This window comes from Teleopsis dalmanni, chromosome X (assembly GCF_002237135.1).
Source record: "Teleopsis dalmanni isolate 2A chromosome X, ASM223713v2, whole genome shotgun sequence".
NCBI classification, from domain to species: Eukaryota; Metazoa; Arthropoda; class Insecta; order Diptera; family Diopsidae; genus Teleopsis; species Teleopsis dalmanni.
The window spans coordinates 18,243,410-18,315,498 of NC_051848.1; the positions used below are offsets into that span (position 1 = coordinate 18,243,410).

The window sequence follows — 72,089 nt, forward strand, 5'->3', positions numbered from 1 at the left end:
ATATTAAAAGTAAATAAAAACGTAAATAATATGAAAAAAATGCGAATAGAATGAAATGAAAGTAAATGCGAGAATGCGAGTAAGAAGGAGAAGAAAAGAATTAAAGATTAAGGAGAAATAAAAGAAAATAAAAATTCTTAAAGGTTTAAAATGTACCTACGGCTTCATATATTATTGATTCCGACAGAAGTGGCAAAGTGAAATTCTTTTATAGGCTTCTCACACAAACAAACCAATAGAAATTAGTTGCTTAGCCTTCTTACTTTGAGTTTAAGTATATTATTTTGACATAATTTATTTGACAACTATACGGATATATGAAATTACATTACTACCAATAATACACCCATCATACCATTCATCCAACTGAAGAACAAGTCCTGGAAGAGATGCAGTACAAAATACAAAGAACTTAAATGCCTAAAAGTTGACGTGGAATAATTACAACGAAATAATGTTTTAGTACAAACATTCTTAACTAGTAACGCCCACAGCAACTGTCCAATTATTCATAGAGTTACACATAAAGTGACATAAAGTTGAAGCTAAAGTTACATTAAGTTACATTGCTAGAAGAATGTATAATATTATTAAGTCTCACGCAGTGAAGAATGACATCAGTATTTTAACACGAAATAGAATATGATTGAAAACTATTCTCGAGACCATATACTCCACAGGAAGTTAATAAACGAAATAGAAAAGAAAAGAGAAGGAAGAAAATGAGAACGCAAACACTACTCGAGACCATATACTCCACAGGAAGTTAATAAACGAAATAGAAAAGAAAAGAGAAGGAAGAAAATGAGAACGGAAACACTAGCTTGGAGCTTGCCCCAGCGTGTCTCTATAAACTAAAGAACAAACTAAGCGGACTAATTAGACGAAGAAATAAAACAAAATAACGTGAATTCTGATACCATCCAGGCTGGACTAGAGGGCGTTACCTGTGTTTAACGATATTTTTTCTATACGCATTACTCTTCTCTTTATTTCGTAGGACATTTCTATAACAAATTTAAAAAATAAAATCTCATTGTAAAACATTTTGAGATATTTTGGATTGAATAACCAAAATTAATTTTGTTAAAGTTTCTGTAAATTGAGGAACAGACAACGAAGAGTAAAAGTTTATAGGGAAAGTAATTCGCACCCATAACCAAGAAATCAACGTTTATGAATAGTCAGCAATTTGCAAGAAAACGGAAAACAGTGACATATGAAAAAAGTTTCCTTGATTTTACTGATCTTAAATAATATCAAATATCAGACGTTTGCATTTGAGTGAAAAGCTATAGTAAACTTACTGAAATTACTATTATAACATACCATAAGTTAACAGCGCTCTCTCGTCAGTTCGAACTATATAAGCAGGGGTTCCTCAGGGATTGCCACTTTCCCCCACTCTCTACAACATTTATACGTCTGATATCCTAATGTAAGGTCAGTCGACTCTGTAAAATATAAATCAATACTGAAAAAATTAAGGCTCTGTTTATTACGAGTAAGTGGAGACAGAACCCGTCGAGAGTGAGAGCAGGATATATGGTAAAAAACTGAAACGATAGCATTAAATATCTAGGCATCATATCTAGGTGGACAAACGATTCACATGGCTCAAACCAGTTCTACTAAAAAGAATTAGGCGTACCAAAATTCTTCACCACCTCCAACCGTTATTCAAAAATAAAAATCTCAGTGTTAAGAACAGTGAAACTGTTATATAACCAAATAATTCGACCGTCACTTCTATATGGGTGTGTAGCTTTCGGAAAGGCCTCAAACACTACTATACCCCAGCTAGAAATTGCACAAAGCCAGGCTATAAGAAGAATTTTCAAGCTACCATGCTACATTAGTACGAATGACATCCTCAGGAACCTCAAGATTGATTCGATCAAAAACTACATAAAGGATTGAAGCCGTTAAACTTTTTACGAAAACTGACAGGCTTACCAATACCGCGTATCGAATCTCAGAATGGTTACAGGCTCCTCGGGGAGGTGTGCTAATCTGAGGTCAATTATGCTTAGTCTGATTAAGTGATAAACAATAATTCAGTCAAGGCGTAGAAAGGAGTTATGAAGAAACTTCGCAGTTAAGAGAGAGTGAAAATGCTTAAGTGCACTGACTCAATTAGCCTCAACATAATAATAAGTTAACAAATCGAACTAAATGAAAGTAGTTAAGGATACTAAATATAGCATAATGGTATAAATATTTACGATTTGAGGAATGGGAAATTTTATAGCAAATACCAAACAAGGGATTGTACTAGAGCATAGTAAACAAATTCAATGACTCTATTATTGAATGAAATGCGAATATATTAACTACTTCGCCCCTAAAGTTTCTTTATAGCTTATTGGCTTTGGTATTAACATTTAAAAAAAGAGGATTTTGGTAATTGTATTAAGGAACTTGAGGAACGGTTATCATGGAGCAGGTTATCTGTGTATAAAGTTTTCACTGAAATTAAAACAAGACAATTATTCTTATTAACACACGTCTAAGTCTTACTTAATAGTTTTATCTAAAACCACGAATACAAAATTTTTTTTTTGAAAATTACATTGGATATGTTTTTTTTTTTAAAGTGAAATGAGTGTTAGCGATTCAAAACAAATAAATTGAAGACCAACTAATATAATATTTCTGAAGAGTAATACACTGACAAGATCCGTCCCCGGTACCTTAATTGAAGCTAATGAATCCTTTAAGTAACTTGCACATAAAGTCACAAAATTTAAGCAAATCGGTAATAAATTCTCTAAAAGTCCTAATGATAGGCATATTATGAATGCCGTCGGCACTGTAACCCCTCCTTTCTTTTCCTGCCTTGACTGCTAAAATACGCCTGCCATCAAAATTGCAAAAGTAATTGTTTGCGAAATAATTTTGAGGTGTTTACGATGATTAATCAAAAAATTGCCATAATTTAATTTGGTGCTTGAAACGGAATAAAAATAGCAAGGCCAGAAAATCACAAGGAAACGGAAATAAGCATAAATATAAATAACCAGGAGACGATGTGAAAAACAAAACAAAAGCAAAAAGCAAAAAACAAAAAACAAAAGAAGATGGAAAAAAACTTAAAGAGTGACTACAATGAGGCTGCTCACAGATCGACTGTTAGGCATAGGCATTAGCATGACAACGACAACAAAACGTCATGTTCAATGAGATGTGAAGGCATATCTTGAAATTACAATGCGAAATTGAAATCGAAAATAAAATGTATTTAGTTAGATACAAATGTAACACACACACACACACATATATACACATATAGACAAATATATACAAACAATATACTCATATAACTGTATTTATACAGGGTAATTCATAATAAAATGGCTGAAATGCAGAAGATGTTTTTTGATACAAAAAACGAAAAAATCATGTGGAAAATAGAGTTAACTCTCAGTGTCAACTGAGTACAAAAGCATATCAAAGAAACACACCCGACCTCTGTAAAATGCTCTTTAGAAATGGACTAGTTACAGCTTATACAATAATTTTTAATCCATTATACGCTCTGCAATCGTAAATCACCTCATGGGTTATTTGTTCTTAGTGAATTTATAAATTATTATTATTTTAGAAAAACCTTATTTATCATAGTTTTATTATAGTTCGTCTTATGTTTTTTATAAACCGCTTTGATTTTACTATATTGCATTTTATGGTGAGAAAAGGAACACCAGGACGTATGAGTATTGTGTGTTGTTTGTCATTTGAAGCACAAAGTAGTTCACCTCAGTTTCCTCTCAAGGATTTTATAATTTTAATATTCCTATTCGATTTTTCTCATTTGTGGGAATCATTAAAATTACAGTCAATGTGTGTTATTTTGATACGAGAGACCCTGTTAATACCTTATCATAATACAAATAAACAAAGGCCAACAACAAAACAAAAAGCACAGCATAAATTACGGCGCTAAAATGCTGAAGTTGTTATAGGGAACAAAATCGGAAACCAAACAAATTATTGAAAGCAAGCCCAAATGAGGGACTGAAAAAGTGAATAAGCGAATAAGCGAATGAGTAAATGGCTGAATGAATGAATGAATGAATTCACATAAAGCACAAGTATTGTGCGCTACTATATTTTCGTGTAGTTAGTGTGTGTAATGGATTGTGTCTTCGATTGTGAGTAGAACTGCATGGACAGATACGAAACACAATTTGAAACGACCTTCAGATATTTGTGCGCAATATTGGCACAAAACAATTGTGTTTTTGACGTTACTTATAATGTAAATAAATATTGTGTGATGGAGCTGTGAGGAAGCGAGCAGAAGTAAGTAGAAGTGGGTAGAAGTGGGTAGAGGCGGATGGAGTTGGGGTAGAACCGGGTAAAAGCCGTGGCAAGTGTATTTCTTTGTAATGGCAACTATTAAACCAGTGCTTGGCGAATTTTGCATATTAGCCAAGCAGGATACCAAAACAGGATATCGTTTATTAAAAACGCAATGTAGGCAGCGAACTATGATAAATTTGAACAATTTCAAGTAAAATTGTTGTTTCTGTAGCGCTGAACGGTATTAAACCGAAACCGGAACCGAAGCCGAAACGAACTGAATTGAATGGAATTGAATTGAATTCAATCACATCAGGTCCAACTGAACCCAGCTAAAATGAATTTAACTCTGCTCCTCTCTACTGTGCTCTCTACTGTGGAACAGCCTAGACAGTTGAAAACAGAGTGAATACTACTTGACTTTTAAACGTCAGTTAAGTACAAAACAAATCATTTCGAGGCAGTACACACTGTTCATCAAATGTTTCAATGGTTCAATGGTTTATTTGTAGATTGGTTGTTGGTTCTTGGTTGTTGGCTGTTGGCTGTTGGATGTTGGTTAGTTTCGTTGTTTATTTTGTTAGCTTATTTGTTCTTTGGTGGCAGTGTCACTGTAGTCCCTCATTGCTTTTATTTAGTAGCTACGGTTACAACTTTGTCTAGAGCCTTAGCTCTGTCTGTACTTGTGCCTGTGCTTGGGTGTACTAGTGCTTGTCAGGATGGCAGTGGCAGTTACTATCTTTGCGGTACAGGTTTAATATTTAGGGTTTTACATTTTACATTCTCCGCATTGCAGTAGAGAGAATTTAGTTTTCAAAATAAGTTTAAATTGACTTTGATGTTCACAAGTTACGCAGATACAAAGTCAAAACGAAAAGGAAATGATTTGACTTATTTGCAGCCGTGGGCTATTTTCTCATTTTGAATTAAAATTTGATTTGATTTAAATTTTAGCAGTACGAGTACTGCGTTCCTCGTACTGGCGGGGTACGAGCGCACAAGGTGAGAGTTGGGTGAAAGATAAAAAGATATTTTATAGCTGCCGGGAAATTATTTTGAAGAAGATTTGTAGATACACACTTTTTCTCTGATTTTTCACTTTTTTCTCTACTTTTCTGGTAAAGTCAAGCTACCTAACGATTTGTTTGTTGCAAAATTTCAAAAGCAAGTTTTGACAGATCCTACTTAAGAGATGTTGATTTGAATTGCTTCGTTTAAAACAGTGTACACAAGCCGTTTTAATTTGATCTGAATTAAAAAGAAAATAAAATAAACTAAAATAAAAAAGTGCCCTACTAAAAACAACTACAATAACAACAACAATGGTAACTTTAGTAATTCGGTAAAACCGAAATTAAAATTACCAATAAAATTTGCCTCACATAGATGTGATTTCTATATCCTTGTTACAAACGAAATGACTTTAATTTTATGGAATGAAGTTATAAAAATATTTGAATACACTCAGGAAATATAAATAGATAAATTTGTTCAGTTTGACCAATTGGAAACAAGAAGAAGAAGAAACGATTTTGTTCAAAGTGCGGTGAAATGGAGTGTTGATAGTGTGAAAGGCGCTCTAGGTCAATTAAAATAGATTAAAAACAAATGGAAAACACACTTATTTTTAAGATTAAAGTAACTTTTGAATGCATATTAGATGCAATTTATAAACACAAGGAAACTATAAAATAAACTATAAAAAATCAACTAAAAAAAAAGGTTATATATATTTGGTACCGGGCATATCAGTAAAATTAGTGAATGGTAAAAACACGTTTGATTGCAGAAGTTTGATGCAGGGCATGACCAATCACCTCAAAATCCTTGTGGCATTACAAACAGTACTTACCTAATAGTCTGTTATTATTCAGCAATTCGCTGTGGGTTATACGTTAGGATATTAAAAGTATACCATACAGAAATATTAGATGATACATACCATCTTCATCGGTTTTTAAAACATTTGACACATTACTTTACTACGCCATGCGGACACCACCTGAATGCAAGTGAGTCTTTCGAAACCAGATGATCCTGGTAAAGTACCTTACTTGATCGCACAACGAGCATCAAAGTAAGTGCGCGTATTAATGTGAACACGAACATCTACGTTTGAAGATATGTAAATATTGCCTCTGTAATGCCCTTAGAATTGTCATAAGAATGCAAACTACTATGGCCACAACTACTATATCCAATGGAGCATTTAGACTAGTATTTAGACTAGTTGTTATTAGTTGCCGATAACTGTTTCAGTCAGTATTTTTGATCTGAAGAATATATTTTTCCATAATTGCACAAAAGGTCCTTGTGGGTAATGATTGTCGGCTCATAGTCAGATGTCAAAATTGGAGTTACAAGTATTTGTTTGGTTACATACCACCCTTACAATTGCAATATCAATAAGGGCAGGTATTTTTCTTCTATCCATTGGGCGGAATGTGGGCTCACCTGTTGGGATTGAGTAAATTAATTGATTCGAAAAGTTATGACCGTTTCAAGTTGTTTAGAGATACTAGGCGGGAACCCCATTTTAAGTGTTTGGTATTAATATCTTCTCCTACTAGAAACCAAGATCCCAGCAACTGAAAAAATGATACGTAGGTACTGTGTCGTGGCGCACTTTAGAGGGATGAGAAAGTTATGTCGCCTACTTTTTGCCTACTTTTGTCATTCATGCAATATGGTTTTATTTCATAATGTTTTGTCGATTTCCTTATGAGGACCGTTGAGCCATCATTCGCTGTACCATTAAGATGCATTGTGTGATAAAGTTTGCTATTGGCGTTCCATATGCTGGTTAGTAAATTGGTCATTACTATGATTTGATGCATCATTTTTTCAACAGCATTGTCATCTCACGGTATTCTCCTACAAAAATATTTGACTTAATCCATAATGCTCACTGCTTGCACGTTTTGGGTGAGGTGGTTCGAATATTACAGTAGTATACAACAATTTGTTAATCGGTTAAGTATTCTTATTGTCCAGGTTTGGAGCAAGTTCGACAATGAACATGAGAAAAGGTTTCTTCAAATAAAGACAAAAATCGTTTTAATATTGCACCTAGTACAAATAACAAAAAAAAATACTAATAAGTACTAATAAGGTACTAATAAGCAATTTATTTGATTTGAATATTTAGTGTTAAAAAAATGAAGCTATTTTGCTACTCGCTGTCCATTAAGTCTGCCACTGTTTTCCTTTTTAGCCGTCAAGGTATTGCAACCACCTGGAGAAAATTTCATCAATATCGCCAAATTTTTCAATATAACCCCAAAGCTTCGCTCGATTTCTGGTTTGTAAGTGTAGAATTCTTTATTTTTGAGCTCTAACTGCTTTACATTGCTTACGTAAGAGTCAGATATAAAAGGTTGAACCCTTACTTGACTTGGACTTTGCACTTTCAAATTGAATTGATCAGGTGCATGTTCATTTAGTACACATGTATTAGAGGCTTGATGCAATGTACCTTATTAATGAATATTGGTAAAGGTTTTAGTATTTTTGATGATTTGCGTATCGGTTAAGTTGGACTGGTCCATTTGACCAGTATGAGTCTAGCTTGATTTGCTTCTAGCTTGCTTGATTTTTACTTCGACTGTCACGTTGACGTTTACGATGTCAGCGACTGAATAGATTTGGCATTTCTTTCACTGAATATGACCTTTAAATTGCAACCGCTTGATCAGGGATTAACTCAAAATTTAAAGAGTAACTATCGCAAGAGAATCGTAAAGGAAACACTAAAGCATACAGAAGCAAAACAAAAGTGGAATATAATCCTTATGGATTGCATAAATCATGTCACAAAAGCTGCAGATATAAATCTAAGTAGTCGAATGATAGGGCACTGCTTTCAAAAAGCTGGATTTGGCCAATTTTCCTCATGAGACAAACAGGACGATATTTCTTCAGTTTTGAATAACATTGATGAAGACTGCAAATTGATAGAACAGAATTATGAAGATTTGTTTAAAGTTAATAAAATAATTTCCAATGTTACTGTTAACGATTATATTGAGCTTGATAGTGAAATTTGTACATCAAGCTTTCCAATTCTAAGCGCAACGGAGAGTGATGATGAGGCTTCGGTGGATGAAATTGTTCATCAGCTTTCCAAGAATTAAGTAAAAAATTTTATTTAAAATTCTGAAATTTTATTTGCAAACAAATGAACTACAACTAATGCTCACTGTAAGACTTGGAATAAATTGGAATCTCTTTTTGCTGAAAATAAGAAAAAAAAATTGAAAACCCAAACCCTAAGTTCTGAATACTTTACCCCACTATAACTTGTGCCGTATTTGGTTTCAAATAAATAAATAAATATCTGCAAATATAATTCTAGTTTCTTTCAAAAATAAAAAAAATATAAAAAACTTCTCCAACTCGAAGTCTCCATAAGTCAACTCCATGCCTTTGCAAAATGGTACTTCGAGTTATGGAAGTTTGACAGTATATATAATAAAATATTATGTTTCTTTATAAAATATTACCTGCATATCTGAAGGGAAGCTATTGTATGTAGATACTTCAGATTTCGTAGCAAAATAGGATCACAGTTTTCATCACGATTCATCAACGAATTATGGTTAAACCATTTGAAGTAAACGTGTCAGAATTTAGGATTAGGTACATGAAGATTCGACCCAGCGAAAACCGAGAAACCCTAAATACTTTCAGTACTCGTGTTTGTTTTATATATCAAAGGGTAAAACTAATTTCCTTAGAGTGTCTATCATAAGTGAAATCATATATAGGCTTCATATTACTTCGTACTTCAAGGGTAAGGATAAGTAAGTGTTTCATGAATTTCCAAATTTTAGTGAAGAACATTAATGGAAAATTAAAAATTGTTTATAGATTTATTTAGTTTTTCATTGAATTATTAAATTCTATTAAATTTATTTTTTCCCTCGAATATTCAACGTTATTTTTTTTGAGTATTAATTTTTATGACCGCCGCGGCGCTGAGTTGAGCACACTTAAAAGAAATTTGATGACATCTTTGTTTAATATTGTTTTTCCCTTTATATTGAATTTTTATTGCACTTTCCTTAATTTTGAATTTTATATTTCTTTTCGCAATTTTTATGACATCCGAAAAATCCTGCTTTCTCAAATATTGATTTCCGTTTTTATATTCGCAACAACTAAGTCATTTCCTATTTGATGACTGTTATGACTTTGTCAGGATTTTTGCTCCTTCCACATAAAAGCAATTTCAAATTGGATTCATCCTCGAATCGAATCGAATCGATGACCAGAAAAGGCAACGAACTAATATCTGAAATAGGAGTAGGGAAATACTCCTATTTTGCACATTAAACTATACTAAGGAGGAAGTTTTTATTTAGCACAATAACTTTAAATAAATATGATTATTTCATTACTATTTTTATTGAGTCTCTTTAAATTGCAATTAATAATCAAAATTTAATAAATAATTGAATAATTGATCATTAACTTTTAAATTAAATGTTGAACAATTTAATTAATTAATTTAATTAATACTTTTTCATAATGCAATATTTTTTGTTAAATTTGTTAAAATGTTGTTTGAAAAACAAAAGTTTCCTTCATTTCTTTTTTGAGTATTTATGTATCAGAGAGGACAGACTTTAGCCTAGAGGTCAACGTATTGTTCCTAAAGGATTTTTATATAATGTTACAATGTTACTGATTAAGATATGTTCTGGGTTGTGTCTGCCTCTAAGAGGAACCTATGTAGAAAATATAGTAAATATTAAAATTTGCAAATTTCAAAACATTTACGATTGAACTTACCAATTGTTATTAACTTTTGGCTATTGTTTGTTTTTTATTGATTATTGTTGATTTTTGTTCTGCTCCTGGGCAACATTTGCAGTGATTTTCAAAGAGCCCGGCAAGTTTCTTCCTGCATGACTTTTTGGCAAGTTAACGCTTAAACAGGGATTAGAATCAATTGCTGCAAGTCCTTGCACTGCATCCGCATCATTTGGTGGACTGCCTGCTGGAAGCTGACAATCAGATTGAGTTTCAGTAATAATCTTAACTGATTGCAATTTTCCTTCAGCTGGGTTAACATTCACACCAGTATTTGGAGTAGCAGCTTTATTTTGAACATTCCCACCTGCTTCTGCATTCATAGCAACAATACCAATTGCCTTCAGGGACGCACTTATATCAGCAATACGACTTAGAGCAGCAGCTGCGCTAGTGCCGGGCTTAGCAAAATCATCGACAACAGTGTTTGCGTGAGTGTTAGTGAATTGGTTTGCGGAGCTGCAATAGATCATGTCACCGTTGTTATATTCAGTTTCAGTCTGCAAGTGAACATCTCTATAGTTAGCACGTCTAGTTCCAGCAGACATTGCAGATTCTTGAGAATCATTCCTCTCTTCAATGTTTTCGATTCCCACTAATTGGCAGTACTTATTGAATGCATTTGAAGCTTTCTTTTGTGCAGCAAACATTGCCTCAAGTTCACTCACTGCATTCATTATTACTTCCTGAATTTTTTCGTATGGATTCGAGATTTCACCTTGCGCGTCTTCTGATGAACCATTATCCGGAATTTGTTTCGGTTGTTCAGCTCCTTCTTCAGAAGGAGTCTTACTAGCATTAAGTAAACCTGCAGACTCTGGTGGTATGGCTATTGAACTGGACGAAGCATTTTCAGCTAAATTTTTCAATGGAATAATTTCGCCTATCATATTGGATACCACTTGTGCCCCTTTAACTAACTTCAAAAACAGTTCACGCAATTTATCAACTATTGACGTTTCTAGTTTGGCATCGCTTGGATTTTGGATCATGCTACCTTCACCTGCTGGTAAGTTATCAATTGGGACTTGGTTTACTAGATTCTGAATGGGAATTGCATTGATTGATGAAAGCAGCATTTTGTAGGAAGCAGCACATGTTGACTCTTCCATTTTATCTACTGCTTCAAAATTGGCGGTATATTTTCTAGAGAAGTTTTCTACAGTGGATTGTATCATTTTGCGCAATAGTTTAATAATTTTTTCCAATTGTCCTTTTGCAAGCAAGAAGTAGTTGTCTAAACTATTAGCAGCAGTAGTGGTAATACCCTCGGCCGTGCCGCCACCTGCAGCTTCATACTCTAATAGCAATTGAGTGAACGACTTAATAACTTTTTGTAAATTCTGCATTAGTGCCTGCATATCATATTTCATTCTATAAATTGCAATGTGCACTACCAGGGAAAATTATGCATTTTTATCATAACCTTAAATGTTTCTATATATAACTATATTTCTTACCTGGGAGTTTTTGAGCAGCGCCAAAAAAAGGAACCTCCATTTTGTTTAAAGTAGTACTGATTTAAATACAATACTAGATGAACTACTAAATTACCAAGACAGTACTTTAGTTGAAAGTAGCAAACAGAAATTTCAGAAATATCACAGACGCACTTGTCAAAGTCCAGTGTTGCCAACAACACTTTTCTATAATACACTTTATTGTGGGGAGCAGATATATGCGTAACAAATTTATTCAGTTTTTATTTTCTTTGTTAAAAATTGTGTCAAAACTAAATGAAAACTATTTATTATACATGTAAGATTTATTCAGTATTTTTAGAAATTGAAAAAACTAAGCAGAGTTGATACTCATTTTTCACTGAAATACTGTAAAGTAAGAAAAGATACCAAGCGTAACAGTTGATTGCGTCAAAAACTTTGATCGTGGCTGGCGATTTTGAGCTCAAAACCAGTTCCCAAAGCTTGCTTTCTCATTTGAGAATAGCCACAACCAAAGCTTGACTTTTATTAAAAGTTAGCTTCAGTTAACATCTTTTTCGGAACATAGCGCTAAGAAATGATATATCTGTTACCGATATGGTATTTATTCGTAGGATGTATACCGAAACTCATACCAAGGAAAACGTAAACAGACTCAAAACGTGGCCAAATACGAAGCTAGCAAAAACACAAAAACAACTGCCAAAATGAAAATCCGAAACGATGATATGAACGCTTAGGTACATTTGGAAACTGACTTAAGTAAAGTTCGATAGTGTAAGCTTCAAATGTAAACGTAGTACTATGCAGAGAGTTAAATCTTAATAGCAATTTCGTACTTCTACTACTATTTTGATCCTTTTTTTTGCACCTAGAAGGCGTTAATTTTATGTGGTTATCTAAATGCATACATCAATATAGGTATACCTATTTACTCCAAAAAGCCACAAATTTATTTACTTCTGATAGAGCAACACTGTTTTATGAACATGACGTGGCACAAAAAGTTTCGTTGACAGTTTGTCTCTTTTACTCATTCTCAATTTGTTCGTTTACATTTGAAACAACAACAGTTTCACATGACCACGTGACCCTGGCAGTCTGGTGACGAGTTAGCAACATCATGGGGAACAGGATTGTTATTTCAAAAAAAATTTGACAAATTTATCTAATTGTTAAAATTAGATAAGCTAGTAAATTAGTTACTGAAAAAGTAACATAACATTTGTTCAATTTTTTGTTATTTTTAAGAAAATCTTGGAAAGATATATTACGTGCATTCAAATACATCCAACAGATAATGAAATAAGCTTTCATTAACAGTAGAGAATATAAATTTAGAGTGGTGGTTCATTTTAAAAGCTTACTTCAGAACAAAAAAAGGAATATACGCAATGCATTAGCTACTAATCCACCCACTCCCTTCAAAATAAAGTTCTATCAAAGGGAGTATGAGCCATTAAAGAAAGTATAAAGCGTTTGGGTTGAAAATTTGGCTGATAATGTCGACGAAAGCAAGCTTCGTGAGATTTTTCAACCAAAATTTGCAACTTTCGTGCATACTAAGATCATTTATAATGTCTTTGGAAACAGCAAACATTATGGATTCTTAGCCTTTACCTATAAAGAAGACCAAATAGCTTGTTTGGCTCAAAAAGATATATACGAGTATGCTAGTCATGGACAAAGGCCGACATAAATTCGCAGCGTTCTTACAGAGTTGCCATACCACACACAATAATTGCAATTTTCTACATTTTTTAAATTCTTTCTAATTTTCAAATTCTTGTAAACTTATTTAAAATAATTAAAAACTGATTTCTTTTTTTTTTCTTTTTTTTTCCTTATTAAAATAAATATACTACAAAAAATGAATATATATGCAGCAGATGTTTTTTATAAAAGAGTCTTAACTATAATGCAAATAAGCAGGGGTAGAAAGTTATTTATAATAAATTTCTGTCTATGTAGGTGGTGTTAAATAATATTTTATAATATCCCTGCGTCACAATAAATGAAAAGTTTAAGTATATTCGAATTCAAATATTCCAGTCAAATTCTGTGAACGCCACCAGTCACCACATACCATGATCACTCAAAATATTTGAGATCCAATCAGTAACATATATGATGCAGGATCCATGCCTAATTACTGCATGCAACATCAAGTCATTCCGGTTGTTTAAGAAATATCAATTTACCATGAAATCATGGTAAAGTAACTTAATTATCGGTGTGAATACAAGGCATATAAATTACACGGCACCGACTGAATATTAACAAGTAACAGCATATGGGTTTGTGCGTGAGCTGAGCAAAGGGCTGAAGAGATGATGGTACATATGTGGGTAAGTAATGTAACAAACTTACTCTATTGATATATCTGCCTAAGAAATCTGTAAACAACACATTTTGAATATCATGACTGCAATGTTTTATCTTTCAGCCACAAATTATTCGGTCCCCCCGGACGTGTAAGCAGTGGTATTCGCTGCCCAATGTTTACCCCAAAATTTCAATTATGATTTTTCCGTTGGTGAGCTCAATCGTTTTTATAGATATGTCATTATAAGGTGACCTTACGAAAGTACACTTAAACACGATGATAATCATTTACAATACTAAAAATTTGACTGGCTCTGGGACATACATAAAGTGTACTTTGGTTAAGTAGTAAATGGCGCAATAAATCCCATTGTATACTATTTATTGACAGTGCTAATATATCGCCGCAAGCTATTCGTAGATCCTACGAATATTCCGCTGGAAATTACTCGCATTAATATATTTCTATTGTTCCTTTTAAATATACACACACAGGCGCATTAGGATCACTCGTAGGAATGAATTTCTCGCATTATTCTAACATATCATAAAGAATTTTTTCAGTAGTGAAATATGGTTAACTTCTCGTATAATTAATAATATGATGTTATGTATATCACCAAAATAACCAAATTGTCGACTGGAAAGAAGAAGATTTTTACTGTTACTAATAAGCGAAAAACAAAACAATCCGGGATAGTTAGTTAGGTGAAATCAACCTTGACGAATTCGCAGCGAATATTTCTCTAGCAATTATTAATCGATTAAATCGCTGGGACCTAATTGCACTAGGCTGGACATGATGAGTTTTTTTCATTGTTTGCAGAGAATATCAAAAGGGTCCCTCTTTTTGTTTTAGCACGGTAAATTCTCACACTTTAGATTCTGAGTCAGCAGTCAGTTAAATGGACATAAGTGGAAGACCAACAAAAATTGGGTTAAGCGATAACCATATTTCATGTACTCAAAATGCTCCGTATATATGCACGCTTGGATCCAATGAATAATTATTTACTGAAATCGAAACTAATTTTGAGTTCAAAGATGAATTGTTCTAAGTATTGAATTGCTCCAGGTTTTACCTATTACTGTATTACTTTTTCTACGAAATTTCGATTTTTGTGAATACATATTTACGAAAATCAAGGGAAAGTGTGTTTGTTTTGGTAAGGCTGCTATATAGGACTGACTAATAGTCAACGAATAATATGTAGCAAAATATTCGCAGGGTCAGCGAATCGTTTAATTGCATTTAGTTTTCAAAGTTGATTTCAATATACGACAATAGTAGTCTTTGTAAGTGAAAGAATTTTAAAAACGAACAAAATTTTATTCTAAGTAGTCTTTGATATCTTGAAAAAATTACATGTTATTCAATTGAACATAATTTTTATTATTAAAAAATTTGATTGAAATAGATGACAAAAATTTTTTCCCGAGAAATTAAGAAATTTTTAGTGTACATCTAACAATGGATCACCAAGATGAGAACGTCATCTGTTGGGGGGAGATAGTTATGTTTATCTTATCTGAAAGAAATTACTATCTTACTGAGGAGGAAATTGTAAGGGAATGTGCCGATTTATTAGCAGTAAGTATTAACTACTTTTTACTTCTTGATTTCTCAAATATTATTGCCAAAATCTTGTAGCCCCAAATAATCTTAGTAAAACAAAATAAAATTAAAGATTCTTTATACGAACCTTAACTAAAATTATGAAATCATCGCTAAGTCCTAGGGTTGTTGAGTATCAGTTCAATAAGTGACTTAATAAGTTCCGTAAAGCACATCATTTTAAAACTTGCTTCACCATTTCGCGTCAAATCAACTGACCCAGTATTTTAGATCGGTTGATATCTGTAAATTGTATCTAACCAACAAAAGTTTCGTCTTTAATCTGCTGTCACTACTTTTTAAAGCATGTTCTACTGACAAGTTCATCAGGTACTTTTTGTGTTTTCTTTTTTTTTTTTGTCAATTTCTTAACTAAATTTCTTAACTAATTTCTTAAATAGTTTATAACACAACTATAGGTATAAGCGTCCATCTAAGATAGGACGATATATGTTCCTTAAAATGTTTCAATGTTGCTATAGTCGATGAAAAGTACTCGGAAGCATGAAGAATCCATATTTTACACATAGGTACATAGGTGCATAGGCTTCAACGGGCAGATGAAGTGTCTTTTACATAACGTCGCTTGGAGAAAAAGGTGTAAAGTGCATAAAAAATTTTTAATTTTTTGACGTTACTGAAATCTGAAATGTAGTTATTGCACTTCTAGTTCTTCTTCATATAAAAAAAAAGTACTAAAGCATATTTTTTTAAGAGCATTTTTGATCGTTTATTTTGACTTTGTGAATTAAAATTAGCACTTTCTACTTAAAGCCGACGATGTGCAGTTCTGTACTTTTAGATAATCGTTTCGATGAAAATTGGAATCACATCATAGCATATATCGTTTTGTTATAAGTAAAATAGACAGCACTGATACAGACTATTAAACAGTATACAATGCTATCGTTCATTAGGTTTTACCTAACAGTTTTTCAGTTATTATACGAAATCATTTGATTTCAGAATTAGTTGTTTGTTACGACTTTCAAAACGAATATGTCAAAGAAAATCTATTTACTATATTTTCTAAATTTTCTTACAAATAGAAATGTGTGAATGAAGTGCTTGATAAAGTTAGAGAGGCTGTGTCCACCGGTATCCAGCTAGGATACATTAAAATGAAAAACTTGGATATGAATCCTTGCTGCAGTAAAGATGCTTTAATGCCGTCCTACACAATCATGGACTTTGACGAAAAAAACATTCAATTCAAGCTCTATGAAAATGAAGAAATTGGAAGCGATGAACTGGATTCAGATATTTTTGAATGCAGTTCTAGTGGCAGTCTGGAGTAACAAGTGGTACCCTGCTAAGAACATGATTCCTTTTAAAAAAGTTCGACAATTTTTAGGTAAGTTTATATAAAATTTTTTTTTTAAAAAATTACAACTGCAATTAACAATAAATCATTTATGATTTATAGGGTGGACTATATAAACTGTTTCTAAAAATAATAACCAAGAGGGATATATGAACATACATGTGTTTATACATTTTCATGCATTTATAATATTTTCTAGTTATATAATTTTACTGGATTTTATGCCTCGCAACCACTATTGAAATCATGTTCATTCGTTTTAATAATCTGTTGGTGCTTGAGGGAACTGATCATCAGTAATCAAATACTAATATTGTTAATTGTAATGAACTCAAGAAGAAATCTTCATATTGTGTCAATATGAAACACCTATAACTGAATTTTTACTCCAACCACAATAAAAAGTATCTGTTGGCAGTTTCTGCTAATATGACATGTCTATATTTCGGTACTATTTATCTGGAATATAATTTATTATGCAATATGTAATATATGTCTATTGCAAACATATTTTTAAGCTCTTAAATAAAATCTCTTTTTACTAATATAATCTTTTATATAACATAATCTTAATTTCACGTCTTTGTCGAAGGGTTAAAACAGCTAAAAGTACTTAAATTTCATAAAAATAAAATTTTATTAGAATTTTATCAAATGTCGGTATATATAGTAAATATTTTCTCAAATTTCTATTTCTATCTATTTCTATTTTATTACTAATATATTTCTATTTTAATTCTTTTCTATTTCTATTCTATTTCTATTATATTTCTATTCTATTCTTATTCTATTTTTATTCTATTTTTATTCTATTTCTATTCTATTTATACTGTATTTCTATTCTATTTTTATTCTATTTTTATTCTATTTCTATTCTATTTCTATTCTATTTCTATTTTATTTCTATTCTATTTCTATTCTATTTCTATTCTATTTCTATTCTATTTCTATTCTATTTATATTCTATTTCTGTTCTATTTCTATTCTATTTCTATTCTATTTCTATTATATTTCTATTCTATTTCTATTCTATTTCTATTCTATTTCTATTCTATTTCTATTCCATTTCTATTCTATTTCTATTCTATTTCTATTCTATTTCTATTCCATTTCTATTCTATTTCTATTCTATTTCTGTTTTATTTCTATTCTATTTCTATTCTATTTCTATTCTATTTCTATTCTATTTCTATTCCTTCTGGGGTACCTATAAAATATTGACAAAATTCCTACATTTATTTATTTTGCTAGTTAGAAAGAAAGTTAGAAGTTAATGCACAATGCATTGAGCTTAAGTACATGTTTTTAAGCTAATTTTTAAGCTTTTGTCCTTATATATATATTTCTTCAGGTCATGTATATATGTTATATCATGTATTATATATTATACATTTTCTATTATTGTTTCTTATTATTACATGTTATATATTATTAATTATATATTGTATTTTATGTATTACATATTATGTATTATATTATATAATATATTTATCATATATTATATTATTGTTATCACATTATTCTCGAGTGCACCTGTGTTTTGTTTTGAATTCATCATGTTTTTTTCTGCAAGGAGTATTCCTGTGCTGGACCCATAACACTTTCATAATGATATAGTATGTCTTGAAAAAGAAGTTGGGCCGCAAGGATTTAACTTGGTTATATTTATCGCAGCTATATTTGTTTAAAATCATTATTATTGATTGATGTAGTATTATAACTATAGTTCTCTCTGAATTAATTATGTTAGAAGTTTGTTATATTATTAATATCAAATTATTGTTATTGTGACAAGTTTATTGATTCTACAGTTGTTAGCATGCAACTTTCAGAAAATCATCAAATTATTTTTATCCAGATTTCACGTACTTTAAGTCGTAAAGAGGTTAACACTCATTCACGTCTTTCGCATATTTCAATTGCAATAAATTTTTCGTTTCAATCATTTTTATGAAGGAGCCAAATAAAGTCTTTGAAGTTTGTTAATAGTAATAGTAAAAGGTAGCCTCATCATACGCTATATCCTATAAAAAATTGACGTATTCAAAACCTTTCATGTTCATCATTTGTTTTGGTTTGTTTGCCTAATTTTTGTGGTATTGCTTCACCTTTTCAATAAAATAGGACGTCTTGAAGTTGAAGTTGTCAAATCAACACGTAATTTCTCTTAAATAAGGCATTAGAACTACTTTAAGAAATGGTATTAGTTTTCTTCGCCTATTCAAAGTACTCGTACTTTCAAAAATTTGTTGTACGTACCTTATACTTCACAGAGTCACGTACTAACGTGACCCACATATCAAATTTCAAAATTACAATAAACTTTGGTGAAACTTGACAAAAACTTTTGGCCAAGGAAAAATGAAGCGCAAATTTGTATAAATTTTCGATAAATTACATCAAATCAAGCTGAAAACACTCGAAAGACCATATTAACCCAGAAATTGTAAATTAGATTTGCTTTGAAACAAACATACTTACTGGCCTTTTCCATGTACGGACACAGATACTCGAATACTCGAATATAAAGCGGCCATTTATTTACTCGTATTCGGCAGACATTCATAAAAATGTACTGAAAGGCAAAAACAAAAAAAAAATATTATCGAAATATCCTTCAGAAAGGCCCACACACCACACACAACACCTCTCCGTATTCCGGCAGTTGGCACGAACAGCGCGCTTGGACTACCTACGAATAGAGATGGTCAATCCGAAATTGTTGCCTTTTAGTTGGTGTTGATGGTGCCAAGTTTAAGTTCGGTTTCGGTGTGCACTTCTCGAGAATTTCTATTTTTCATGTGTTTTATTATTTTTGCTTTTGGCTCGACTTAGACCATGTCAAGCATAATAATCTCGAAAAAGTGTTCGCTTGCAAAATTTTTTTCCCATTCAATTCCCTACATCGCACAAATACAACTGCATATGTGCGAGTGTGGCGTTGACGTATACCCAAAGCATATTAATATAAACTAGATAAGGATATATACTCGTATGAGTGTATGTGTGAGTTGTGTATGTGTGAGTTATGTATGTTTTGTGTTTTTCCTGTATGGTCAACACAAGACCATGTTCAAAAGCGAAGTATCCGTTCAGCGAGAAAAAATTCACTTTGGCATGATATTTTAGGGAAAAGGCATAAAATGCCGGAAGCGGCATGCATTTCCTGCCAGAAAAGTGTAAGCACTTTACAGTTACTTTACAGTTACAATGCAAACGATATTTCGAAAGCCTGTTGGTATCGGAGTAGGAATTGAAACCGAAACTGGACAAGGACTGTAAAAAGTGGAATATGTAAATGCTGAGCGAAAAGGATTGTGAGCGACTGAGTCTTTAAAATTTTATTTTTCAATATTAATTTAGGTTAATTAATTCTTTTTATTTGTATAGACAAGAATATAATTCAAGAAATAAAAGCAGAGAAAGACTAAAGTTTTGCATATGTGAGAAATGTCAATGGAATACCATTCTATGAGAATGCAGTTTTTGCACAATTAGATGTCGTATTTTTGTTCCTATTATTATAAAATACTTTTGTTATCAGTATAGCGTAGGTGTCTCACAAAATCTCTTTATTTCAAATAGGTTCTGCGCTACTTATATTTAGTATATTGGTTTTTCTGTGCTCGTCTCTGAACCAATGCCCTTGAATGTTAGTCTAGTGTATCCAACAAGGTCTTTCTTCCTCATTCTTCACAGATATTGGATGTGAACTTGCAGTGGTTCAATACTTAAACTATTGTCTCACATCAAGTCACGTCCAGTTCACGTCTAGAATTAACCTTCTCAGGGACAACAGTTCCATGGCTGTGACTCTTCTAACAGCTGCAGGACTCGCAGAACTCGTTCTTTTTTAACTATCTCTCGACTTGCATAACAATTATGGCTTAGCAGCTTATTTTATGATATTTCTTTCCGCATTATTGTATAGTGGTGCTTAGATAACTATATGTTTTAACTTCTTCTAGTTAGACCAATAAGTAAAAGATGTTCATATGTTTTATCTATTGCACTGCGTCGCATTACCATTTTCGGGATTAATAGTCATAAAGTGCGGTTTCCAATTAGCTAACTGTATTTTGGAACTTTTGTATCTGATACCAGACTTAATATATAAAATAAAAATTTGGAGCTCCTCTATTACTGGTCTTTCAAAAATGTCTCAATAAAGATTAAATAAATTTATTCAAAAATTCTCTAAATTACATGGGTTAGAAGTTGACTAAATACGCTATCTATATAAAAAAACCCACAGTTATTCAATAAGATTATAAAAAAAAACCCGACTAGGCATTAATTCAGAACAGCCGTGATATTTTCCAAAGCAGATTAGAATATGATATATTATAATACTTATGCCTTTGTAGTACTCAATATGGTCTTAGAAATTTCTTGATATGAAACTTATATTCACACCAAAAGTAAAACAGTAGCGTATATGACATTTTTAGTTTTGAATATTCTGTGCCAATAAAAACAGATTGCCTATTTAGAAACATACTTTTAATTTGTTTTTTCGGATACGTTCCGGATTGAATCAGAAACTAGTTTCCGAGTTTGAAATGTGACAAATACAAATACATATGCAAATACATATGAAATTGTTTTACAATTTCTTGAGAGTACAGAAAATCACTTTGGTGATGATAATATGGTCAATAAACTCTATGTCAAGGAAGACATCGTCGTACATTTTAATTTTTAGTATTATTAATAGCCATATTAATAACCTTAAAATAACATTTGTTTACTCAATGATATTTTGAACTATTAAACTCTGCTTTAAACTATCTGGTATGCATCCAATTAAAAATTTATTAACATTCATTCATCTCCAGAACTCGCATGCCTATAAAATGGATCGAATTCTTGTTGTATGAATATGCTGCTCTTCAAAAAACGCGAATGATATTGTTAGAATGATGTAATGTCATAATTTGATGAAGTGGTTAAGTAGGAGAATCTTATTGTTATTTTATTTATTAAAAGTTTTGACGTGAAATCACCCAACAGTCGGTACTTTCGCCAGGGAAGTCCTATTGTATCAATTTCACTATTGATAACATAAAGCCCTTTAAAGTATTGTGAAGAGAGTCCAGACCTCAATCTGGAGACGAGCTCCTTATCTGTTCTGGTGACAGAACATACGAAACAAGTTTCTTCTGTGTGTTATTAACAGTCATGGACAGTCATAAAGAATATACATGCTAGTTTTCTCATCTTCAAGGCATAATCTTCCGGATTAGCAGATAGTTATAGATTATGAAGGTGACATTTCAGACCATAATGACCTGTAATAAAACTCATTAACAACCTTAAATTACATTTTGAGAATTTAAGAATGTTTTTGTAGGAGTACGATTTATCACTGCTTTGCTAAGTCCTGGTAAGTCTTCTCAGTACTCCAGTCGCATGTGATTTTCTCTCGTCTTGATAATTTGTTTTGTACTGGACCTGTTAAACCCACAAAAGGGGTTGAGGACCTGTAAAACCAGTTATTGATGCAGTTCTGTATTATTTTCAATATGTTGTATATTATTTTCAATAATATAGAACATCTGTAAATCTTCTATTTTACTGACAAGATATGCACAGTTCAAGGGAGATACATTTTTATTTCTATACTTACTATATGTCTACATTTTAAGCAATTTTTTTTCGAAAATCTCCGATACGTCTCCAGTTCTACAAATTTTACTGGTCCAAGTATGTATTGATGTTTTAAATTTTCATTGTCAAATTTTATAAAAGAGATCAGTAAAAAAATTAAAAAGTTCATTGAAAAAAATAATAGAAACCACATACAAAAAATTTCGATATAAAAATGGTAAAAAATTAATTTTTAGGTTTAGCGAAATTTCAGTTTTAAATTTTTCAAGAAAATAAATCGAAAATGGCTGGACTTATTCCATGCGCAAAGTCTGACACTCACTGTAAATTTGTTGGCAATCAGTTAGTTGAACCCGAAAAACTGGCTTTGTCATGTACTCAGCAGAATGCAAGCCTAGAACCAGTTTTTTCTGATATGATCGGAGAGTATCCAAACATTGATGTGGACTCTTCATTCAAAATGAAACATTCTGGTTTCTTTTATGAATCATGCGATGATTATCCGCAATCAGATCAAAACCAAAACACACCAAATACTAGTGAACATATACTTCAGCAATGTAGATCGTCAGCAACAGACATCGACGATTCTGACACGATAAAGCAATCAAATGTTGATTCCGACGATGAACTAAACTGCACTTCATATACTATTGTAAATAATGAATTCACTGACAATGAAAAGAACAAAACACACCTGTCTGCAATGAAAACTGATGATGTTCGAAATAGAAACAGGAAGGTAATTAATAAATATCTTCATACATCTTCTATTTATATTGATCATTTTATTTAGAATAATTATAAAGTGCCTGCCTTGTTACGACGACGAAGGGGCGTTTATAAACGTAAACGAATTAGAAGGCAAGTGATCGATCCCGTGGAACCCGCCGAGCAGATCAATAATTTTATTACCATAAGTTTCCCAAATATTGATCTTGAACGTACTTTTGGCACCGAGTCTTTGAATAAACATGTGGAAGACTTTGTAAAAGCGATACGCAGTAGAAGTCCTTGGGCAGATCAGCCTTTCCTGGAATCTTCGAAGCCGTGTCTTTACTGCAAACATTGTCATTACCAAACAAAGTTCTGACACTCTTCGTAGTATCAAACTTGTACCCATAGCAATACACCTCACCTCACCTTACACACTGAGGTGTATCCAGGGTATACATTTGTATACATTTCACAGATGGTGAAATGTATGTAAATGTGTACCCATGAGCAAATGGATTATTCTAGATAAACAGAGAGGAAGGGATCTTGCAATGAACAACCAGCACATGGGGACTGCAATCGGACGCACCATCTAGCCATAAACAGAAAATTGGTAGTTATTTGTTAAAATATGAAATTAAAAATGTATATTAAAAAAGAAAATGTTTTGTATATTGTCTAATATATGAATCTTATATGATAATTTATATAGTATACATAAATTAAATAATATATAGAATACGCATGTATTAAATTATTGCCAAATACACCACAAATACAGAAAATTAAATTTTTTTTAAATTCTCACAAAAGTACAACCTTCCTTCAGACGTTGATGACAGGGTAATAGCATATCATTTAGTCATGCGAGTATCTGTATAATATGGCGCTATATAACCTATAAACTGACAATCAGAAAGTCATGAAATTTTGAAATATATCTCCACAAATCACTTGGGCTTATCTACAGTATTGTTATATACCTATATATCAGACTGGTGAATTTCTCATAGAAATAGTTATTAACAAAACTAGATGTTTTGAATTGTAAATATATATATATATATATATATATATATATATATATATTGATGTAAGAGTTGCTATGTAGAACTAATGAAACTATGTGGGGTCTCAGTGGATAACCTAAGTTGATTGCCTTACATGGAAGTTTGAAGTTTAAATTAATTCTCTTAGCATTGTGGTCCCCAATGCTAATATAGAAAGCTGCTATACTCCATTCATTTTTTCCAATTTCAATTACTTTACGTCCCAACTTTTTGTTCTTGTTGCTCTGATCCATCGATGTTGTTGTGATAATTCTTAACGATTTCTTTTGTCATCGGCAAACAATAAAGACTGTAATAACTGCCACATGAGCAACAGTAACAGCGGCGGTAACAGTCGCAGCAACAGTGAAAGCAATCCTTGGTATTAATCTCTCAATAAATCAATCACAAAAAATTCATATTTCGAGAGTTCGAAAAGGACAAGGAACGGCGCTGCAGTAACGTGCCAAAAGTTAGTGCAAAAAATATTTGTTTTAGCGTTTTGTAAACTCTCATTCGTCTTTGTCAGCGAGTGTCACCACTCGGTGTTGTTATTGCTGTTCTTAACAGTTGAAACTGCCATTGCCGGTACTCTAGTAGCAAAGGAATTTGTGTTGCCTCTCCTAGCCTCATCCTCTTTTATACGCGCAGCTTACATTCGAAGTGCTGCCATCATTGACATCTTCAACGCTTTCACCTCTGTGATGACAAATCGCATCCAGCTGCTATGCAATGGAGAAAAAACACAACGAGGCAAGTGGGAAGTCTCGCTTGACACTTTTTCACCGCTTGGTACTGAAAGCACCAGGATAAAGCAATGATATATTTGAAAATTGCAGAGGAAAAAAATTATAAATAAATTGTAAACTGTTGTACATCAGAACGCATTACCACACATGCACAGAGATTTGAGTGCAGTGCGGCTGCCGGTAAAAAAAGATGAAGATCGATTTCCGTTCCATTTTTCTCACGTTACTTTCAAAATTTCATATTATTATTTTTTACCACCATTTCTTTCACAAATTCCTTCACATTCTTCACATAAAAGTTTCTGGCACATAAATAATTGTATTCAAGCATGTATGTCACTCCTGCTCACCTTAGCAGATTTGCGGAATGCAGGTGCATAACTCCGTTTACGGGGTTTTGTTATAAAATACACTTTTTCAATTTTATCCTCTGAAACTTTCATTCATGTAATAAACGAAAAAAGAATATTTCATAAAAGGCTATATTTTTAATATTATGATCAGTTTTCTGGATCATAATAGAACTACAACTTATATTTTGCTGGGGAAGTACGCGGACCAATCTAAATAAAACTCAAATGGTTAATTATTTCCTAATATCTATATTTGTATTTTGTTGGTGTCCAATTATGGCCGAGCTATTATTATGTGGCTATAAGTCATCGGGAGTTACCTCAAAACGATACCATAAGATATCAGGTGAAAAACACTTGAGTAATCTTGTATTTCACACCTAATGGCAAGGCCGAAACAATATATGAAAAATTGAAATGTCGTTCACTAGTGCAAGTTAGTTAATTTTTATATCGAAACCACAAAATATACAACAAACCAGTCTTCCACGCTGGAAGACCGTAAAGCATGAGATAAGACTGGAATAGACCTTCAGACGTAGCGCTACTGTTATATCGCATAGAACTATTATAGTGCAATCATATATCTGGTTTCCACCAAATGCATCATGGACATGGAGACGTGCAGATTTATCTTTAAACTGTGCAAAATCAGTTAAAAATTAATACAGCCTCCTTTAGAGTCTACAAAACTGGCAACTTTATTCTAAATTCATTTTTGCATAATTTTGTTTTTGGTAAAGCGTTGACCAGGCACCGAGCACCGAACACCGAATACCGAGCACAGGTACTACGGTTACGACCACGGCGACGCACTTCACCGGCAACAGCCATAAAAGTGCAACTGCAGCAGCAATTCCAACTGAGTTTGAAAATTGAAGTCCGGTAAGTGTGCAGTGGTTGGAGCAGCGAAAAATGCTTAACGTGGTCGGTTTTACCCACAGGACTTAGCCTTCGTGCTGCTTGGCAGGACGCGCCCTACAATTGGCAGGAATCAGGAAGTCAGAGCTATTCGCGGCCATATTTTTGTTAGAGTTTTCACGCGAACTTTATGTTGCATTTGCATTTGCATTTGCATTTGCATTTGCTCTAAATTTTTTTAGAATGTGTAATGAGTTTTTAATTAGGATTCTGTATATGTACTCCATATAAGTGCCGACGTGAAATATGCACAGATATCCGCTAAGCACTGTAACTTCACATATATTTATTTTAAAGTATTGTATATTATGTTGTGTTTTAATTTCAAAATATTTTTATTAGAGTTCCATGCGCTCAGTGATATGTATTTCGAGCGTCCAAGTTAACCGAGAAGTCAAAAATCGAAAACAAAATTTTCCTAAACAGAGAACTGCGAACTATCAGGAATTTTGCATTGAATGGGTCCGCATTATTGTAGTTTCAATGTGCGCAGCCGGTTTGCTTCATTATTCCGCTCACATGATACTATGATACTGGGTACAGCGGATACGATTGGTTGGTTCAGTGCGGATTGTTCAAAACATGTGGAACCATTGCATGATGAGTGCGAAGGGATGTGTTGGGTTCTATTTAATTGTGGTCCGTTGTAGTGAAAGTTTGTGGTTAGGTAAGTTGGTTATAAATAAAATTAATTTGAAGCATCCTTGCAGTACGAATGCATGCCATACGGTGAACTTGGGTAAATGTGAATGCATTCCAATTGTTGGATTGCGGGTAAACTGGTTAAAACAAAGTATTAGGAGTAAATTAATTTTCACATTCAGTAATGATAGCGGAAAAAAATTTGGAAATAAATTTCTTATAATTATTTTTTTTTTAATATATAAAATAATATTTTAACAGAATGCACACACAACAGAATTAGATATTTATATTAGATAAATTCTTACATAAAATAATTAATTAAGAAAGTGGTACTTTATTATCTTTTTTAGTAATACTTACTAAGTTTGTCATTAAAAACGCAAGTCTTCCCAGGCTGCGTTTAGTAGCCTTCTTTAATCAACCCGTTCACTGGGTTACAGTCGGCAGTTGGTTGTACTGAGTGTTTTTGTAATGACGATCACCTGGTCTTTCAAGCGAAGATGTGGACGTCCTCTACAACGTTTTCCAGCTGGGAGTACCGAATCGAAGCTCCAGTAACTCTTGGGTATTCCTGCTGTCCATTTTAGTGAGCTCCCAAGTATTGGTCTAGTTTAAGTATCTGACTTTAAAAAAAAAAATATATATTCTAAAATATTTTAATAAATAAAATTTTTTATTGGAACTATCAACTCGTTTCTGTTTTTGGTTTTTTTTTGTAGTAGGTGGAAAGCATCGAAAGCCACAGTGTGAGACTTGAACCCACTAACACCACTTCTTAGGAATGATGGGAATTCTCCCATTTCCATAGTATTAAGGAAACCTCACTCTAGTAATCAGATGTGAACAGAGAGATGTGAACATACGTAGCGAGCTAGGATCTCTTTTCTGTTTATAGGAATATAATTATTTTAGACTTTTGAAACTCTGATTTTAAGCTTTATCTTATAATAATCAAAAATCGCTAAAAACTTCAGCATATTCAGCATCTCAAGCATAGGACAAGTTTCACAATTATTATATTATTGATTTATTATCAATTCTCAATCCAGTTAATTAAATGTGAAAATGTGAAAATAACTAAACAACAACGCGTTTTGGAAGAATTGTTTACGGCGTTACCCCAAAACTAAACACATGCGTTATTATTCAATAAGGACTTGCCAAAATGGACTTGATCCAATTGTTTGCATACACAACATTAGTTGATTTTTTATGAACTTTTATGAATTTCTATTCATTTTGTTTGTGGAGTAAATAAGGCTTTTATAATAAATCGAATTTTCATTCAGCTTTTGCGCTTTAAAATAAAACAATTGCGACTGTTTGCGGAACACAATTAATTATTGACATAAGTCGCCTATTATGCACGGCTTTGTCCCTCGAACAATGGCTCGGCTTACTGTTCAAAAACACAGAATATCAGCTGCACAAAAAGCTAAAATTAAACATAAACAAAGTCAACATTATTTTATTGTGTAGTAGTGAGTACACAAAACACAAAACACAACACATCACACAATACACAATACACAATACACTGTAAACAAAAAATTGTTTACTTATTTATTTAGAATTGCAATTCTTGGTAATGCCTTGCGTATACGCAACATAATTACGAATTTATTATATTTGTTATTAAAAACGAAAAATTAATATATACTAGAAACTCATACAAAACAACAACAACAACAACAACAACAACAACAACAACTGCCATAACAAAATAATAACAAAAATCGATGGGTATAAATTTATGTAAATAATTAGTTACAATACATATGTACATAATACTTGAGAGCAGTACTTAGTGGGCCCACGTTTGGGATGAGGAGGTATATGAGTTCAGAAATGAAATTTTAGTTCATAAAAGTGAATTCACCACAAAAAAAAAAGGATTTTCAGTTACACAAATACTGAACAGACCAAAATATCATCCTGGCAGGGAAACTAAACAAATTATTTGGTTATAAGCTGAAAAAGCACATAAAACCTGAAACCGCAAAAATTTTGCGGCGATTGTAAACCATAAAATGGCCTAAATAACCTAAAAGTATGCAACGTTTTAATTTGATTCAGTTTTCATTTAATGCGATATTGGGAAAAACGGGAGAATTTTATGTGAAATAAATTAAATTGAAATTTATTGTGAGTCATAAATACTTCTAGGATGAAATAGAAATAGTTACACATACATAAACACACACGCACACTCAAGCAATTTGTGCCGGGAAATTGATCTTTCGTTCTTAAACGACCACAAAGACTTTGTCGGACGTACAACACGACCATAATATACTTGGGCATATGTCTATCCAGCACTTCGCAGAAATATGATTCACTTCCTACAACCAGATTAAAATGAATCAATTGAGAATTCCATATTTTTCTTGAGCAAACAGATATCGAATAAATACTATTTTCCCAAACTAAAAAAATTCTTTCACTTTTTTAAGAAAGCAATAAATCAAATGAAAAGTTTGAGCTGATCATCGCATCCTCAACACTGGTCGAGAAAGCTGCTATATGTGTTTGATAGAGCTCTCCCAAATGTAGCGATGTGACAACTGATTTTGATAAATTTCACTACTTTAAGTACTTTTTTCCACTACTCTATATGACTTAGTTATATATGGCAATAGAATTTAGCTCCCGAGATATCGAGCCTTAAGCGTGCATGCTAACAAGCTTTGTATGTTGAATGGACTAACAAGAAAAGTAGCAATAACGGCAATAAACAATAAATAGCGCCATCTAGTGCTATGCAAGCTTCACTAAGTTTAAAGTTTAAAGCCCGACATAGTTAAAATTAAATATTGCGATTTAACATCGAGTAGAAGAAATTGCTCAGAATATTGAAATTCACCAAAACCCATTGTCAAAATGCGGACCTTGAAAATCAGAACAGTAGGATTGAATATTTTTTTTAACTCAAGAAAATTAAAAAGCTTTTATGGAGCCACAGCAATTAGAAGGCAAACTTATTATTTCAAAGCTCATTTCATGACCTTGTCTAATCCCGTACAATTTATCTTCTCACTGCCATAGTTTGATTTTTTGATAATAATTTACGGGTAACCACTCGTAAATACCACTCCAAGATTCGGGAGGAGCTTATTAAGTTCATTTTGCGTACCGGCACAGTTAATTCCAGTGTTTTGAAGCTGAGGTACTAAGTCATTCTGCAGGAAGTCATTCTGTAAGGATTTCTGTTGGGACTTAGTCTGTAGAAAGCTTTTCTTGCTAAGTTTGTTCCGTAATCTATATAAAGATGCACTTTTCTATAGGAGATCGGTTTAATTGTTGTATTTTAGAAACCAAATTCTTTGCTCTTTAACATTTTTTTATGTTAAAATATCTTTTAATATTGTAGGTATATGAAAAATTTCTCTATTTTTAATGAAGAAGAATACTTTGCGGTATCGTTTTTGTCGACTGAAGTAACAGTTCCTCTTGAATATTGATGTGGGAGTGGACGTTGTTATAATTGCTGTCGAGTCTAATGGTTCTTACGGGCTTAACTGAAGTTATTTCACGCCTTTAATGAAACTCTTCTTAATGCGCCCTCTTCGTACTCGTATTTGTGGCAGCCTTTTGCAGCACTTCCGGAGCAAATCAACACTTACATCATTGCAGGTAACAAGACAACAACAGCTACCAATACAACAGCTTTCACTTAACTTGGCTGCACCCCACCCCTTACGGGTCCCAAACCTGCATAAAACTTCATTAGGCTGTTTCGAAGGCGTGCAATGGTGACGTTACAAGTTGCACGTTGCACGTCGCACGTTGCACGTCGCACGTTGCACATCGCATGTCGGCCAAGGCAGTATCTATTTGCTAGCAAGCAGGAATTGTTCGAGTGCATTAGCGTTACGTTGGCAACACTGTTGTGGGTGTTGCAATTCTTTTACGCTAACTGCATTTGTAATTGAAACTTTATGTTGCATTACTGTTGCTGGTATTGCCGGTGTTGCCGGTGTTGCTGTTGGTGCTCTAGTATAGCTTTTGGCACATATGCCATGAATCAAGTAGGCAGTCGACAGTCGGCAGTCGACAGCCGGCAGATAGCAAATAGCAAATAGTAGGAACCGAGAGGAAAGCTGAACGGTGTGCGCTACTTTAGCTTCATATATGTGTAGACATGGGTGTAATATAAAAGGGAAACGGAAGTGCTTATTTCTGTCATTCCTGTGGTAATTCGATGCTTTTCTGCTGTCGTTAAGAAAGTTTAATTAATTTTCCTGCTTACAGGTTGAACGCAACCGTTTGAAGTGGATTTTAAGAATTTTTTTCCCTTATTCGAATTTCGTCTTTGCTTTCGCCACGCTTCATGTATCAAAGATAAGCAGAAGAATGTTTGAAAAGTTATTTTTTGTGAAACTTCAGAATGTGTGATTACCTATTTTACAATGCAGTAGAATTACTGAAATATACTTGCATATAAAATTAAAATATTTAGATAATTAACATATGAGCAGTAAATGCAATAGATTTCATACTACAAGATACTACATTTCATACATGATCTAATATTAAAGTGATTTAGTATTAACAATTCAAATAAGTAATGCTTCCTGTGGTACCACAATGGGCCATCCGTTGAGCTTAAGTGGGCTTTTTGGGTTACAAGCCCGCCACTCCAACCTACCTTACTAGTGCTTCTAACATAGTTTCCATAATTATTACAAAGAGAGCTATACCGCTGCTATGCAATTTTAAGAACTTTTACACTTTCTTTAGGGTCTTAAAGTAATTTTCTCAACCCAACCCATTCAAGAAATTGTATTATTTGTACTATTTTACTGAGGCTATGTTTATTATTGGATATAATAATTCAATTATAAATTTTTTTAAATTACGTCAGTAACAACTTTTTGTTTATGGAACTTATAAGGCTTTATCTTGAACTCGTTCTTAGGCATTCGTTGCAAGACCGAATATATTGAATTCTGTTGAGCAAACCATGGTTGGAGACACAAAAAAGGGGTATCTCTCATCGTAATATATGAATTTCATCACGAAAAAATTTTTCATTATTTTCAAGAAGCAATGCTTACTATCTTCACTTTGACAATACTACAGTATTTCAGCGTTGGTTGCAGTTTGATGGAACCACACTACATATACCACATCATAGAAGATGTATTCCTAAAATGTAAGCCTAAGTAGTATAACTTTCATTTATTTATCTTTAAGTAGTGTTTACTCTTCGAGTCATAAACTTACCGAAACTTGCTTTTGTTATTTCCCATTAACCGTTACACATTAAACTATATTCCACTTTTGTTCAAAGCATCGTTCTTTAAGATATCTTTAGTTCTACATGTTGCCGAGTATTTGCTTGGTTCTATGTTAGTACTGTTTATGGAACATTATTATTTGGTTTCCGTAGTTGATGTCTGAATTTGTACTTATCTGAATTGTCATTCATCATTCGGCATAGGTATTCTCGTAGGCTCATAGAGTCCATGAGTTATAGACTTTAATGTCATCCTAACTATGCATCTACGCAATAAGTAAAATGCAGTAAGAGGCTTAACGCTCCAATGTTAGAAGGTGACTTTTATATTAGAAGGTGATCATTAAATATTTTCCATAATGAAATTTAAAAGAAATATGGAATTATCTTTAAAATTCTTATCCACCCGACAGATTAAATATCTTTTCCATATTTCTTTTTCTTGGCTTTGTGTTCTTTTCTTTTTGTGATATTCAAATCCTTATCTTTCGGGTTTTTTTCTTATCATCATTATGCTGTTGCACGTCTGTTCCAGTTGGTTCGTTGGTCGTTGGCTGGCGCTGTTCTAAAATATTGATTGCTGTGTCGGTAGCTAAGTGCCGCCGTCTAAGTTGCAACTCTTCAGCTTTTCATGCCACTTACATAGTTTGTTGGCATTGTCAAAAGTTGGTTGCACTTTGCTTTTATTTTATCCTTTAAAGGACTTTCCCAGCAACTCAAAGGGAACTTTTTTTTTAGATTACTTTTTTTTGAGATAGTAATTTTTCAGTAGCTGCTATTGCGGTTTTATCTGTTAGCAGGTATAACCCGATGTTGGCATTTATTTTCGCCCATTGACAGTTCTTAAGCCTTTTCCCAGCCGATTTTTTTAGACATTTATTCATTTTGTTGATTTTTGTTTTTTTTTGTTTTTTTTCTTACTTCGTGAACGTCGTGTTTGCAACTATACTTTTTCCTTCTCTTTCTCCTTCTGTCCTTCTATTTCTTCTCCACTTTTCTTACTTAAGTTCAATGTTGCTTGTTGGATTTCCTGTTATGTTTATTATAATTTTTCTCACTTGCATATTATGATTGTCTTTCAATTTGATTTATTAATATTTCATTTTATTTTATTTCATTTTATTTCATTTTATTTTATTTTATTTTATTTTAAAATTTTATTTTTGCTTATTGTATTCGTTTGTCAAAGTGTCAGTCTTGGATACGTGTTTTTGCTGGCAAAATCTGGCATTTCGAGGAAGGGTTTTGTGCAGTTAACGTTGAAAGTTCTTGAAAGTTAATTATTCTTCAAGGGTTAAATGCAGTCTTAAGTATTTTCGAGTAATGTATTATAAATTTTTATTTATTTATTCGAAAACAGTCAAAACATTTTTTACCTAATAATATATCTGCTTGTTGCATCTACTACGTGATCACATATATGGTATAGCAGCTGAATATGAGATTATATTTGAGTTGGTTTCAAAATATATTTTAAAAGTATTGTTTATGCACTTTATAAGAATTGAACCTGCTAGCGTGAACACAGTTGTAATTTTTTCTGAAGGCAGGTACTTGGCTTCAACGATGCTACTATATTAGCAACAACATCTCGACGAATGATGATGACGAATGTCAACATGTTTAATGCGTTTATGAAGAACAGGATTTTTCGCCAACTTATCTCCAACAACTTACCTTGGTTCTCATTATAAATTACTGTGGCGTCTTTTTGTCTCAAAACTGGAACGAGAAAACGGCGAATGTGAATGACTGTCTTCACCTTGTCAAATGAGTTCATGTATTCTGCCTCTGTACTAGACATTGCAACCGTTCGTTGCTTTCATGATTCCCAACTCACAGCTCCATTGGCCAGTAGAAAAACATATCCAGTATGGGGTCTTTGGTCATCAATAGAAGCGCACCAATCTGCATCAGCACATGCAATAAGACGCTTGTTTGATACACTGAACCATAGTTTACTATATCCTTTAGATATCGTAGCACCATTTTGGCCGCTATCTAATGTTACTTACCAAAATTTGCATTAGATTGACCCCATACGCTCACAACATAAGCAATGATTGGCCTTCTCTGTAAACTAACGGCATTAAGTTTTCTTTGTTATATATTTTATATTTTAAGTTGAATACATTCGTCGAAATTGTAATGGTTGACCCAATTGATTTATAAGTTATTATATTGCTAACTTCATATTGCTAACAAATCGTAACTCTTTATGCTTTTCCCTCCCCGCAATAAACCCGCGCCCTACACCATTCCGCAACTCATTTCAATTGAATGTATAGCTACAGTTTCCCGTTCCGTTACATATTTTTTCGGGCAACGAAATTTTAACCGGTTTAACTAGTGGAACCCTTATGCCCGACCTTAATTCTAAAATATTATTTCCTGTATTTATTGATTGATTTTTGCTTTTAGTATTTATCTTTGCTCTGAACTCCACTTTAGCCGACTTGACTTCCTTCCGCATTTTCATTTCCATTTCCAGACCAGAGCGCCTGCAACACACAAAAATGTGTTTGAAACCATTTTTTATAATTGAATGTCCTGTCTGTTCGATTTACATGCGAAAATGACAGCATTTCATGTGCTGATGCGTACCGCCTGGCATCCGCAACGTACATTATTTGTGATCTGAATGTCTGTACGTCTGAGCGCAACGGCAGACATAGCAGAGCAGCACATAACCTAAAATTATAATGCTCTGTTTGGATATAATTTAATGAGTGGCAAACATAATCCACTTATGTGGTTTTTATGGTTAGTTAAGTTTTCTCTTTGATAAAACGATACATTTCTGCTACAACGGAATTTTGCATGTCCTTTCGCCATAGTTTTTTATTGTTTTTTTTTTGTTTCTTTTTTGTTTCTTTTTTTCTTTTTTATGGATTTTACTTGACGTTTGTATTAAATTTGGTCAAATTGTGAAAAAAAAATTTTTTAAGCCCTTTATAGTTTCACCAATTTAAGATAATAAATTTGTGGTTCTCTATGCATGGTTGAACTAATACTCGTATATACCTATCCAAGATATGAAAAGGACATCTTTATCTTGAGAAAAAGTATTTCAAATTAATTCTATTAAGTTCACATAAAGTTTTCACTAAAATAACAATTGTGTCCGATTTTTCCAAAGATTACTTTCAGAGTAACGTAAGCTAGAAGCTTTGCTATAAAAATATTGAATGCCCTGAGAGTACACCAGTTATCGTATAGAGTAGAGAAGTAAATAAACAGGAATTTGATGTAAAAAAATATATTAAATTTTATTTATTATTATATTCACATATTTGATATAGAGCACATGTGTAAAATTTTTGAAAATATGATTTTAGTAACTATTATCATTAAAAACGAATTTGCCTTAGTAAGTTTGGTCAAATATAAAACTACACTTACCAGTAAATCATCGAAGTAATAACCTCCATACGAAAGTAAAGGCTAACTAAACAGTAACTCCAGATTGAAAATACAGAGAGGATCTAATAGGTTTTTCAATTAGTTTGCATAGCGACATCTATTCGTCAATAGTGAAACTAAAGTTTCAAAACTATATTAATGGAATAACAGTGTATATTGCTATGTCAATTTAGTTTCTCTTTACAGTTTTTTGAAGTTAATGTGGCAGTGTATTTTTTAACTATGAAAAAACTCAACTTCGATGCAACACACGGTGATTTAAGGGTACTACAAAATCGCATCGAACTAATAAATTTTATACGTGAATCAATTTTTGGGTTTCCTTAAAACTCGTCAAACAAACTTTGGAATTGATTCACGCGAAAACTCTCAAAAACTGCATCTACACTAGAGACTGCTTCTTAAATATAATATGAAGGTGGGGTTAGGTTAAAGTGATGGCCTTGTGCCCAAAGCCAACTTGAGCTTAAATAATGTTTCGTTGTAGCATCACTGACTAGCGTTACTCATACGTAGAGGAGAGGTCAGCGCACAAGCAAAGTTGAAAGGCACGACTCTCCCATTTAAGCAAAAGTGCTAGTCCCTAATTTTGCGGGATGACAACTCGTTCAGGTTGGAAAGGAAAGAGACTTCGAAGATTTTGGATCTTCTTTTAACCAATGATGGACACTGAAACATGAGGTGGACAACAGTTTTCCCCTCATACGCATAGCCACAACTACGAAAAAAATCATTGTAGGGTGGACTCCGTATCATAACATGTCTTCCTAGTATGCACCGATTCCGTAGTGATGAGTGGCATCATTCCTGTATTTACACACTGCGATTTCCTCTCGCTCAAATCTTTCTTGATCTCATTTCTTCCTTATATCTAGATATTGTTTACGCACAGTTCACGTTGTGGTTTCTTTAGGGGAACTGTGCAAAACCAAGAACATTTTCCATAGTTGTTCGTAGGGTGTGAGAGATTGTCTACCGTCATTATCGGAACGGGTGGATTGTTTGTAACATTGGCTAGAGAGTGAACACCAAAGACTTAACAGCTTACAGACGTCAATATTTTCTATATTCGGGAGCGTACATTGTTGGCGGTACTAAACTGCATGTGTAATTTGGTTGCTATAATGTGATGGCCAAAGTCGATACTTGAAGTACAGAATGAACATACGTTCAGCACAGTTGAAGCATGAAATGATTAAGTCATGATTGATCATGAAATGATTAATCTGGTTTGGTGTTGATTGTTCTTCAGATAACTACTTTGCGCTATGAATATCGTAATGTGGGAATTTGGTACTACATACTACTATGTTTCGCACCCCAGTGAACTGAATCAACCTCAGACCTTTGGTGGTGATTGATTCATGGAGGCTGAATTTTTCGGCGATTTCACCAAAGATTACTTCTTTTATAGCAAGCCATTTGTTCACGGGTGTGAATCGCTGGATTAATTTTGACAGTCTCTTGTTTACCACAAAGTCACATCTGTGATGACAGCTGTGGAAGACATCTCAGTTTAATCTTTTAGAGCAGCTTTGTCCTGTTCATCGCATTTCCTAGATATTTATGACGTCAGCAATACATTGATTGAGGTCTTCTGCCAGTTGGATAGCGGCATCTTCCCTATAGAGGATCGTGACATTCCATGTGCATATCCGTAAAACCTTGTCCTTTAAGCATTTGCATTGGTCGACTTCCAGTTCCGAGGCATTTTTGCGCCGTTCATTGGTGGCTCTATTTATGTGACGGGTGTAAAACCGTGTGCAAAACCGAAATACAAAATCCTGGGGATCGAATTCGTTGTGCGCACTATTAGTTCATTATCCATCGGATGCCAGGTAACTATCCAAAGGAACCTTGTGAAGGATGTGCGACAATTTGGATTAAGGACCAAAAGGATTGCGTTGATATTTTTCATGTTAGATGCAAAAAACGACACGTTGTTTCCAAGAATATGTATTTTGATAAGCTAGAATTTACATTCCTTTACATTTGTAGTTTTCTTGAACCTGTAGACTTGTGTCAGCACCATAACTTGCCCACAAGATATGACATATCTTTTCACACAGCTCTTTACTGTAAGAGAAAGAGGTGTGTGTAGTAGGTGGTAAAAATTTTGAAGGAAAATACAGTATGATGTGGACGAAGAACCTTGTACATAATTTTTTAATACAAAACCTCGAGAATTTATTTCTCTTTCAAATCCAAATACCTAATTTATTATACATGAATTTCTAAAGTCGCGGCCCTATACTGGGCACAGCTTGTTAAAAATGAGTGCAAAACAAGGCAAGTACATTTATTTCAAGTTTTAGCGAAAAGTTTACTTGAAAATTGTCTTCATATATCATATATTTCGCCACTGGGGCGCAATTATTTATTTACATAATTTTACACAGAGAAGAATTCTTAGTCGAAACTAACCAAGTCAGTGTCGGAAACAAATGAGTTTTGTTGCTTAAAATTTGCTTAGAGAAAACGTTGGCTGTTTACGTGAAGGCTAAGCCAAGCAGAAAACTCCAAAAAGGACCTTCCGCGTAATAGGAACACAATATGAAAATTTCGAAGAGCAAGTGTTATGTGTACCACTGCTCCCACTGGGGAGCATTTAAATATTTTCGCTTTTAAACTCCAAATTCTGTTTAAATTGGACTCATTTTTAAGCAATTTTTAATGCACAATAATCAGACGGCAGACTTGGGATAAGTTGATGTATTTAATATTTAAAAAGTGTGGCCACTTAAAGCCGTTCGTTGCTGGATATGAATATTCAATTTAATTTAAGTGCCTTTGAACAATAATTTTTTTGAATAAACATGAAGAAAACACTGGTTTTAATTACTCTGAAATTGAGTGAAAGTAATTCCATATTTTTAAAATTTAAAGTGATATTCAAACAAATTTTAATTCAAGTACATATCAATTAAAAATTGTCACAATGAAACGTCTCCCTAGTTAATATCGAAAAATATTGTTATATACCAAAACCTTTATATATAAAAAACTAGTTATTGCGTGATTATTGACCGGTCACTGTAGATTCGACCCAACTCAGACTGCGGATACTGTAGAGAAGAGAGATAAACTGCATATAACGTGTTCAGAGGGTGCCCGGCACTAATGCACAAGCGGAAGGAACACCTAGAAGGGTATTTCATGGATCATAAAGATTCTAGACTAGCAAAAATAGGCTCTATACTGTCTTTCATCAAGAAAATCGGACTTAAAAAAACACTCTAATATGTCTAAAGCGCGCAATAGTTCTTTTACGTCGCAGTAAGCTATTCCATTTCTCAATAATAATAATAATATAAAAGATTTATGACAAGTACTTAACATCTTTTAAGTTCTTTAAATAAAAAAAAGTTCTTCTTTAAAAACAAATTTAGTAAATAAGTTTAAAAAAATAATTGAAATTATCTCTAACCGATTTATTATGGCTGACTAAAAGTTTACTTGATTACCCACATACTCATGTCCAGTTATCTTCATTGTCTTCAGTTTTTTTTTATTTTATCTTTATCTTCTCCGCCAAAGAATTCTTTTTGATCCCGAGACAATTTTTAATATGAGGGGCTCCAATAAGTGTTAGATTTAAATAATAATAAAGCTACAGAAACTACAGTAGTCCCATTTTCTATATATCATTTCATATGATATATATATATATATATATATATATATATGGCACTATCGTAGCCTTGCCAGTAAACCTATTAATATTTATTATTTTTAAGCTCAAGAAATTTGATAATTTCATCCGCCAAATCCCTCTCAGTAAAATTAATAGCAAGTGAATATTTCACTTTTTCAGACCATTTAGTAAAACGTTGAAATATACTATCCATCGCCTCAGTAATAGCATCAGAACCAGGTATTGCTCTAAATATATACAGCACGGTGAACATAATGCTTTTGAAAATTTGGAAAAACTTTCAAGCTGCTTCTTCCTGTTTTTGACATCGTTAGTTTAATAATGAGATCTTTGTGTTATTCTTTGACTCAATATTCAAAATTTTTATGTTTACTTGCTGCTTTGCATTCATCATCTTACCAACCAGACTTTTTTGTGGCAGCATTCTTCAATCATATATATGTTATTTTTTTTCTGTCATCGAGTTTTTAGAGACTGATTCCTAATCTATAATTAATACCTTTGCAGATGATTTATTCAGTAATGATGTCACAACTAATTGTTTTGATGATATGTTATGAAGACATATACCATAAAGTATCTGTTCTACTATTCCTGTACTGATTTTTCTTGTATTGACTTCTATATAAGCTGATAATGTGCCCAGACTTTGAAGAGATTTTTGACTTTAATTGATTTCATTGCTGAATATGTTAAAGAAATAAAAAAATAAGCGATACCCTATTCCTGCGAAATTCAAGCAGTCCATTTGCTCTATTGAAGAAAACAATACTAAAGTAATATCACAACCTATCTAATCGTGAAGTGGAAGAGTATTGGGTTGCCTCAATTATATAAGACCTGTTTTTGATTCACTGTTTTGTAATTTTAAAGGGATTGGGTAGGTGTCTTATATACAGTTGAATTATGCCATACTTACTTACGAACCATAATCAATATTTTTTCCGTTTTTTAGGAATATATTTATTGCAATAATGGAAGTGACCATAAATCAGTTTAAAATTTATTTTTATTTTTTCTTTATTTATGAATAATGAATTTCTAAAGGAGTATCCAAATTAAGTCAACTTAAAACACGTAGTATGAAATACACTAAACCATCTATAGCTCCACTTTTTTCTGAGGGAAATCATCAAGAAAAGCGCCAGCCGAAGAATGCTCCAACTGCATTCTACAACTAGCTAAATGGCATTACATTTGTACTTATTCTCTGAACATAAGAACTCAAAACACTTAAGTGGTAAATACGTTGTACACTAATTTTTACCTCTAGAAAAAAGTGAGGAAGGACACAAAGTGCTTCCACTAAAACCTATTGACTCCACTCCTAACAAAATGAAATCCTTCTTCGAGCAAAAGGGAACTGCTTTTTGTTGGTTTTTCATCTTTGAAATTATTTTTACTTTTGGTTTTTTGTTGATTTGTTAATATTTTAACGATAAACATTCTCATTTCTAGCTTCTTCTCTATTCTTTCAAATTTATCTAAAAGCCCTGGACGAAAAATGATTCACGCTGTGCCAGAAATTGTATGCATTTTCGTAATTAAATTATTGCATATAAATGAAAAGAGTAGAAAGGAGTCAACGAAAGTAGAACAAAGAACTAAAAAAAAAAATAAAAGAAAGTAGAAAAAGTAAAATAAGTAAGAAAAGCCAGAAAAACTTTTAAGTCGAATGGTGGATGCATTGTAGTAGATGAATGCCAATATCCCTCAAATGGTTGAAATATCAAACAATTACACAAATTAAGAAATTTCAAAAGTACATATTATACATTTATTAAATAAAAGTTAAATGTCCCAACAAATACTTAAAATCCAATTCTAGGCTAGAAAGAATATATGATAAGTCGGGAACAAATGAAAGAAATAAAACTTTTGCCTACTACAAATCTTTTGATGGCCTTTCGATTCAGTTTCTACGTTTGTTGCAATAATAGTATATTCTTTTATATACCTCTTGAAAATAGAATTGTTCGATATTCCTAAAATACTGACTAGCTGCAAAGATTATCTTATTTTCTCAAATATTTCTTGAGATATTTGAAGAAGAAATCTTCAGAAATCTTTAAGAATCTCTGGAAAAAAATCGTCCTCTAATACTTATATGTCTGTTAGACTCGCGTGATATGCTAGCAACCCTGGAAAGGGAAATGTGTGAAATAAAAAATATTTTATAAAAAAGATGCCCCTTCAAACCTTCACATATTGTTTGTCATAAAAGTGACGTCTGTGTGACATTAAGCCTCTAAGTATTAAAACCCCGTCAACACCGCGGTTCGCATCGCATTATTCGCACTGCGGCACCACAATTGTCTTAAAAACAATTGTCGTTTCCTTTTTTGTTAATGTTTTCTTTTATTTCTTGGTACTCTTTCTGTTTATCCTTTATCTTATCATCTTGACTGCGTTAATGAAACCAAGATTATATGAGATATGCCTGTGACTATGTCAATGCGTATATGTGTGAAGGCGAACTTAAAATGTGTCAAGCAATATTTTAAAATTTCAGGATATGCTATGTCCTTAAAACAATAAAAAAGAATTTTTTCTTTTTAATTGAAAAATAATTCAGACTAAAATGTAAATATTAGGAAAGGGGTGTGAAGCTTTAACCTACTTTTATGAGATAACAAGTTATTTATGAAGCTTACAGAACAGAACTGAAGTAGCAGATTACTTGTTGTGAAAATAACTTCATTATTCTTTATTATCTTTCAACGATAATCTTTCAACGATTCTTCAAATTATGAAATCTCCATCTCTGTAGTGATCCTTTACTGCAGCTGGTATTTCGATGCACAGAATTAACTTTGTGTTTTTTTGCATTACACATGAATGTGTGATCAATTTCGTACACAGCCTTCTGAAAGCCAAAAATTAACAAAAAAAAATATTACTCACTATATCTAATAACATTTTCTAAGCCTAAATTTTCTGTGATTTCAAAGCTTGAACAAAAAATAACCCAATTTTTAACGAATTGCTTGTAACGATTCAACAACAAAGCCTTGCTTTTGATATAGAAGATTCAGCTAACTTATCCACCATGTTATGACGACACGCATATTCATTGCCTTTAATATCAATTTTCAATCAATCAATTTATAAATAAATTTTATGTTAGGTTCAGAAGGTGCGTGCTGACAGTTATCAGCATTTCCATTCGGTGGCATATATTGCCCATTGTGATGTCCTTAAAAAAGGATAACCTCTGTTATCCTTGTTAAACCATTTGGTTTTCCTGATCAAGTTGAGGAGATCCGATAAGTTTGCTTTCGTTATCTCTTTCAAGCCTGTGAAAAAGCGATCCCCAAGACATTGAAGTCGCCTTGTCTGCAGTCCTGGACAGAGACGCAGGAAGTGTTGGAACTCCCCACCGTTGGAGCATAGGCACAATGGCAGAGAGCCCTGTTAGTATTCTAGTAAGTACACGAACTGCAAGTTTACTGAAGCCTAAAAGACAAAATTTAAAATTAATTTTAATAATATAAAATATTAAAATGACAAGTTTTAGTTTTACTACTGACGAATAGATAAAATTATTTGTCTTAATAAGTAATCAGTTTTAATCTACATAAGACTAACATTTTTCATTGAAAAGGATCTGATCAAGTGAATAAATAATTGCCACGTCACTATACTTCATGAGTGTAGAAGGTAAAGAATAAATCATTATATGATATGGGACACTGCTATCATAATGAAATGGGTGATGGCAAAATAATAATACCTTCCGTTATCGCTTCATTGTAATATTGACAATACCAGTGTTTGAGAGAGAGAGAGGCCTGTCTTTATTACGCTGTTAATACTTACAGTCTTAATGGTGATGCGAAAAAAAAGTAGGTTAAAGCTTTTCAATCCTTATAAGGAAAATATTCAGGCCCTTGCTTTGTCTTTTCAAAGTCGTTTTAACATATAACATGATTCCAAGCTCTCTTACAACTTTATTTACTAAGGAAGACGATTTAAATCGTCACACTTTTTTAGTAAACAAAACAAAAAGCGGTGACATTTTTCAAAAACTGTTTAATCAGGATTCAGGATTATAATTTTGATCACCAGTGATAACAATTTATGAATTTATACTTCTAGTTCGAAACATTCATTCGCATTCATTCATTTTTTGAATTATCATTTCATAACAATTATTTGGTAGTTACCTTACCTTACCTCGTTGCTTCACAGTGCTACTGCTTTAAGCTTACGAATAACCATGCAACATATCTACAAAATCAACTTAATCCTTGCGCCTAGTTTCTCTCCGTTGCTTAAAGCAGTGTGTCATTTTTGCACCTAAAATCATGCCACATTTCACACAAATAAAAAAATGAAATGTTTTTAAGCGCTTTGCATTCAGAGCTTAACAGTCCTCGTTGTGCTTTTAATTGTCAGATCCACTCTAAGGCATGCCAAAAAAGGATATGTATGTGTGGATAACGCAGCCAGCATCAGCACAACCAACTACTTCAAAAAGTGTAGCAGAGCAGCACAACATGTGACTTGGCACATCTGCAATAACACAACTTTTGAAGCTCAACAGCCAGAAAAAATCAAGAGCCACCACACTTAAAGTAAAAACAAAAAGTTTAAAATTATACCCAAAACAAAATATAAAATAAAGAATTTAAAAGAAAATGCTAAAGAAAGAATCGTAGAAAATATTTTGCCCTAAACTGTGCCAGGTTTTTTTAGGTTAAGGCTGTAACCCTTGCACGAACGCATCTACTAAGCAGAGTTGCTACAGCGCTGCACTCGCAATTGCACCAGCACTAGCACTAGCACCAGCACCAATGACATTGCCTATGCCAAAAAAGAAACGAGGCAGCGAGAACGAAAATGACGCCTATGGCAGGTTTTATATAGTATATATAATTTAAAATGGAGGACAAGTGTACGCAATGTATAGAAGTAATTGTTACACCCTTCACATAACCGTGAATAAGGCATGAATTAAGTTTGTTTACATGGATGTCGAGTTCTATAATATTTATGGGTTATAACTACTTAATATAGCTGGATCAAATGAGGTATGTAGCTCTTAAGCTCTATAATATTTATGGTTAACAACTACTCAATATAGCTGGGTCAAATGAAACAACAATATCTGTCTGTCCCTTTCGCTACATGTGATTGTGCATCCTCGCCAGCCAATAGACTTTATGAAATGACCCTCCAAATTGTAACTTTTTTGAATCCGAATAGATCAGTTAGATTATAAATAAAACGGTCTATATCATAGAGAAAGTATCTAAAATACACATAAATATACTATTTTAGATTGCTATAACTTTCAAATTGGTGGCAACACTGAGTCCATATTGTGACTAATGTTAGCTGTTTTCATTGTACCCGCTTTTATAAAAAACTGTCCGTTTTTAAATCGAAATAGAAGATTGTGATAGCGTTTTACATAAACGAAAAATCATCACCTTAATGTCAATAAATGTCTGATATCTCAAACCAGCCCATATTATAACGAAACCGCCAATCTTTGAATAGTCAGCGATGGTGATAGTCAAAAAAAAATTGTATATGCATATGGCATAAAGACTTACAAGCTGAGGCTTCCGTCCCTAAGATCTATTGCCGAGTCAATCTTACTAAAAGAAGAAAAAGCAACCTTATCTGTGTGAAGCTGTACGTCTGTATGTATATACTGCTTTCTCGGCTGTCTCTTGCAGATTTTCGATAGGATACTATGATATGCTGTAGAATATGATAAGCTATGCAGTTTGCTAACTAATAAATCCACTGACAAACCCATCAGCTAGATCAGCTATTCAATTCAATCATTCAATCAGTCATATGACTTAGTTATTGGAATATAAGTTTATGCGCAATTATATTCCTAATAGAAAATATATTTGAAATGAAGTATGTTAAGTCACTATCGGAAAAACGTTTTATGTTACTACAAGAAGAGAATGTCGATTCACTTTTAAAACTTATGGTTAGGTATTCCTCCTCCACAGCACAGAGGAGGACAGACTGTCGACTTTGCTTGGAGCAACATTCCTTGCCACTGTTCGACTATAATCTGGGCCAAAAGAAGATTCATTCGTACTGAACGAAAATACTGAACGAGGGACATTTTAACCTTGTTTCAGAGTAAGTTTCATCTCTTGGAATCTTAGACCCTGTTAGTTTGTTTAGATATTGTTTGATTTTTTTGATTTTTTTGATACATAAAAATGGCGTTCTTTAGATGACTCGAACTCTTACTCATTAGGATAAATCAAGGTGAAAAACTATTAAACCTAATTAATTTTTGGATGTTACATTTCACATGGATAATCAGTTAATCGCGGTATCGAGGTTTTCTGCTATTGTGCCTTAAAGCTTTAAAATTGTTCTTAAATTGTTTTTCATGACCATGTTTAATAAATATCTTTTCCGCATTTTTAGAAATTCTTTCATATTTTTCGTTTTTTTTTTTGTTGTAGTTGTTTTTGAATGCGAAAATTTTATATTATGCTGCGCAACAAATAACGGCTTCACATACCATTCTTAACATTATTATGGTCCCTAAGGTGCTTACTTTTGCCGGAAAGGATACTATTCACAAACGCATGCATATTAAAACATATTCTAAGGAAACATGTGTACACATCACACACACACACACACACACACACACATACATACATACACGCACACATAAACACGCGCTTCAAAAAGCCTAAGAAATGGAATTGTATGCATACTTGGACCGCATAAAGTGCGGTATATGAGTATGTAACGCGCCGTTATGGCTTGAAAGGGAAAATTTCTGGCATTACCTTTGCACATAGCCACAATTTTATCCTCCGTGAGGTCCTTCACATGTGTACAGTGTTGTTGTTGTTGTTTAAATTTTCTTAACGGTTATGCTCTCAGAAATACCCTTACATCGTTTACACATACATTGATGTTTTTTTATTATTATTACGTGTATTTCCAGCAATACGTACGTCCTTAGGCAACTCGAAGGCAAACAAAGCAATACAAGGCGTACGTCTTCCTGATTTACTTTAAAGTTGCAAAGATTTTATTAAATGACGTTGAAGCCAACAACTTAAGCTATTTTACTTTATATCCACAAATAGAAAATTTTGAAAAAAAACTACTCAGAAAAGAGGATAATATAAATTAGCACAATGGCAAGCAAAAAATACCACAAAACACCGCTGGAAAAGAGATTAAAGTATTCAAAACATTAACGTACCCACCAAGAATCGGAACTGTCATCGGAACTTGGGCATTAGTCGTTGTAGTAAAGTTTCAGTGAAAAATTTAAAAAAAATTAACAATAAAAAAAGGAGGTTGTGAATGTCATAATGAATGAAGATGTACTTGTCAGTCACCATCCATTTCAACTACTTTTTATACGAGTAAGTCAAACTGCAGGAATTTCGTATGATCTAAGTCGCGTTTCCTAAAACTTATACGAATTACTTACGTTTTTAAGGGCTAAATTAATTGTGCGATGAGAAATCAGCTGACCCGTCATACCTTATAGAAAATAATACATTCCATTGGTCGTGGATGTAAAAGTAAATCGCATCTCGTAAAAAAATGCGACGCGAAGTGAGGGGGAAATCTTATATCAGCTGATACAAACGTTGATCATTTGCATTACATTGCTCTGTGGCGAAATATTTGGTGATCGAAATTCAACTACTGTTATTTGTGTTTTTACATAGCTATTCACATTTTTTGCATTCTGCTATTTACACTATTTTCGTGTCGTTCCCGACAGCCAATTCAGCCTTAAGTTTCAGTTAACGTAAGAAGGTAACAACGTAAGAAATTAATTCAAAGCGAAACGCACAGCCAACCAAACTTGTGTGTTTGACAGAAACGAAATAAACAAAGTACACCGTTTTTATTTATTTCGTTCCTATTAAATACGCAGGTTTGGTTAGTTGTTCATTTCGCTTCGAATTAATTTCTTACGTTACCTACCGTCTAACTGAGCCTTAACACCGCCTTTATTTAAAGCGAAATTTTCATTTCGTTTCTCCTTAATTTTTTACGTTACCTACCGTCTAACTGGGCCTTTAAAAGGAATGTTTCATTTCCAAATTGTTTCTTTACGATTTGCATAGCAATTCTTATTAATTACTAATAAAATGTTTACTGATAAAAATTGGGGTTTTTAACTATTCTGAACTATAGGCTATTCTGAACAGATAAACAATGAAAGATTATCAAATAAGAAAAAAGTACAAATTATCAAGTAAAACTTATACGTTTTAAATATTTTGCACAAAATTCAAACTGCTGTCATAGACAGAGTTGCCTCTTTATGCATCAAAATTAATTGGAAAATTATTGCACAACACTTTGACTACATTCAGCACAATCGCACACAGATCGATTGTGTAATTTTTTTTGAAACTATCACAAAATGGAATTTCATGACCTAAGTAATATTCCAGTCTATAAAAGGTGTATTCTTTGGACATGAATGCTCCAATAAAACAACTTCTGGTTGCTTAAGACTAGCTTGGCATCACTGCCTAAATCAGAGAACATATGACAAGTAAAAAAATTGTAATCAAATTTGTGGTTTATAAATACAATTATATATGTATAACACTATTAACACAAAAAATTATAGATTAAAGTAGATTTTATATACAATAAATTCATTTATATAATAGTTTCCAAACGTCTAACATCTAACTAAATACTCTAAATTTATTCTAAATAGAAATTGCCAATAATTTTGCGAATCTCAAAATACTAACATAAATGCTATTGAGGTGGGGTACGAGTAATAATATTTATCAATGATTTTCTTTTAAGGCGGTGTATTGCAGTTGCAGGTGTATCTCGATCGGTACACCTAAATGGAGTATATTAGCAAATAACTTCTTCAATAAATGGCAGATTTAGATCTTTGTGTAGGTTTTCGTTTTTGACATACCACGAAACACACGTAGCTGTTTCTGTGTGTATGCCTTCTTGTCAAAAGAACACACCTAAAGTTCAAAAAGTGTTCCCAATTACCTTTTATGTTTCTGCGCATACTTGGAAACCCTAAGAAATTTTTGTGTTGATTCTGTGCTTTTTTCAAACTCGTAATGGGAACATATTAGCATTGACTATCAAAGTATAAGAATATTGTCAGAAAATTATATTCAAAAAATTTATTTCTAGTTTAAATCAGAGTGGGTTTGGTTACGAGTGCGCAACCTAACAATTTGTACCAAAAATTTTAGTTCATTTGAGAAATTTTCCGTCAGATTCTTTTATCATTTCGTTTTAAAATGTTTTCCCGCCGCTATAGACGCCCCACATCAAACCAAAATGAGGCTGAGCAATTCATGAATACAAGCCTTGGCCGCATGCTGTATTATACAGGTAATTTGGTGCCTTTTACTCGTCAGGTTATTGTAATAAATGCAGCCGTTGAACCGAATCTGTACGATGCAAAAATTTTTGATAAGCTCAATATTGGAGAGATTCTTTCACGAACTACGTGTGATATGGCAGCGATTCATAGAATGCAGCACATCACAGAGTATACTCTCTTCGAATGTGTTATCTTAAACCATTATATAACAGATGAGATCGCTGTCGAATTGGCGCTTAGAGTTACTACTTACAATGGTTTATCGCAGCCGTCACGGATCCAACAGGAACATGCGTACACCATTATACCATCTGATGACGAGAGTATTGATGTACAGCCGGAGGAGAATAATGAATACATGGCTGAGTTTTTGCGAGATGTAGATACTGCTGACGAAATATCTAATGCAGACCAAGTTGAAGAGGCAGAACCAGTATTTGATTTACACCATCAAGGCCAATACAACTTATTTATGCAGGATGAGGTTGCTATAAACGGTGTTAATGTTCCATATGTAGTTCCAGGGCAATCGCACTCAACAGCAGTAGAGGCGAATACTCTTACAAACCAACAGCGGGCACAGCGTGTATATGAACTATGGAAACAACTATTGGCAAAGGGTCGTTTACCAACTGCGTTCGAAGACAACGGTGGGTCCGATCCTGATGCAATTATAAAGCATTATGAAAAATTGCTGGCAGAATGCGATGAAATGAACAGCAATATTGCAGAACCCGCATCAGAGTCACATTCTGTAGTATCCCAAGATTCATTTAACTTCGATGATTACTTCTCAGGTAAGTTAAAGGTTATTTTGATCATGAATAAATATTCACATCATCTTAATGTCTTACCTCGAATAGCTGATTATGGTGATGATTATGAAGTCGACGCAGCTACTTTAAGAGATGTGGTGGATGAAGGTCTTTACAACTTTTACTTCCTCACTGATAGTAGCGAAGGAGAAGACTCTTTGTTTGACTAGTCATAGAGAAAAAACAAAGGGTAATTCTAAAAACCACCAAAAAAAATTCAATGCAAACAATATTCTACATATATGATGAGTGTGATGGCGGCGTAGTAAATAAGATGATGAAGGATTCGAATTTTAATGTTAAGAATGGCAAGTTTAAAATATTAATTAAATTTAGAAATTTGGAAGTGTTGGAATAGGTACTAAATTGACTGGTACGTATTTTTCGTGAGAAGTGTATTATACTATGGTATGTTTTGAACTCCACAGAGGACATGCAGCTTGAAGTAAAATTTTATAGTTTTTACAACCCAAAAAAATATTTTAAAGTCATTTTAAGTATCGAATACCCCCAAATTTGTTAGTACCAAATATTTGAAACATTTTTGAACTTGTCTAAATAAATCAATTGTTAAACTAAAGTGTATTACATAAAAGAGTAAATGTTTTGAAAAATGGATAAATGTGCTTTTTTAATGAAATTATTTAACTGCGACATAATATTAATAATAATTATTTTCAAATATTTTCAAAAATTTTGAGATGTATGAAAAGTATTTCACAAAATGATCGAATATTTTGAAGAAGTGAAAATTAAAAAGTCGTGACTTCCGCATCCATTTCAGTACTAGTACACTTTAAGAATTCGATTAAGGAGTATTAAACGATCCCAAAATAATAATTCCATGGACTAAAACTTAATGCATGACCTATTTTAAATACAAAGTAAGTTTTTTTAATGGAGGTTCACTTGGAAAACAGAATTTTGAGATTCTGCATTTTGGTAAATATTAAAAGAGGACCCTTAGTTCCATTTTTCATTACTCTCATCAATCAGTGACTTCACGAAGTGAAGACTGTATAAAAAGAAAAATTTTTTTTAGTTACTTTAATGTAAGCAACTAGATTTAAAATCAAGTATATGAAGTTTTATTCACCTCTTAGTAGTAATTTTGGAAAGCAGATATTTGTTAACTGATCTCATTTATTTTCTATATTAAGGACCATTTTGAATTATAAAAGTATTATCATATCCAGCCTTAGAGGCATATAATATTTGAAAATATTTTACTGTTAATAAATGGGCACAGTCTGTAACGGCTCCTAGTACCACCCAGTTTCATAGGTGGTGTGTACTAGATCTTCACAGTGTTCTGCCTACAATGAGTTTGTATTTTGTGGTATTGATAAAAAGAGAAAACTTTATGTGATATAATTGCTTTACGAAGACGCTAGAGAAGTGTGTTTGAAACCACCTCATTGATTTAAAAAGAGTTGTCGTTTATAGAAATATATTTGCAGGTGTTATTTGGTATCTATGTAGTTTTGCCTGCAATGCTACTTATATCAATGAATATCTATCTTTCAATTTAAACGAAGGCAACATATAAGACGACAATGTAGAAACATATTAAAATAATACCTCGTCGTGAAGTGCGTGAACATATATTCTTTTTAGACGAGTAGTGACGGGTACAACTTCCATCAAAATAAGAATATATTTGGTAGAGATCGTATCGCCGAATGAGGTTATAAACGGTCATTGGTTTAAATACAGCTATAATCTTTATTGAAATAAAAATTGGGAGAGGTAGCACTTAATAAGGAATACGCTTATGGAAATTTATTTGTGTAATTGAAATTTTTCTCATAAATAAATAAATAAATTTAATTACAATAATTTTTTACTTGCAAAAATATGTTTCGTTACAAGTCCAGTATTGATTTGTATTTGATATTCAAAACTGATATTCAGTGGCTTTTGTCACTACTTGGTGAATTATACACACCTGAAAGATAAGAAACGATAGGGTTTTTAGTAATCAAGTTAACCATATTAATTTCAGCTTGGAAATTAATATACAATAAGATAGTCTACAAGTTCTTTACTATTTATAATGAATTAATTTAATATAGTTGATATATCCTTCAACTGAACAATACAATTGTGTTAGGTTTACTATTGTTTCTGTTAAGGTTTGTTGTTTGTAGTAGGCATTCACATTTATGTGGGGGAGCTTAAATTCCAACTAAGATAAAAATTTTAAATATTCGTAGTTCTACAACTTAAATCTACTTAACTTGATCTATACACTATGAAATGTCTAACTAACATATGCATGTCAGTGTCTTCGAGTAGTACATTTACAATGAGAAGTTCGTGTCCGTTTACGACATTATTGTAACCACAAACTGATTAGTTTTCAACACTTGACTTAATCCAAATGTATTAATTCCACAACTAAAATATACTTTACTCTTTACTCAAATGCCAAAGCATACTCGTAAAATCAAAACCAAAAGCAAATGCACTAAAATGTATGTGACCTTATGCATCTGCAGGAGCATTCACATTTATATCTGTATCCGCATCTGAGACCTAAGTGGAAGGGGAACTGGAAGTGGAAGTGGAAGTGTAAGTCTGTTTGTCTTTTACGCACAGATTTGAATTTTTCTTCACACAAATAAAGCAGCACAGAAAAAAGCACTGCAACACACGGCAAAGGAGAGGGAGGGTCGGGCTCATATAGGAGGAAAGCAAATGCTTTTATCAGAATATTTTGCAATTTTGCTGTACGAACATCTAATGCTGCTTTCAGTACTGGTTTAAAATATCTATGTGTCTATGTCATACGTTTATGTACATGTGTATGCATGGGTACGTGTAGTTGTATCTGTATAAAGAGCAGGAAATTGCAATTGCATTAAGATAAATTGCAATTCTTTATGCCACAAAACTCAATATACTTAAAATAAATCATATTTTGCAATTTTTAATAGAACATTTTTCACATTTTCCACATTTTCTACATTTTTCACATTTCCACAAAATCATAAAATCATAAAATCACCTACAAAGCAAAAAATCATAAACACACTTATTTTGTGCTCATGTGATTTTTGGTTAGCATTTCATGCTCAACTCAACTGTTATGTATGAGCGTTTATATGTGTGCATGAATGGATGTTATGTTATGTCTGTGTGAATGGATAGACACATGCATATGTGTGTATGTGCATACGTGCAAGTATTTCACTTTATTTATATTTCATTTTAGTTTACTTTCATTCAACTTAGCTCTGCTACTACTACTCCTACGGATAATACGGATACTTCCGCTGTTGCTATTGTTGCTGCTATTGCAGTTGTTGCTGTTGTTCTTGTTGTTGTTGTTGTTATTGCTTACTTTTTGGAACTATAAATTATTGCAACATTATTAAATTTACATTATATGCAGACGCGATGCAGCGTTTGCTGCGTTTATTGCTGCAGTAAATCCTTTTGTAGCCTAACACAAACGGAAAGTATATTTATGTGTAGTTGAAGTTTGTGTTTGTGTATTGTATATATATATATATATATATATATATATATATATATATATATATATATATGTGTGTGTGTGTGTGTGTGTGAAAGCAAAAGCCACAAGAAGCTAAATAATGTTTAAAATGTTCAAACCAAAAATCTGTCAAAAGAAAACGAATAAAAAAAAAAAGAAAAAACTGTATGAGAAATGCTTAAGTAAAAATGAAGAAATACAAATGAAAAGTGAGAACTGAAAATAAAGTGAATGAAGGAAATGAGAAACAAAATTGTTGCAACAAAAGCAAAAATTATGCATTCGACCAAAAATTTTTTTTTTTAAAAAATTTTCGCTTTCTTTTTATAAATTTTTTCACACTTCACACACTTGTTATTTTTGCTACAACGTTTTTTTTTTTATTTATTTACTAATTTTTCTTTTACATTTGCTGTGAAATAGAATATACATGGAATGATCAGAAAGGGGACTTTGTGCACATTTCATATTTCGAAACGCTTAGCAGCAATTTCACAGCGATTTGCCTCATTGTTTCTTATTGCATTTGCTGGCTGACATTACTTCTACTTCTTTTGCTTTTTGATTTGCTGCATTATAGCATTTTTTGCTTTTTGTTTTTTTTTGTTTTTTTTTGTTTTTTCTGTTTTGTTTTTGCTGTGTTTTGTTAGCTTATTTACTTGCTGGCCGCAGCGAAATTATAACTGCCAAGCTTTTGCTGTTAATGCCGCTTTTGCTTTGCTGTTATTATCTTTTGCTTTCAACATTTTTATTTTTATTTTTTTGTTTTTGGTTTTGTTTTTGTTTTTGTTTTTGATTTTACTTAGGTCGTGTGCGAGTTAGGCTAAGTTGCGTTCTAAATGTGGGAAATTCTAAGTTGTGCCGATAATGTAGTGATGTGTCGATACGTGTTGATAAATGGCCAAATGTGTGCAGTGTAAAAAATCCGAAAAAATCTCCCATTTGGTTTAGCATCAACTTAGCCTAACTCGCACACGTCCTTAATAGCAGAAGGAATTACAACTGCCTTATCGTCATCACTGCGTGTGCATTTGTTTTCATATCCTTTTGCGAGTTCCGTTTTGTTGTTGTTGTTGTTGTTGTAGCACTTATAATGTCTGCAGCATAAGGCATTCTCTATGAGCTACGATTTAATGCACTTAAGCAGATATTAATGTAAAATGATTTATGTGCGGCTAGGTCGCTCGTCATCATCAACTGGCGACATAATCATTAACATTAACATTATCAACATCAGTATTAACTTCATGGTCATTATAACTGGCTGTATCATGATTATGAAAGCAGTTATCATCATCATTGTTATTTCAAGCATTATTTAGCTAGACATTGCAACGTCCTCTGCAGTATGTTGCAATGGAATATTATTACGCCTCGTCGGTTTATGATAACTTCACCCAACTCACTTTATGGCATTGGCCAACGCAGCACTCAGCATCAAGTGTATGTGGCGAAGGATCAAGCGTATGTGGTGTACTCAGCCACAACTCATCACAGTTAACATTGTAATTGTTATAGGCTTTTTACTCTTTGGCCAAAAGTTAAGTGCAGCTACAATCGTCAGGAATAATAATAATCATTTAACGAGATTGTCAGCCGTAAAAGGATTCGAATTTCTTTACGGTCGACACTAAAGCCAACCACCCCAGTCCCTACTGCACAATTTCAAGGAGTAGTGTATCGAGAGAGAAACAATCCTCTTTCATACATTTTTTTTTCATTTAATTAAAATAATTCACTTTCCATTTTATTTTATATTAAAAAATTAAATATTCATTTTTCCTAAACATTTTCAAAATTTTTCATTTGCTGTATTTTTTGTTTAATTTATTTGATTTTATTTGCGAAGTGTTGGTTGGATTGCTTGGGTTGGTTGGCTTGGTTAGGTTTTGTTTGGTTTGGTTTGGTTTGGTTTGGTTTGGTTTCCGCTTCGGTTTGCAGTTCCACTCTTTTACTATTTTAGTGTTCCACTCTGGTACATGGACCTATTCTGCACTTCAGTATGTGCACAAATTATGTGTGCGAGCATTTGTGCCGTGTGTGAGAATTCTTGATTTGTGGTTGAATTTCCGTTTGTCTTCTGGCGGAATATTTCGCATATTGTAGCGCCAGATAATTTATCTTTTTCATTCAAATTATTCAAGCAAATATCACATTTGCATGCAAGAGCTATTTTAAGGATACAATTGTCGTTTTTGTGACAATTTATTGTGCAGACTCGCACTGATTTCACTTGCACATATCATTTAATTGTGTAAGTGAATTTATAGAAATTGCTTCAAATTTATTGGTATTAAGCAATATTGCTTCAACATGTTCAATATGCTCTGAGTTCAGAGGAAATATCAATTTCCACCACCATTTTCAGTCAATTTCAAAAGTGAAATTACAAATAAATTTCTAATAAATTAATCAAATCTAATCACCTTACTGCATTTATCAAGAATTTTCAAATAAAAGCGTCCTTCATTATACTTCGAACTTTGCAGCAGCATTGCAATAATGGAAGAACTGTTCAATCTAATGAAATCAATTGAACTCTTTAACGAGGTCTTTAAGGATCAATTCTACAGTCGTCATATTTTACAAATGTGACAAATAGTTGTCCCTGTAGGAGCAATTTAGTGAAGGTGATACCGCAATCTGCAACGCCTGTCGGGAACCTGGACAGAATTTTGATATTGGCTCTGCTTCGTGTAAGAAGTTTACTGACAACTGATACTTATACGGGTCTTATACGGGTTAATAAGTCCCTAAAGCAGTTGGCTTTTACGGCATAGGAGTGAGAAAATAACTCAAAACAAGAAAAAATTTTGTTTCGAGTGTAGATTTTGGTTTAGATTTTGGTTTATAGATCAAATATATTATCAGATTCTTTCAAGTGTTAGTATAAAAATAAATCAAAAGAAGGCATTGAACATTTTGAAATTTATTAAAAATTTAAGCTCAAATCACGAAGTTGAAAATATTTCAACGAAATTGTTAAGCATTTATTATTGATTTAAATTTTATTATATTTTTTATAATTTTTGCAAATATGGACAAATTTTCAAAATTAACAAAAGCAATGTATTCAATGCAGTATAACTTCAGAAATGCAGTATTCAAGCGCTACGTGATGTACAAAGAGGACTCTAATATTTATTTTGAACCAGTGAGTAAAACAATTTAAATATCCTTATTCGAATTAGTGCAAAATTCAATTTCGAAAGAACAACTCAGTGAGGTTAGTATATTAAATCCATTGAGCAATCCTAGTGTCTTAAGCATTTTAGTGAACCTCTCACCTCGACGATTAGAAGAAGAAAAAAAATTGTAATTTACAATTTAATTATAAAACATTTATAAGACAATTACTAGGACTTTTCTTGTGAATACTAAATATAACAATTCGAATTCGAAGAATTCTGGCCAGTTGAGGCCAGTTGAGGCAGTGCACTTCAGCACTTTCACTTTCTACTAACTGCGAAGTTTCTTCATAACCCATCTCTACGCTTTGACTGGATTATTGTTTATCACTTCATCAGACTAAGCAATAACTGACCTTATTTACAACCTTTCCTAATAAAATGACACTCCAATTATTCTATTACTGTAACTAATATATATTTTTTAAATAGCTAAAATTAAAATGTAAGTATTTTGCTTATCGCGAATTCGAGAAATTTAAGTTTGCCTTTCAATTATGGTTCAAAAAGTAACGGGAACCAGAATAATGTGCATTTCCGTCAATAGCAGTTTTCAGATTCAATTGCAGCAAAAAGCTATAAACTAAACTAGATTTTGACGACCACATCCAACACACAACTTAGGCCTTTGATGCCAGAAATCCACAAATCATCATTGCGGAAATGTATTTTCCCGCCGAAAATAATGACTAAGAGAATTACAATCTTCACACTAACTTCACACAATTAAAATAAAAAAAATTAATTTTTTTAAGGTAAAGTTTATTTATTCGTTGTACGTTAAAATACCTATTCGTGTCTGTAACAATAATTTTTCTTTACAGATGTGCACAGATATTGGGAGAAAAGAAGTGTGATTTTACTTATATGGTTGCAAATATCACAGATAGAATTTTTATATACATTACATGTCAAACATACACCTCAAACGCCTCAAAAAACGGAAACATTTGAAAATTTGCTGGAAATGCTGGTTTAAAGTGAATAAATTTACCAATAAACCCACCAAAAAAATAAGATTCCGAGTTCTGTCTGATCAAATAAATTCTTTCATTTCATTTATTCTTGATTTTTTAACTACCAACTCTCAATCCAGACAAGCATTTTTTTGAGCTTACTCCATTAATCAGTACTTTTCTATTCATTTATATAACCTCGAGCTAATTCTAACGCTATTCATCGATAGAAGTGTGATATACAATAGCATCTGTTTTATGTTGTCAGCGATATTATGTGCATCTGTTATCTATAACTTCATGCAGTTCTGCTTGAAGAAGTGCGTCTTATATAGCAATACCTACAAACTCGAGGCTTAACTCTTAAAGATGTGACTAACTCAGATATTTCGAAATAGTTTCTGCACATAGTCACTAAGCGGAGCTATAGCTGAACAATCACTTTGAAAATCAGACATATGGAATTGCGTTAGTTAAAGAGTCCAATTGCAAAAGAAAGCGATATAGTTCTGCTTGATCTTATAGTGCATCTTATAAAGCAATACCTACAAACTCGAGGCTTAACTCTTAACAACGATGTGACTAATTTAAGATACTTTTAAGGAAGAAACGACTAAAGCACAATTAAAAAATACATGGACTCTATTTACATAAAGCAATTATTTGCAAGTACGAGTAGTCAGACGTTTGAGTTAATTAAATATATTTCCAATTTGAATTTCAGATGATGACATATGTGATCAAGTAAACATTAGATATGAACTCAAGGAACTACTGTAGTTTGGGTTTTGACGGTAAACCTTTTTAATGATGAGTTGCATTAGGATAAAATACGAAAACTCAGAAGCTATAACGGCTTCTGAAACTTACTTCAATCTCCTTCAATGATCTCGCTAAACCTATCTCTAAAGCATTTCGAAACTAAACGTAACTAAAGGAACTCGTCATGCTTCGTAATGATGCAGTCAAAATACACTGATTTGGGTATCTTCTCAAATGCAAGAGTAAGAGTAAGGTTAAGTATGTTGATAATTAATGGTTTTGAAGTGCGTCGTGAAGAATGTTTAAATGACTACAACTTACTTGCATTCCAAATATATTTACTTTCTGATCTTCAAGTAGAAAACTATGGCAAAACAAGTAAAAATATAAAAATAAAAAAATGACTGGATAGGAAAGCAAATGCAGATAGACAAAATTAAAATATATGATAAAATGGAAGGAAGTAATCATATTAGTCACAAAATATTCGTATAAATCCAATGATTAATATCTTTGAGCTACACCGATTTTGCATACGATTTCGTGTAATATTTTACATTCATAAGCCATTTTATGAAGGACCTCTGATAAACTACAAATACAATTCATTGCGTTCAAATCGACAATACTTCTATGGAACACACAATTGCTGCTAAGTACAAATACAAGAAACCCAAGTGCATTAAAAGCATACGAGGTTCGAGGAAGCATGACCAACATAATATACCTGAAATGTTAGGATACAATGATGGCGACGCCGTAAGTCTGTGGCGCATTGGTGCATTGGTGCATTTGTGGCAATTGCTGCAGTCGTTGCCGTTCTCCGGCTTGCAGCGCACCGTTTGTGCAATATGTAAGCAGTGAGCTGTGAGCAGTAAACAGCACACGCTGCAGTTAGTATAATATTGTGTGGCAGCCCGTGCTGGCGACCTCAGCGCCGCTTACTGCATGCCTTTGTAGTTACCAATAAAAGGTGCGGCTCCGCAACTATGCTCTGTAACTATACGAACGCGGGATGTGGTGCTGAGCGGGATATGGCATATGAAAATGTGATTTGCTAAGAGCTTCATGGAGAAAATAGGAAGAAGCATTAAATTTATTTGAAATTATTATGCGCATTTACCTGACATTTACATTGCATGTAGCAGTTAGCAGTGCAGCGCGGCGTGCATGTGCTTGTATGAATACACATATGTAGGAGCGTATCAGTGCTCTTGAATTGTGCCACACATGGTAATTGAATGGGGCCACACACTCACGCCAGCACTGTGGCACAAAGCTACATGTGCCACAGTGATTCTAATGGACTTTTCATACGTAGCGGTGGCAACATAAAAATGGCTATAAAAATGGCATAAATGGCGAAATAATAATAGCAGCAAAAATAAATTTAAAACAAGAATTCGCAAATGAGGTCATAAAATGTCAATAAAAAGTTATAAAAATCTCAACAATAAAAATATTCAAGACAATAAATCATATTTTATATGCATTAAATATCAATTTTCAATTTAATGCATTTTTATGCCGGTTTTGCGGGAAATGCACTTTTGCAACGCAGACGAGTAACGTGATATTTTATGCCACTTAAGCTTTTATGGACGTAATTGCATCTAAACAGAAAAACCAATTTCAAACTGAATTACATCCTTAAAAGCTTTCAATCACTGCCATTGTTGTTGTTGTTGTTGTTGTTAAGGAAGGTCAGACCGGAACTATACTTAAAGTACATACCAGAGAAAATGAATAAAATTATTATTGAAGAAAAAGTAATATTGTAAAAAATTATTTTATGAACATCACAGCTAGAAGTGCATAATTTATAATATAATGATTTAATATCACTTAAATATACTTAAATATGATTTCAATTAATTCAAAACACTTTTCAGACACCAGCTTGGTTGTAGTTCAAGCATAATGCACCCAGTTAATTTCATTACCTGTCCTTACCTGTCATTACCTGTGACTGCTTTGATGCTTTGACTGCTTGCCTTCTTACAGGTCAACACTTTGGCAATACGATAAAGCTATTTTAATAATAGTTTTCTAATTTATTGAATATTATTTGGATGAAATTTTTTTCCTTGAAGTATTTTCTTTAACACCCTGTATATAGGGTACGTTCAACATACAATTTCATTTATTTTTTGGAGGCATTAATCATAATTATTCGGAGACCAACTTCAAAATATAATAAGGATCAAATGAAATTGCTTAGAACCCTTTGATTCTCTACAAAACTGGGCTCACTTATACTCGTATATTCTAGAACGCGCTTTTCATAACTCTTTTGTTTTATTTGATAATTTCATCACTAAATCACTTGAGAAGTACTCTTGAGTTATTCTTTCAAAGTACAGCATTTTATAAAACCATTCTAATTTATTTCCATTAATTTATTGAGGCATACTCGTATAATGTCCGGAATACGATCTGTTGTAATCTTAAATTAAAATACATAGTACTAGTGTTTGGAAATTTCCTACTTTGAGCTGAGTTTAAGTAAGCACCAAAAACGGTACATAATGGCAAGCAATGATATAAGCTTCGTGGAAAGAGGAAGTGAGAAATATCTGCCTGGATTTCGGCTCAGTTGACATCAACGTCATCAACGTCATCAACAGTATCAGCAGTCACACACATTCACCGACAACTCTACTTATAAACTCCAACGACATTACCGCCATCATAGTCAGAGCCGCAGCCGCCACGTTTTACATCATAAGTGTGCACTATTCAAGTGCACTTCTGAGCTTGCCCTGCTCCTAAAAAAATGAATATTTTTCACCCTAATTAACTGGTAATTTACTTTTATGCCGTAATCTCCTCTGGAAGTTAATGCGCACAATGAACCTTAAGGATATTCGAAACAGAATTGCAGCGCAAGTGAATTTTTAACAAAAAAATTTTTTTTGCACTTTTCTTTCTGAACATTTTTTGCTTTACTCATTCTTTACGCTTTCTTATTTCATCGTTTCTTGTGTTTACATCTGAGCTACTTCTGACTTGAAAGGAATATTTTCCTCCAAATTCTTTTTTCGTCCAGCTTTTACTTGTGCCTAACATCTTGAGAGTAACACTTTATCCATCACATTTTTCGACGTCATTTTAGCAAACAGTTTTTTGACATAAATTATTCACACTCTGTTTTTGTAATCTTAAAAGGGGTTGCGAAACCCAACAGCATCACCCATTTTCCGTTTGGTGTCAATCAGTCAACGTGCCGATTTTTCAGATAGAACTGAATTGTGCAAAATTCTAGCTTTATCCTTACATCGCCGGTAAGGATTGTCGTTACATTTTATCCTTATTCGCGCATTCTATTTGTTCTTTTTTTTTGTTTTTTCATTTTGAATTCATATTTTTCCGTGTCTCCTTACATCCCTACATTCTTACATCCTTACATCTGCGTCGTTTCAGTCAACTCTGTTGGCTGCACTTTACAAATCCATCTTTTTGTGACTCTTCAGTTTTTCATTTTTAATTGTTGGGCCACTAGAGCTTAACCCCGCTACCGAACTTGTCCTCTAGGGACGCTTCAATTGGCCCATTTATTCATGGTCAACATTGTGGAAATGCCATAACACTTGAACGACGAGTAGAAATTTTTAAGTGGCTAATTATGAGGACAACGTTGAGCAATAGCCTGCCTGCCAAACACTGTTTGACGGATTTAGTTCAGCGACTGCGCCATTGGGAGACCAGCAATGCTAGCAGAGTCACCAGCAGTTTTTTGCTCCTCGGAGTTGCTTGCCACTGAAGTAAAAATTAAATTAAGTTTGTTTGTATTGGCTAACCACTTGTATAATAAAATGGTGCTGCTCCCTTGAATGCCAAAGTGTACTAGTCTTCGACAAATTATGTTAAAATAAATGCTTCGAAAAGGATATTTTAATTAAGGTAAATATGTAGGACTCAAGCACGCACACACCGGTATTACATTTTGTGGAATCGGAAACAAAATGCCATTTAGCATGTATCACAAGCATAAAATAATCGTTAATATTTATGACTAATTTCGGGCGGATGATTATGCCACGCCGTTAAGTACTCTCAAAGACAATTAAAAAAAGGGGACAACGATTTTATTCAGTGAAAATATTTCAGAAATTGTTGAAAATGAACATTTTTAATCGTTCTTCAAAAATGTATACTTAATAACTTGCAATTCAATGGGGTGCAATATCAACATCACCTAAATTCACGAATATAACTTTACGGATATATTGTGATTTAATATTTGTGTGAATTTACTTTTTAAAAAAAGGCATAATGTCTAAGTTAGTAAAGGAGAGATTAAATCGGGTCCTAAATCAACCCGATTAATGTTAATTAACGCTAAACCCTACAATATCTTTTGGTTAGAGATAGAATCTTAGATCTTATGCAATTCAATCAATATCGAAAGGGATTGAAACTGGGGTTATGGTTGCCAGCACCACTTTTCCATATTCAAGTTTTGATCAAGCAAAGAAACAGTTTTTTCATTATTTTATGATTATTAGATCAGTTGTTCAATCATCCCGGCCTGATGAAGAACTCAAAAAACATCGAAACGCTGAACCATATAAATAAAACACAAAAAAACACAAAATCATTTTATTTTTTCTTTCTTCCGAATTGACGTAATTGATTTGAAAAGGTTTTTTTGCTGACTAATCTACTTCATCATTTTTGTTCGTGTGGACTTGTGTCATAAGTTTGTTTGATTTCTGCCTCAATATTATCTGCATTTGAAATCCACTTGTACAGAACTACTAATTTTCTGTCGAAGGTTCTTAAGTGAAACCAATCCATCACTCAAGACAGCTAGCTAAGTTTCAAATAAACTAAGAGCATCACTTGTTCTTACTTGAACGGCACTGCAGTACAGGGGCCAGAGATATAAAATCGCTCATTAAGCAACTTAAGACTCAATTAACACGGATTTCATGTTATGTGTTCTGCTTGAGAATAGCTTCCAATGCACACTCACTAAACTGACCTACTCTACTAACTTGTCGTTATCCTTTTGTGTTTTATATGAAACCTAGCTAAAGGACATAGCAAGTGAAATATGTCAACAGGCAGAAGTAAACTTGTTCAAAAAAAAAAAAAATAAATAAAATTAAAAAATAAAATCACGAACTAAGGAAAATAATAATAAATAAATGAAAATGTAAAAATAAAATAAGTGAACATGAAGTGAAAGAAGCAGAAGAAAAATACAAAGAAAACTAATCGACATATAAAATTAAAACAAGGAAAACTGAATGAAAGTCGCTAGCAGCATTTTGGCAGTTCTTATTTGAAATCTCACATTTCACAGTGAACGTTTCATTGTCCTTAACACTTTTCGATGCAGACCAGGCATTCTTGCTAACACATATTGTAGCCCATTGTCGAAGGAGACTGTACCGTTTGTTTAAGTTACAAAGCGAGGCATGTGCGAAGAGTTTCAACACTAACATCCAACGCCTTCATCAACTGCAGAGCAACAGCACCAACGGGAACACTTGAAGTCACAGCATCAGTTGCAGCATCAGCAAATCTGAAACCTACTGCAGCTGCAACTGCACCACCAATAGCTCCAAGAATTCCAAGAGCTCCTGCTGTAGCTCAGCGGTGCAGCGCTCAATAAAAAGTGAAAAGAAATAAATAAGGACAAACTGTGCGATTATTAAAAACAGCGGCAAATAAATTGCAAATATTAAAAAAAACCCAACAAAGGAAAAAATGCAAATATCATTTGAATCCTTTTTCCTTACAGCACCAGCAGCTGATGAGCGCAAGTATGTCAAAAGACACAAACGTGTCTACGTACGTATATGGACATAGATGTGCATAGGAGTGTTCATGAATTCAGCTGCATATAATCATTTGTGAAATGTGCAACGCTCTTCACGTTCTATGTTATGTCGTGTGCCTTGCGCTAAGGATAACACATGAGCATATCTAACAGCAGAGGTCTATATATTTATATGCAGACATAATTGTTCTTCTACTTCTGTCACTCATAATCCTTCAAACTTCCACTGCAACGTCTACCTCAACGTTATTGCGAGCTGCAGTCTGCAGTTCTCATAACACTGCTTACTTATTACTTATGCCGTGCCACTGCATCACTGCATCACTGCATCGCTGCACGACTGCATCCTTGGATACACTTCCTCTCACTGATGCCAGTTTTTTCGTAACCGATTTTTCATCACTTTTATGAATTTAAGTTCAAATCGAAATTATGCATATAAGTGTTTGTTTTCCAATACATTTATTCGCTTATGTATGTGAGGGAGTGCGTTATTATTATTACTATTATTACACTTCTTAACTGCGCCCCTGCAGAAACTTTGTTGCTACAGATTCAGATAGTAATACCAACTACACACACTTCTTAAGCAGTTGATTGAAAAGTATATATCGTTAGCATTTCGTTAGTGGGCCTGATCATTTTGTCAGGACCATTGACCTTCCTGAATCAATGAATCAAAGACGGTGTGAAAAGAAGAATAGACAGGCTCATTTTTATTTGCAAATTAATTTCACTGAATAAGTAAATAACAGAGATGTGGTTTAGAAGTACTTCAATTAATAAATACTCGTATATAGTAGAATTATTGAATCCCATCGGTGTGATGGGCTATCATAATACCAAGGGTAATCAAGTAATTAATGACTAAATGTGAAGCTGCACTTATAGCTTTGTTGCTCTATTTCTACATTTTCAGAACGTAAAATTAGATCAAAAGTAAGATATGTCATCATGCACAATACTTACTTACATCCACATTTATGCATACATAAAGCCATCAATTATAAAATCAATCAAAAAAATCAAGAACTGCAGCGGCAAGGATAATAAAAAAAGGGAGAAAAAAAGAAATACAGCAAAAGGAAAAATGGTGCCACTTAAATAATTGACAAATAAGAAGATCTATTTTCTGTAGAACACCTTTCACAAAACAACTCATCAATGTTTTTAAAAAAGTGGTATTTTCTAATTTAGTAAAACAAGTGTTAGTCGGACTAGTCTAAGACTAGTCTTAAATTACTCTTTCTTCTCCTTGCATGACTTTAAAGTACGTCTAAGGTCATGTAGATCACTTTTGTAGTCATGTAAAGTCTAGTAGACTTTAGAGAACTCCATTATTTGTGAACGCTGACCGGGCAATGAGTAATGAGTAATTTCACTTCACTTTCACTGTCTGTTATTTGCCGTATATGAAATTTTACGTGATTACTTTATTTATAAATTGCTACCAGTGAATAATGAACTAGCTTTAAACTAGTTTCTTGTGGGGAATTGGGTATTCTTTTTCGGGAATCTATTAACAGATTTATATTTCTCTCTCTCTTACTCTCTCTATCTCTCTTATATTCTTGTTGTATTCTCACTATTCGAATAAGCAAGTTCAAGTAAATCAATCTTTTTAAGAATAATAGTAAGTTTATTCTTCATTCCTTAATTTCACAATTCATGCAGTTTAGTTATTCACATTAATTACACTTCAGAACACACACGAAACCGAAACATCAGGAATGTGACGAAAGTGTTCCCACTATCATGTATTTTATTATATTTAGATAAAATACTGCAGTTCTCACTCTCTCTTTTGCTTCTGTCTTACATTTTGTCTCTTTCTCTCTCTCTCTCTCTCTCTCTCTCTCTCAGTCTTTCGCTTACTATCTCTTTCTATTTTCTGCTCTCTTTTTTCATTTCTCTCCATATTTATTTATTAAATGTCTACTAAAAACAAGCAAAATACGGGTCCTATTAGAGCTCAGTGACACCCGTTATGTTGGAATGACCGAGTTTAGGGTCACATCCCACTTTCTCTTAATATGCACTTCGGTTATTTGTTCGAATTTATTTATATTTCTTTTGCTATTGCATAAATTGCATATAAAGTATATTGCGTTTCTCGTGATTGCTTCATAACTTCAACGATTTCCACGATATCAACGGCTTCAACATATTTGACGCTGTTGTTCAAGGGTTTATAATTCTGTCGCTCGCTGTTGTTTGCTCGCGTCCTATATTTTCCATGATAAATACATGCACTTATGAATTTAAATTTTCCATTATGCATCACTGTGACAACGTCACGAGTGTTTTGTAAGGAAATATGTGCATCCGTACACTCCGCAAACAAAATCGAAGTGGGGCTTTGGAGTCTAACACAAACGTTAGATGCTGAATCGGCGACATTGCGCACACAGTAAAATGTTTTTTAATTAAAAATACTACATTTTAATAGAACAGACTCTTAAATTACAAACAAATATTAAATTAAAATTTTATTTTCTAAATAAAAAACATATCAGTTAATTTCTGATAAATTTATTTACATATATTTTGACGTATCCATTCAACCAACGTCTTTCTAAAAAAAAATTTATTAGCTTCAGATGTTTGCAATATTCGCAACGTATAGAATATGAGAGAAGATCTGAGAAATTAATCGGCTTGAGGCGACCAAACGATCTTACAATCGACCTGGTTGTCTTATGGTAGGTGGAATGTATGGTTCAACCCTCAAGCTAACCAAATAAAACTTTGTTGAAGAACATTTCTTTGAATACATATGGCCAACTCGTATTCAGGTGTAAATACATATATACGAACTCCAAACATAAAAGAGTTGATATAACATTGCACGGGTATATCTTGTTATGTAGGTCTGTGTGGAAGACGATTTATTAAAATAAGAAAGTGCAATAAAATTCATGACGTTACCCCGTACGACACGCGTTGTCCATAAGCACTCCTCATAGTGCCTGCTCTCGCCACCTTTGATGCTTCTACAAGGTACGCGGGCACCTCTCCAACACTATGATCTCCGTCTCACAATTTTTTTTATTTGCATAATTTGTATTTTATTATTTATAATATATATATATACACTTATATACTTCTTCTCACTTCGTTTGTTTTGATTTGCAAGATCGCAGCGAAAGCTCTGTATGAATTCGGAGCTTGCGAGTTTTAGCGTCGCTAATAGAGTAAAACAAATAAAATTAGGAGTACTTGGTAATATTCGAAATTGCGTTGTATGGTCAGTCAAATTTCAATAAATTAAATAAAATTCTTGTCCTTGTCTCTTCTTTGCTTTTCGAATGCGACTAACTTTTAAAGTAGGAATTTATTGTTCGTTATTGAGAATGTAGAAGATCCAAAATAGACATTTATAGCTACAAAAATAGAGAAGCTTGCTAGTCCGCGAAAATTGCTAACTGAACACAAAATTTTAGGAAGTCCAGTTACAGGTGTTAGCGGGAGTATAAAGGACCCAAGTTGAGAAGTGAAGAGAGCTGTTTTTTCAATAGAGGTGGTGGTAGAGGTTTTGCGAAATGTTTGAAGTGCTTTCTGCTAAATTTGCTAAAAGAACAAATTAGAAATATTTTGTTTTTAAATACAATTTATTAAAAACCAAAAAGTGTGACAAATAGTGCTTCATAATATTATGGAATATGCACATAAAAGTGCGGAACCTACTACAGTTTTGATCAATAACAAGGAAGTTAAGACAATTTCGAGAAGATTCCATAATTTTCCCGCATCCCGCATATATAGCGTTAACGGGAAAAAAAATTAAGCAGATTCCCAGCACCAGCAATCGACTGTTACTTTATATGTTAAAAAACCACCGTTGAATCAGGACCTGCTAACAGGGTAATTGTCCAGCGGAGAAGTAGCGGCATCCTCAGGTATTCTTTATATTAATGTGACTGTCACATTTTTATTGGCTAATTAGGAATAGCCTAGATATGCAATAAACAATAAATAAAAGCTCTGAAGGTGTGCTGCAGGTTTGTCTGGCAGTTACCGAAAGATAGAAACACAAAATATATATATACAAATAAGTGTATGTATATAGATACATACATCTATATGCATATATATCAACATTAGAAGTAGGTATACATATCCTTTAGCAAAAAAAACAACATGACCACACAGAAGATTTAGTTGAGGTTTGAGAAACAAAGAGATGATGAAGACCACCATCATGTTATAGAAGATATGGTGAAGATGATGCGCAAGCTAGGTATGGGCCCTGGGAAGATGATATGGCTGCCGAGAAGCTCAGCAGTTCCTCTTAGAACGAAGGTAACAAGTGCCATTCATTCTGATCGAGAAAAGGTGCTGCCAATCCTTTACGAAAATTGTTTCTTTGAGTTCAGAAAAGTAGAATCCACGAATAAGATACACCAGTAAGTTCTAGGTTGTTTTTTATTTTTGTGGTGATGTGTCATATTTCTTTGTTTTTGATTAGGAAATAAGAGGAAAACTTTGGTGAAAAGGAAAGCAAAAATAGCAAAAGAATCACGAAGTGTAAGTACAAAGTATAGATTTATTTGGAATAAAATTTAAGGAAAGAGAATTATGAAGTATAGGTTTAGTTTGTATAAGTATTAATGAGAAATAGCACTACATTTCTTTTTGTTTTATGACAGCTGTAATAACTAGTTGCCAAGAACCCCATCTCAAAACAGCCGAGTATACCGGGTCTGCCACCGTGCCATGCTAGGCATCTAAGACCACATCAACAACTTATGGCAACAACAATCATAAACCTATGAATAAAATAAATGCAGAGTGATTGCAGTAGATGAAATGTAGCGTGTCTAAGTGAATTAGATTGAACCAAATTAGGTCTCATTTTTCAATAGTCAAAACCATTGATTATTTCCCCAGTATTCTCATTCTTACAGATTTGTCCCTTTCAGTGACATTTACATTCTATTTGAAGGATATTAAATGTTCAGCACATCCAAAGCTGCTTGGTTTTATTACAATTATTTTAATATTTAATTAAAGTTATGAAAAGAAACTAGTCGTAGGAGAAATTTGTTGGTTATTGCAGCAGTTTTTCTGGCATCATCAATTTCTATCTAAGCGAGCAGAAAAACACACTGAAACTTGAATTGCTCTAACCGGACAAATTCAAGTCGTGAAGGCCACCTCAAAACTTGTGTAAACTACAAAATTTCGCACTCATAAAAATTTATTTTATGCAATACTCGGATTATTATGTGTACATATGTGCAGTACACGTCCATAAATGTGTTTTTGGGTAAATTTTAACAAATGTTAACCGACATAAACCCAAATTGCAATCCAAGGATAATGAAAAATTTAAGCAGTTGCACGTTCGTGTGCGTCTCCTAATGTACATTATCATCTGCCGTATTAGAGGAGAAGTGCCACTTACGCCCATATACACACAGACCTATGGCCTTACCCGTAAAAGACCAACATTACAGATTTAACGCATTAAAACTGGTCAAATGGAAAAGTCGAGGTAGAAATGGACCAATTTCCTCTTTAGTGCACCTTTGTTCGGCCCTTTTGTGCCTATGAGGAAGCCAGCTCGTTTCTCGAAGTACGTAGCGCCGCACACATACTCATGCAAATGTGTTGCTGATGCTGTTCCCCATTAACATAACCGTAACCATAACTGTTACCTTCACGGTTATTCCTCAAACGCCAACATGTAAATGCTAAATTTTGCATTTTTGCTTACATCCTTTAAATATTAATGACTCGGGTTCTGTGTTCGCAGGCTTTGAACATTTATAAGGAAGCGTGGCAAACTGAGCCATGTCAATGATTTTTTCATTCCTATGCTATTTGTATCTGAATGGAATATATGAGTATTTATTTATTTGCTTTTTTTCGTGACTTCCTCTCTAATGTCCTTCGAGCGACAATATGACTAACGAGTCAACTGAGGTGTGAAAGTAAGTCGGTGGTTGATATTTGCTGAGTGTTTTCACAGGCTTGTGAATATTCCACGGCATTTGTAAGTGTCTGTATGAGTATGCATATATCTAGTAATGTTAGAGTCAAATGGCATTGGTAGTTTATCGTAATTGCTTCGCTATAAAATTTTATTTCCCGAATTTCTGTCAAGCTTTTGAAAAATTTAAAAATGAATTTTGTTAAAAATCGTTCGATTGTTGGGAGCAACAATAGTACTTGTGACTGAATAAGAATAAGAACTGAATAAGAGCTAGAAAAGTAATAGTTAAGTATGTATAGTTAAGTTTAAAACTGCTTTTAAGCAAATTTGAAGATGTAATTCATTTAAAATTTTAGTAATGAAAAAAATATTTATCCTATCAACAGAGGACGATCATATTATTTACATGATAAACTTACTTCAAATCTAATCAACACAAATCGTTGCATACTCGTATATATTGCAAAGCAAATGGTATTCACTTTGTTATAAGTTTCTTCAAATCAGATTGAGTCAGAATTTTAAGGATTTAAAGGAGTTTGCATATTGTTTAAATATTTAAATGGACTTGGGGTTCTTGAAGTTGCAATATGTGGTTATTGCTTTGGTTTGTAAGTACTTGCCTCGATAATAGAAAATGTTAAATTTTTAAGAAAATTAAATATTAAAATCTTCTTGGTATTTTACACAAAGCTTGAATAATTTGAAATAAATTTTAACAACGAGATTTTCTTTATTAGAGAAAAACAAATCGGGACAAGTATAATTTAATAGTAACTCAATTTCAACATTAAATATATTTGCATTTAAAAAAAAATTTTTTATATTATTAATTTATTTTCTTATTTTAATATTTCATGTTAAATAAACATCATGTTATCCACCCAGCAATTCAAGTCCTTCTTGAAGGTATAAGTGTGCATTCTGATTTCACATAAAACTGCAGGCAAGGAATGCATTTATTCACATCATCCTTTCGATGTAAGCCTTTGGCTGCTCCCTCCTTAAGCCTAACTATGGAGTACATTGTTAGTACTTGAACACTTTTTTATTTTTTGTCAGTTTAATTTAAATATTTATTTATTTAGGAATAATTGTAAAAATGTGGTAAATAGTCCGCACCGAGTGGTTTGAAATCATAGTCATTCATAAATCTTTTATTTTAATTATAGAGTCAGAAGAAAAATAAAAAAATTATTTTCTACTATTCTTAGGATATAGAATATGAAACAAAAATGTGTGAGAATACATATTCTATATATTTTCATATTATATTAATAAGCACTACAAAATCGGGTCTATCCATTCGTAAGTTCGTGTGCAAAACTTCACTGAATCAGTTAAAGATATGAAAGATTAATTTTTCCACTAACCGACATACAGATAGATAAACAAAATGGCAGACTGTTAGATGCGAAGACTTTTATAAGCTTAAAAAATATGTAGACAATGCAGTTGTATGCATCACATGCTCAGTATCTTTTTTATATATTTTATTTACTGTGATTTTAAGTTTAAGTGGTAATAAAATCAGTTTCTCTTATCGTGCCGAACTGAAATCTTGAGAAGGTTCTTTGACTTATTTTTCAAGAAACTACACCGCTTGTTAACAATTCAAACACATTTAAATTCAACTAATTTAGGAATAGTCCTACAAATGAACGCCCCTACATACTAAACCTTATTTAAATACTACTAGTATATTATTTTTATGAGCCAAACAGTAATACATCACATCATCTATGATTGTTGTTTACTTGTTTGTTAGCTTATTTGCTTTTCTGACTTGATATAATTAAAAAATGATGTGAAAATCTAATTCAAAGCAGTCACTGTCAGTCACACCCTTTATTATTTGAAAACTTGTACGTGAAACCTTTTAATTAAGAAGTTCTGATTTTCCCCGTTTTCTGAATACTAAAATCTGCCAAAACTTTGTTCCCTCAGGTGAAATACTTTTTCAATAACAAAATTTGCACCGAACTTAACTAATTTCAAGAAAACTTAACTGCACCCCGTGCAGCCCTCCGAGCCCTTCGAGCCCTGCGAGCCCTGCGAGCCCACTGAGCCCACCGAGCCCTTAACACTCAAACAAATATAAGCTAGAAAATAAACGCACCAAACAAACGTCCTTCGTGTTTCGTGTTTCGTCCTGGCTGCCTTTTATAAATAAAAAAAAAAATTGAATCAAAAGCAAGCGGGCGAATAGGCGCGTGGGTGCATTAATCGTAGGTAAAAGGTAAAAGTTTCACATGGATTTTCTTAACTCACCGTCAACGCCGCGGAATAATTCATAAACCTAAATATAATATCAATAAGCATAACGAGTAGCGAGTAGCGAGTAGCAAGTAACGAATAAGGAATAACGTAAAGAAAAACGTTTTATTGATGAATTTACCACGTATACGTCACGTCTAACGTAGCACACAAGTGCTAAGTTTTGCGTACATCCAGCGAGCGATACGTACGCGTTTAATGGCGGAATTGCTGCAGTCGGGAAAGGTTATTCGATTTGCAGTTAGACAAGCATTCAATCAATTTTAGGAAAAGCTGGAAATTTTGTTTTACTTTTGCATAAATTTGACTTGATATTTCTTGAGGAACC

General features: G+C 33.0%; 5 protein-coding genes across 5 annotated transcripts in view; 4 read left to right on the forward strand and 1 right to left on the reverse strand.

The window, feature by feature from the left end:
• Positions 1–9,847: 9,847 nt before the first annotated feature.
• LOC119662547 lies at positions 9,848–11,813 on the reverse strand. The gene is made up of 3 exons (XM_038072187.1): positions 11,580–11,813; positions 10,099–11,512; positions 9,848–10,034 (listed from the first exon to the last, which is right to left on the reverse strand). Exons 1-2 carry the CDS (start codon positions 11,617–11,619, stop codon positions 10,140–10,142), a joined length of 1,413 nt encoding a protein of 470 aa, XP_037928115.1. The 5' UTR covers positions 11,620–11,813; the 3' UTR covers positions 9,848–10,034; positions 10,099–10,139.
• A 3,501-nt stretch (positions 11,814–15,314) lies between these two features.
• LOC119662472 lies at positions 15,315–17,268 on the forward strand. Its single transcript, XM_038072095.1, has 3 exons — positions 15,315–15,477; positions 16,551–16,855; positions 16,928–17,268. Exons 1-2 carry the CDS (start codon positions 15,358–15,360, stop codon positions 16,797–16,799), a joined length of 369 nt encoding a protein of 122 aa, XP_037928023.1. The 5' UTR covers positions 15,315–15,357; the 3' UTR covers positions 16,800–16,855; positions 16,928–17,268.
• Positions 17,269–22,642: 5,374 nt separating this feature from the next.
• LOC119689597 lies at positions 22,643–23,812 on the forward strand. The gene is made up of 2 exons (XM_038104462.1): positions 22,643–23,177; positions 23,232–23,812. The coding sequence occupies exons 1-2, from the start codon at positions 22,719–22,721 to the stop codon at positions 23,526–23,528; spliced, it is 756 nt and encodes a 251-aa protein (XP_037960390.1). The 5' UTR covers positions 22,643–22,718; the 3' UTR covers positions 23,529–23,812.
• Positions 23,813–48,298: 24,486 nt separating this feature from the next.
• LOC119689340 lies at positions 48,299–49,939 on the forward strand. The gene is made up of 2 exons (XM_038104152.1): positions 48,299–49,329; positions 49,396–49,939. Exons 1-2 carry the CDS (start codon positions 48,447–48,449, stop codon positions 49,515–49,517), a joined length of 1,005 nt encoding a protein of 334 aa, XP_037960080.1. The 5' UTR covers positions 48,299–48,446; the 3' UTR covers positions 49,518–49,939.
• Positions 49,940–55,850: 5,911 nt separating this feature from the next.
• Positions 55,851–72,089, forward strand: part of LOC119662126 — a 22,228-nt gene continuing 5,989 nt past the window's right edge. Inside the window, exon 1 of the mRNA XM_038071682.1 lies at positions 55,851–56,003. Coding sequence (XP_037927610.1) covers positions 55,887–56,003 — 117 coding nt within the window. The 5' untranslated portion in view covers positions 55,851–55,886. The remainder of the gene's footprint in view (positions 56,004–72,089) is intronic.

Excerpts from the sequence above, each read along its gene's own strand:
- LOC119689340 (XM_038104152.1), top strand. The coding sequence starts at position 48,447 with ATGTTTTCCCGCCGCTATAGACGCCCCACATCAAACCAAAATGAGGCT. Across the intron at positions 49,330-49,395 it reads CTTCGATGATTACTTCTCAG|CTGATTATGGTGATGATTAT; the intron begins GTAAGTTAAAGG and ends TACCTCGAATAG.
- LOC119662472 (XM_038072095.1), top strand. The coding sequence starts at position 15,358 with ATGGATCACCAAGATGAGAACGTCATCTGTTGGGGGGAGATAGTTATG. Across the intron at positions 15,478-16,550 it reads AATGTGCCGATTTATTAGCA|AAATGTGTGAATGAAGTGCT; the intron begins GTAAGTATTAAC and ends TCTTACAAATAG.
- LOC119689597 (XM_038104462.1), top strand. The coding sequence starts at position 22,719 with ATGGCTGGACTTATTCCATGCGCAAAGTCTGACACTCACTGTAAATTT. Across the intron at positions 23,178-23,231 it reads TTCGAAATAGAAACAGGAAG|AATAATTATAAAGTGCCTGC; the intron begins GTAATTAATAAA and ends CATTTTATTTAG.
- LOC119662547 (XM_038072187.1), bottom strand. The coding sequence starts at position 11,619 with ATGGAGGTTCCTTTTTTTGGCGCTGCTCAAAAACTCCCAG. Across the intron at positions 11,513-11,579 it reads CGCTGCTCAAAAACTCCCAG|TGCACATTGCAATTTATAGA; the intron begins GTAAGAAATATA and ends TTTCCCTGGTAG.